Here is a 72,089-nt window from a genome sequence, read left to right on the forward strand (position 1 = left end):
CCGATGACCTAAGCAGTTTGGTTCCTTTAGGAATTCACACACACATATCGTACATCACCTACAGACGTCGGTTTGAAACTGTCCTGCAGCTGCGCTATCTGTCGGAAGTGACGGAAACTTGGTGCGCTCAGTCAGCAGACTTCAGGTAATACACACGTAACGTTTCACATTCTTAGCATTGTTTTCAGCTGAGAAAAAAATATGCGGTGCATTACTTTCTGGGCATCTCTCGTACTTTCTGATGTAGGGCATAGTAGCGGCCCGTGAAGCTTCTTACACAAAGTGGACGGTTTGAAATAGAAAATTTTCTGCATCAACATGACTGTATCCTGCATACAAAGAAAGAACGCTTGGCTTGTGTTTCGAAGGAATTTCGGAGCGATGGCAGGTTTGAACAAAGATCCGACATGAACATCAGAGTCACTGATGAAGGCTGCCTGCAGCATAAGACGAAACGCCGGTAATTTTCAGATATCACGCTGTCACATATCAGGGAGAATTTTATTGAAACTATCTCTGGCTGAGAAAACCTACGCTTTATTATAGAACTTCTTTGAGTGTTTTAGAACGTCGGTCGCATGTACATGGATTAGAAACCGCACAACGTGCTTTGATCGTTTTACAAGGATAACGGAAAGACATTTCGCTTTAAGTATGTCAAAGTATTAATGGACTCCTTCCAAGAGTATTAAATACTGTGCAACAGCAGGGAAAATAAATGTTACATACTATTAACATATGGATGATGTACCTGGAGCGAACGTAAAAGAGTCATGCGTCGATGGTTGGACGAGTGGCTGGAAGTGACAGACCATAAGCTGCATCGAGTGAAGACCCGCAGCTCGGCCGTGGAGCACATTCTTCCAGTCACGTAGGCGGCATTAGGTCGTGCTTGCACGGCTCTGCGTCGACGTCTTCTTGCCCTGGAGAGAGGACCCTCCAATATGTGGTACTTGTGGAGTACAGATCATGTTCTTCATGTGTAAACAATGTGACCGGCTGACCCACGTTATTGTACGTGCTCAGATATTCGAAATTTCCTGTGGCGTTATTTTAGCACCCAGGTATAGCACTTTTCACCCTTTCTCAATTGTGTTACGGTATGTGGGATAGAGTGCTTGTGTGGGACGCAACTAATGACATGGGAGTGAGCGAGTTAGTGTGCAACATTTTGTAGCTTAACTCCTCACTGTGTGATAACAATTTTAGCGATTTTATCCTCAGTCATTTTTTCATGTACTTGTAACGGCGCTGATAATCTAGTTGTTGAGCGCCCAGTAAACTTCAATTTACATTTGAAAAGAGTTACAGATGGAGGAATCGTACATGTTGTTCATATCGCGGTATGGAAATGTCCCTACCACGTGATTCAACAGAACCTGAACTACGTCCTCGTGCGCACAAGTGTGATATTTCGTTAGTGAGGAACCATTCTTAGTAATTACAGAGAGTAATATGCTGAGTTTACGGAACAGATTTGCCCGTGAGTGCAGAAATTCTCTTCATGCTCTTTGTTTGACACTTTAAAAGTAACAGATAGAAACTGAAAATCATTTGTTGCTGTCAGAGGCCAATTTATTGCTAATCGCTTTTTATCTTTCGACTGCGTTACGGCATTCCATCAACGATGGAAAATGTAAATGAAGTAATATGCAGTTTCTCAACATTTATACTACACAGAAATGAATTGTTGGTATGTAAACTCGACATACGAAAAATGTTAACCCTTAACTCGAGAGGTGACGTATACCACGAGGTGGGGTCTCTGGGACCCTTATGTTTAAACCGCGATTTAAGGCAAAATCATTTGAAATTTTTAATTTATGCTATATAACATTTATTATTACAATTATTTAAGTGTTGTTTAAATGCTTCTAGTTTATTTTACTGGACTAAAAAAAAGCCTGCAGCATTTTACTGTTTATCACACAAAAGCACATAATTTTGTGTGGTTCTTTTAAATAGTTTACATAGGTTAACTGTTAGAGTACTGAATTTTACATTCTGAAAAACTATAATCTCTCTCTCGCAAATAAATTCCAAATAAAACTAAATTCCAGTGTTTAAATTTGCGCTTAAAAATTCCACTCGGTAGGTACAAAAAGAAAGTCAAATTGACATTCAATGCTGGGAACTACATTTTTATCACCACTCGGAACACATTCGATTTTAACAGACACTTTAAGTATTTCATTGAAGAAACAGACAGATCCCCATCACAACTTTCCTGAAGTTCTTCCTCTGAATGATACTCTTGTTCGATAGCAGAACTGTGATCACTGGCTAATGGAAAGTCGTCGTCTTTTTCGTTTATTTCTTGATCTATATCACTGACACCTTCCTCCATAGACCGACTAACAATTTCATCAAACATGGGAAAGTTGGAAACGACACATTGTGCCAACACATTTTGAGCTATACGGTACCGTACTGGAGAAAACAGGTACGTAGTTCACGAGGAGACTCCAACACCTATCCGTAACACGTGTCAACAGCAAACACAGAAGGTGACAAAGCAACCGACAACCCCTCCTGCCGGAGGTTCGAGTCCTCCCTCGGGTATGGGTGTGTGTGTTGTTCTTTGTTTAAGTACTGTGTAAGTCTAGGGACCGATGACCTAAGCAGTTTGGTCCCTTATGAATTCACACACATTTTTTGACCAACCGACAACAAAACATCGTAGACAATTTAAAGAGAACGAGCTCGAAAATTTTCGCGCGGTCTGAGAGACCACACCTCGTCAGTTAAGGGTTAAGGCTCGCGTGGTCACTCGTTGATCCTGTATTCCATTGCTGCAGTGAAAGTCTTTTTTCAGGTAACAAAGAGAGTACAGTAGTGATTAGATTGAATGTTTCAAAAAGATTGACCTGGTTGGAAAACTCATATTTATTGACAAAAACATCCTAATAACCTGGGAGAAATTGAAAAATACTTACAGACTCTTAAAGTTTTACGTATACTATTACAAATGCTCCACGTGTCCACCAGCAACAGTCTGAACAACGTCTAGACGATAGCCAAATTCATCATACTGTACACAATGTATCTGCTTTTACAAAAGTTATGGCTGCTGTTATTCTTTTCTTCTCATTTTCTATGTCTCCAGATAAAGGGGAGATAACACACTTTCCTTTACATATCCCCCGCAGGAAAAAATCGCAGACGTCATGTCTGGTGATCTTGGAGGCCAAGAATGCAGGGCATGTCACAGGGTCCTGTGCGTCCTATCCAGCGTTGAAGCATAATGTCACCTATAAACTGCAAAATTGGCTTTCTCCACAACTTCAGGAGGGCTCCGATGACTTCATTTTCCAATAGGATGGAGCTCCACCAAACTGGCACAACAAAATACGATAGTTTCTCAATGAGACTCTGCCTCAATGCTGGACGGGACCACAGTTTCCCCGTACACTGCCATACATTTTTGGCCTCCAAGATCGCCGGACAAGACCCCATGGGATTTTTACTTGTGGGGATATGTGAAGGACAGTGTGTTCATTTCCCCTTTACCTCGTGACGTATAAGAAGTGAAGAACAGAATAACAGCCGTTGTAACTTCTCTGAAAGCGTATCCGTACATTGTGTAAAGTTTATGAAAAATTTAACTATCGTCCAGATGTGGTTCGTGTTGCTGCTGGTGTGAACACAGAGAGCATTTGTAACAGCGTAGCTTGAAATGTAAGATTTTATGAGTCTTTTGCAATTCATCTCATGTTCGTAGAATGCTTTTGTCAATAAAAATTGAATTTTGAAATCAGGTTATTCTTTCTTAAATACTTTGTATACACAGAAAGGCCCTCAGACCCTGTCGTGGCAAGTACATAGAATCGCAGCATGTGGGCTCCTTTCTTCCCGTCACCAGCAGTGGAGGGTGAGATTTTGATAATGACAGCCACTCGTGCCGTAGAAACGTCACAAGAACCATTAAACTAACATCGGCCGTAGATCCCTTGACGATAGCCAACAGACAATACTGAAAATCAATATTTCACAATTCTGTATTCGGTTTGTCAGGGTCCTGTCGTAATTTCTTTAAATTTTATCTCTGTCAACAAAAGCAAATGTGCATAAAAAATCAGTTTTGATAAGAAGCCAAATCTCCCCCATCAGTTTTCATGTGCATTTCCTTAGGTTATGAAGGTTTTTTTAAATTGCTTATTTAAAACAACCGGTTTTGCCACATACAGTAAACAATCTCCAGATTCATTGCACTGTAAAAGTTATAAAAGTGCATGGTAATTAAAATCGTCAATCTTTCGTAAAATGTACAAAGATTAAAATAAAAAGGAGTGATGGTCTAACCATCTGCTGGAGATAGCGACGCGCTGAGCACCTGCGTGTTGTCAAGACGATACCTGCTGCTAGTGGCTTTACAGCCTCGCGTTATATGGTGCTTGATAGCGCGAAAATTGCCTGCATTACGACAACTGCAGCCAATGGGATCTTATTTTACGTAAAAATATTTATGACGTGCAAATGAACTATAAAACTAACAGTGCAGTTACATGCATATCATTTTATAAGTGCTGCTGTTTAAATAAATAATGTAGGTCATTAATAAAATTGCTTAAATTTAAATACAAGTGCACCAGTATGAAAGGTTATGTGAACGTTGAACGCCAGCTGGTGGTCCTTGTTGATACTTGAAGGCGACGGCGTTTCCATGCAAATGGCTATATGTTGGCCGTTGCTTGTCAAAGTCCATGCTGTAGCACGCTGTTACTTAGTATACGTTGTGCGACGGTGAGTCAAATGAAAACCTTAAACATTTTTTAAAATATTATTTATTGTGCAGATGTGGTACAAAGCTGTATCACTTTTCAACATAATCTCCCCCACGCTCAATGCAAGTCCTCTAGCGCTTACAAAGTGCATAAATTCCTTTAGAAAAAAATTCTTCTGGTAGACCGCGCAACCACTCATGCACCACGAGGCGTACCTCTTCATTAGAACGGAACATCTTTCCACTCATAGCGTCTTTGAGTGGTCTAAACATATGGAAATCACTTGGGGCAAGGTCTGGTGCGTATTGTGGATGAGGAAGACACTCAAAATGTAGGTCTGTGATTGTTGCAACTGTTGTACGGGCAGTGTGGTGCCTTGCATTGTCATGCTGCAAAAGGACACCTGCTGACAGCAATCCACGTCGCTTTGATATGATTGCAGGCGGCAGATGATTTTTTAGGAGATCTGTGTATGATGCACTGGTGACAGTGGTCCCTCTAGGCATGTAATGCTCCAAAATGACGCCTTTTTCGTCCCAAAAGTGACTCAGCATAACCTTCCCTGCTGATGGTTCTGTTCGAAACTTCTTTGGTTTTGGTGATGAGGAATGGCGCCATTCCTTGCTCGCTCTCGCTTTCCGGTTGGTGGAAGTGAACCCAGGTTTCGTCCCCAGTAACGATTCTTTCTAGAAAGCCATCACCTTCTCGTTCAAAGCGCCGAAGAAGTTCTTCACAAGCATCAACACGTCTTTCTCTCATTTCAGGAGTCAGATGCCGTGGCACCCATCTTGCAGATATTTTGTGAAACTGGAGCACATCATGCACAATGTGGTGTGCTGACCCATGACTAATCTGTAAACATGCTGCATTGTCATTCAGTGTCACTCGGCGGTTTTCCTTCACTATGGCTTCAACTGCTGCAATGTTCTGTGGAGTCAAAACTAGTTGTGCCTGACCTGGACGAGAGCATCTTCCACTGAAGTCACACCATTTGCGAACTTCCTACTCCATTAGTAGACTTGCTGCTGTGACAAACATGCGTTACCATACTGAACCTTCATTCGTCGATAAATTTCATTAGGTTTCACACCTTCACTACGCAAAAACCGAATAACAGAACCCTGTTCTTCCCTGGTACAAGTCGCAAGTGGGGCGGCCATCTTCACACTGATACTGCGATTGTATGTGTGCATCTGCACTATGCTGCCACCTAATGGACATTCTGCACGCTGTTTGTAGCACGCTTACCAACTTACAGGATAACGGCGTGAAATTTCGATTTGTTATTACAAATTTAAGGTTTTCATTTGCTCACCCTCGTATATTGCCTGTTGGCATCCAGAGATGTCCAGTATGTAGACAACGTTGTTTCCATGGAGACATTGTCCAAAACCATGCTGTAGGAGATGTTGCCTAGGCGACGTTGTATAGTGCATATTGGCGTCCAAGATATATGTAGATTACACGGTTCCCATGAAGACGTTGTCCCAATAGCCGTTATGTATGTAGATTACGCGGTTCCCATGAAGACATTGTCCCAGTAGCTGTTACTTTGGTTGACTTACCGTTTTGCTCGAATTTGCAGCTTTGTGCGTAGAGAATAACGTGATTTATAAATACCGGGAGAATTATAAAACATTTGTAATCATTATAATGCGTGAGTAAGTCAGTGTAGTATGAGGGCAAAAAAATTTTTTAGACAATTAGTTAAAATTTGTAATATGAGCTAAGTGTGTATGTAAGTCGTAAAATAAACACAATAGGGTTTTTACAAGTGTTTTTCCCTGTAAAATAAAGTATCGATATTCCTAAAAAATTTAGGAAATAAGATACAGAAACTATAAAAAAGTGACCGAATCATTTGGTAAAAGCAAAATGCGTAAAATCTAATAGGTTCAGTGAAACATTCTATAAAGTTTGTTAGATAAGCTTATTTTATCAGAACACAAAGAACCAGCAATCCTTACGTGATTTTTTTTAAAATATCGATAAAGGTCGTTTCGTGAAACACCAACTGTTCATTTCAAAGACTTGAAGAATTATTTTTTTGGTGAATAAAAATTTCAAGCTCCTTAAGTGTGTTCAAGAGTGAAAGTTATATTTTTTTGATCCCAAGTGTTACTTACGAAATCTTTCCTCCCTATTTAAATCGACCATAGACAGTAAAATAACTGAGGTTTAACGAAAGTAATTTATATGAGTGCCAGTCAGCAGATATTTTCGAAAACTGTGTGGCTACTGTTACCATGTAATGAAACAATTTCGTCAAAGGTGTTATAGTGCAACATAATGCATTTTCAAACTAGGTTTTTTAATTGAGGAGAAAATAAAGGAAACCTTGAGACTTTTAACGCTGATCATGATTCACTGTTCCCCTGACATCACCAGACCTACTGGATGTTGTTATGTATCCAGTCCACGAAGGAAGCGACCCTTGTGAAGACGCTGGGCGGTGTGATGCCGCCACAGTACTGGCTGAAGTCCACGGTGCCCACCAGCAGCCCGTCCACGTACAGAGGACCGCCAGAGTCACCCTGGAAACAAATTCACTGCGTATAGTTGTTCCGATGGCAGTAACAATAAAAAGAAAATTTAGAACTATCTACTTTAGTACGCTATTTAAACTCCTTCACGACATTACTACTATTATTATCATTGTTGTCATTATTATTATTGTTATTAGCGAATTTGACCAGTTAATGAAAGGCGTTAAGGAAATAATCCAATAAACTTTTCTTTAGGTTTTAATCGTTGTTCCAATAGGCTTTCATTCTTTCCGAGAAGGCTTGCGCACGTTCTTCCGATAACTTTGGTCTGCTATGAAATCTTCACGGGTTATCAGCCGAGAGGCATCGTCTTCTAGTCGCAACATTTCAATGGATTGTGTATCCATCATCTTCGCCTGAACAACATGTTACGATGTAATAAGTGTCGTACTCATGGGATCTTGTGGGACTCTAACAGCCAAAAGGCTGCATTTTGACGACGACATATACTTATGTCAGATAGTTTTATATTCTGACAGAAAGTGGCCATAAGGCCGAAATTGCAACAGTAACAATAAATATTTTAAACAGTCAACGGCGACTACGATGTCTTTTAAGAAATATTATATGACTGTGAATCCCAACCATCAGAAGTTAATCAAATGTGTACTGTTTTTGTTTCCGTTGCTCTGATGCAACTTCGCCTTCGTCTACATTGTGTCAGAAGGGGTCTCTTTCCAAAATTTTGATTGGCTTTATGTTTGCATTTTTGAGGTTCTTTCGAATTTCGTTCGGCCAGGTCATTGAGTTCTTAAATAATGTTGAGTTCTTAAATAATGTTATACAGTCTTTAACCTTTTTGCCTTCCGCTTTCCTTGTAGTCTGTTGGGATGACCAAAGGATTTCATTCTCCTCTTCTTTATGTCAGTGAAAACTTTTCTGTTGTTTTGATTTTTCTGCTGATCTTTCTCTCTTCTTTCTTGATTTCTTCGAGTTCCTGTTTTCTGATGAGTGTCAGTGTTTCGCTTGCGTAGAGGACTGTTGGTTTTATGACTGTGTTGTAGTGGCGAATTTTTTTCCGTCTTGACACGGATTTTTTGTTGTAGGTTCTCAGGACTAACCCCAATGCTTTTTTGACTTTTTGGAGGCGATTTCGCCGTGATATTTTTTCAAGGGCTGTCCGTTAGATGAATTCTACCAGGTATTTAAAGTACGTGACCCTGTTGATTTTACAGCAGTTTGTTTCAGGCTCGCAATTTCTGTCTTTGAACATAAGAATTCAGTTCTCTCAAATGAGATTTATAACCGTACATTTTCTGCACATTCTTTACGTTTCTGTAGCTGTTTTGCAGCGGTTTCTTCGTCCTCAGTATCGCCAGATCGTTCTTATGTGTGAGGTATGGCATGCAGAAACTGTTTTTGGGAAAGCCTAGTAAGATTGGCTTCCAAAATCCACGTTTATTTTCATTCTCAACATCGATGTCTAGGACGATATTGAACAGAATGATAAAGAATCCAGGACAGCGATATTTCCTCTTCCAATATATCGGCTGTTAACTAAAATATCGGAGCAAGAAATACCGCTGTGCCGAAAGCACACACGAAAGTTGGTGGAAGATTCTATGCGTAGGGAAAATTTCAAGAAACATAAGCACTTCTCATTCAGACTTTACAAAGGGAAGTCTTGGTCATATTTTAGTATATTTGAACTCATAACTAGTTTCGGCAGTACAACCATTATCAGATCTTGTAAGAGAGCGACACGTGAGATGTAAAGTCGTAAACTAATCTGCTCATGGCTGCAAAGATAGAACCTTTTCTTTGTTCACAAAAATTTAGACGTGACCAAACCTGAAAATTCTACAGTTTATTTAGGCAGATAAGTCAACGGACTCCTCGAAAGGTGAAGGCGACCTCATTTTAATACGAACTTTGTAAAAGATTTGCGTTTAGGCATATGTCTTTGCCTATAAAATGGAATAAAGTCTAAGATTTACCAGCATGCACACTACTGCACACTCCTCGCCATTAAACATGCAATACTATGAAGAAGGCGTCCAATAACCGTTAAACTGGCATCAAATGTGCCACATCTTGAGTACGTAAATGATTTGCATTTCATTTCAACCGTTCAAAGTAACTCCATTTATATTCTGTATATAAGAGGTTATAATGTGGGTTTCTCAATCAGAAGCTACTTGTCAATGTTGGTTGTTTCTGCGCAGATTGCATTGTGCCTCGTGTAAGAAGGAGATGGGTCTGCCAGCAGCTGTCGGAACGCGGCTGCGGCAGGATCGTGCCCCGTCCAGGGTGACGTTTACTGTTCCGCCATACTGCCACTCGCTTTGGTCAGGATCCTGCGACCGATGCGTGAATGTGGATTCAATTGGTTTAGGAGGGCCATGCTCAGCGTCATGCAGGATCTCAACGGCCACACGTGACTAGCGCCAAGAGGAGAGAGTAAAGCTCACTCCACCTAGCAGTATCGCGCAACCACATCATTTACATTGAATCAGCAAATATGCTTATTTGAAGGAAGACAAATATCCACACGGAAAGTACGATTATTCAACAGCACCACGTTCTGTCTGCATGGCAATGATTCTTATGTCATCCCTCGACTCGCCAGCACAGAAGCGGACGGACGGTGGTGCATCCAACGACAACACTGGATGGGGGGTTGATACCAACTTGTCTGCTTAGAGGACTCTGCGTACAACATCCACAAGCCGCTTTTCTGAGGAGATGTAACGTTACCAGATCCCTGTCGTCATCTTCATACGGACCTAGCAACTGGTGCGATAACACGAGGCGACATCGGCAATACAACACGGTCACCACCAGTTCATGCTGCCGGTAGTTTGGACAACAACCACTACATTTAGAAGTTTTAAGGCCTGTGGATATGTCCTATCTTTGAGGTTTCCTTGACATTATCTTCCAACAAGAAACATCAACACCAAATGTTACCTAACTTAATAAAGAGGTTGTTCGGCTATTGCGCTGGTCAGGGTATTCTCCAGGTAAAACGTTTGGTAGTGGGATGCCGAGATACACACCACAACACACGAACTCCGACACAGAGTTGGAGTAGCACAGACCGTCATCCGATCTCAGTTACGATTAGATGTCCAGCCAGATTTGTGCTCCATTTGCTGTGTACTAAAATTCGCTTCCTGTATATCCCCAAACCAAATACAAATGTAATAATGCGTGAGGTACTCGTGCAATAACTAGAATTTCGTTATTTGTCATACTTATGTTTTGGTGTTGCAGACTTAATGGCTAACAGTGTACACGTGTTTTCATACGACACATTGGTTCACAACTCTTTTCCATGACGATTCCTGCATTAACTATAGGAACAACCAACCACAAAGGTTAGTGAACTTTGCGGCTCATGGCGTGGTAAATGGCACCAGCACTTTGTTGTACGATGACACTGGCTTAGCTAAATATGTTACTCTCGACAACAACACGCTAAAAATTAATTACTGTAGGATATAAAAGACAAACTACTGCAACACCTCAATAAAAATGTCTGTCTCGAAACTTTATCTGCAGAATTGATACGTTATGAGCGTAAAACCAAAAATGAACGAAGTAAAGAATCAATTTCAATATGCAGATCGATGCTTCATGACAGCTCACAGTTTAATAACAGTCGAAAAGCGACGACGATCACAGAACTGGATAGAATCGTTTTAACAGCACAAATGATGTGCACCAGCTGTTGAAATTATGCGTTGTTCAACTAAATAAATAATAGATAATATGTAGTAAATGCTCAAGTAGTACGCATGCAAATTTCATATGATAAGATCTTATGAGTGAAGGAGATTTAGAATTCTGAAGAGAAATTGAGTTCCTCTTCTCAGTAATATGGTTTCATAAAAAACAAAGAAATTTAAATATGAACTGGGATCTAAGTTAAGACAGTCTGCTGTCAAGGAACCAAATTATACAGGATTTCACAAACATTGGTTAACTTTAATGTTACGGAGACCAACCAATAGCTAGAATTAGGACACACTGTTACTGTTGAGGAGATACGGATCAGCGAGTGTTTATACACTAAGGATGAGGCATCATTTCATATTTATTTGCGTGAGAAAGAGAAGGAAAAAAACATAGAACTTGATGTAGCTACGTTGTCACAATGTACTCTTGTAAGAGTAACCACGTTTTTCAAAAATGTAAGTATAATGTAACTATAAGTTGGGGGTCAATGGTTCACTCATAACCAATTACTGACATTGATAGTTTCCTCATTCTGTTAAGAACATAAATGCAACTTAGAGTAGGGTGCAGTGGATGCCGATTGAACACGATTAGTGCACAGGGTGCTTAACTAATACACGAGGCACTGAGAAGGAGTCTCCTCTCAGAAGTGCCACATTTCCTGTTAGACAAACTTTAAGTATTCACCGTTTTGAAGAATTACAACAAATGCACCATGACACATAACACAGATGATACTGATACAAGTATATATGGGATTCAACGGAGGCTTTGCTACCCAACGAACCATAGAATCTGTGGGCTATCTGAATATAATTTCCGCAGTGCTTGTCGACTTCTGGTCCAAACATTCGCCAAATCAGAGTACAAAAACTCAATCGTCATAATATTGGGTAAATGCTCGACTTTTGTCTAGTTACATCGAACTCTGGAGACATAACGTACTACCATAATCCATGATACGAGAAAAAGGAACTGATTCGCGCAACGGTCATATATGTCCACGTTATATGGTGCATCAAAGTAGTGTCCTCCATTGTCTGATGCAGCTAGGCAAAGCGTCTCTCATCGAATAAAATAATATAATTCAACATTAACCTAAAAATTCAACGTTTTGTAAGTCTAGATGCGTACCACATTTCTGAATAGTGATAGGAGTGGTCAGTTGGGAAGATGTGACAGCATTGTATCGTATTAATATTAAATATGTAGTATGTTGGAACCTGTTCTCTCCATATCCTGTACGACGGTTCAATCCCGCGTCCGGCCATCCTGATTCAGGTTTTCCGTGATTTCCCTAAATCGCTCCAGGCAAATGCCGGGATGGTTCCTTTCAAAGGGCACGGCCGACTTCCTTCCCCGTCCTTCCTTAATTCGATGAGACCGATGACCTCACTGTGTGGTCTTCTTCCCCAAAACAACCAACCAACCAATCTCCATATCCTGTGTTACTGACCTGGTAAACAGCATTAATACATTTGCAAATGAGGATTCACCTGTACTTAAGTAAAATGAAAAAACTATACGTTCAGTCAGATCAGTAAGATTTCAAAGAGCTTATAAGATAGACGGCCGCGCGGAATTAGCCGAGCGGTCTAACGCGTTGCAGTCATGTACTGTGTGGCTAGTCCCGGCGGAGGTTCGAGCCCTCCCTCGGACCTGGGTGTGTGTGTGTTTGTCCTTAGGATAATTTAGGTTAAGTAATGTGTAAGCTTATGGACTGATGACCTTAGCAGGTAAGTCCCATAAGATTTCACGCACATAAAAGATAGACATCTCGCTTTCAATTTTCAGAAATGTAAGCTTGTGCACTCAAAAAGCTCTTAAAATTAGTATACTATGTGTAAAATATCAGTGTCATAATTTGTGGGCAACAACAGAATGGCTTGAATTAGAATGATCACTTATTTTGAGTTGTAGGTGAAGCAGGACCGGTTATCGGCAACATACTGGGAAAATGCCGCTGGTCTACAAAGGAAGCTGTTTACATATCACTAATGTGTCTCATCCTGAAAATTCCTCAGATCTCTAAAATACGTATGGGGTAGGTTTAACAGAAAGTATTAAACGTATACAAAGAAGGACGGCAACAATGGTCGTAGGTTTGTTAGACCTATAGGAGTCGTTACGAGAATGCCTAAAAACAATAAAACTTACTGCAAAATGTTATCAAGTCTGTAGCTCTCAAATCACTTACATGAATGTCAGGACATAGAGATAACTCCTTGCCATATTGATTTACTGAACTGTTTTTAGGAAACCAATATTATTCTATAACAAGAAAACTGTTTTAACGAAATTATTCCATATTCTTTTTACAACGTGTTCTTGTACGTTGACTCTTCAAATTGCTGAGTGAAGTGGGTGAAGTGACACTGATTGACGCATCCATATGCTATGATACACATTGTCTTCGCCATTCAAGAAGGCTGCGCAGCGAAACATTTTATTTAAAGCAGTCACCCTGTCAGAACTTGGTATTTCAGTGTGAGACATAAGTTTACGTCTCAGAAAATAACTTCATCTTTGTATCTCAGTTATCTTTGATTCACATTTTGGACCACTTATGTTAAACTCATCATCATCATCATCATCATTTCCATGGGCATTTGTCCCACTTCAACTCGTGGTCGGCCTTGTTACTATGGATTTGGTGGAAGGTGGCTGGATGCCCTTCCTGTCGCCACCCTGTATCCCTCGGGGCAGAATTGCTGTACCATAGCTGTCTGGGTGTAGTGTAATCCCTGAAATAGTCTGAACGTTTTCAAATGTCTGCAAGTCGTGTAACTGAGGCGGGACATGGGGACCTGCTCACTTTTCACCTAGGGATATGTGGAAACCGCCTAAAAACCACATCCAGGCTGGCCGGCACACCGGCCCTCGTCGTTAATTCGCCAGGCGGATTCGATCTTTGGCCGGCGCGCCTACCCGATTCCAGGAAGTAGCGCATTAGCGCCCTCGGTTAACGTGGTGGGTCGATCACTTTTGTTAAACTAATAGAACTAATATTCTTTCCAACTTCTAATTTGCGTATTGGTGATATAATTTGTTTTTTATGTTAAAAATAATGCGGTTGGAATTATTTTTATTAGCATAGTACGAGTCCTGTAATAATGAAGTTGGTTCTGTATAATTTGCCCCATAGGAAAAAGTCAAAAGACTTTGCGTCAGATGACCTCGTCGGTGAACGGAACTGAGCCACATCATCTTCACCACTGCGCCCAGTCCAGTGATGGCGAAGTTTTTTTGAGTAGCAAAGAACATCAGTGGTCCAGTGAGGGTATTCCCCATCTAGTTGGATGATGAAATTCTCGGAGTCAGCAGTCAGTTGCGGAAACAACCAAAATTGAAATACATGAAGTTAATGGGCGCCCGTCATGATCTTCTCATAGAAGGAAACCGCTCAAAGATCTTCGTCTGCAACTATGTACAGAAATCATTAACCCTCGACAAATTTCGTTCGTGCGCCACAATTTCATGAGGGCTTTCACTTTTCCACACTCTAACATTGTGGCGAATAAGCTTTTCAGATATGTGGCAGGTTACTTCGTCGCTGAGTCGATGCGAAATGTTCATCCTCATGTGCTTCCAGCATGGTGATGGCAAATTGAAAGCGCCAACCATAATCTTCTGTATTTAAATGTCACATGACATTACAGTCTGACTGTACAGTCTGGGATGTAAACGACGTAGTAGAATCTACAACGCTGTTTGCTGCAGTATTCCAAGGTCGTGGCTTGCTCAGATCGTTGATTTGTGTTGGACTGTATACGAAAATTTCTCTCACCGGCAGGCTTGTACCGAAAGTATGACAGATAAAGATTTTATCTCAAGGTCACTTCCGGTGTGCCACGCGGGATTAGCCGAGCGGTCTGGGGCGCTGCAGTCCTGGACTGTGCGGCTGGTCCCGGCGGAGGTTCGAGTCCTCCCTCGGGCATGGGTGTGTGTGTTTGTCCTTAGGATAATTTAGGTTAAGTACATCTACATCTACATCCATACTCCGCAAGCCACCTGACGGTGTGTGGCGGAGGGTACCTTCAGTACCTCTATCGGTTCTCCCTTCTATTCCAGTCTCGAATTGTTCGTGGAAAGAAGGATTGTCGGTATGCCTCTGTGTGGGCTCTAATCTCTCTGATTTTATCCTCATGGTCTCTTCGCGAGATATACGTAGGAGGGAGCAATATACTGCTTGACTCTTCGGTGAAGGTATGTTCTCGATACTTTGACAAAAGCCCGTACCGAGCTACTGAGCGTCTCTCCTGCAGAGTCTTCCACTGGAGTTTATCTATCATCTCCGTAACGCTTTCGCGATTACTAAATGATCCTGTAACGAAGCGCGCTGCTCTCCGTTGGATCTTCTCTATGTCTTGTATCAACCCTATCTGGTACGGATCCCACACTGCTGAGCAGTATTCAAGCAGTGGGCGAACAAGCGTACTGTAACCTACTTCCTTTGTTTTCGGATTGCATTTCCTTAGGATTCTTCCAATGAATCTCAGTCTGGCATCTGCTTTACCGACAATCAACATTATATGATCATTCCATTTTAAATCACTCCTAATGCGTACTCCCAGATAATTTATGGTATTAACTGCTTCCAGTTGCTGACCTGCTATTTTGTAGCTAAATGATAAAGGATCTATCTTTCTGTGTATTCGCAGCACATTACACTTGTCTACATTGAGATTCAGTTGCCATTCCCTGCACCATGCGTCAATTCGCTGCAGATCCTCCTGCATTTCAGTACAATTTTCCATTGTTACAACCTCTCGATACACCACAGCATCATCTGCAAAAAGCCTCAGTGAACTCAGTGAACTTCCGATGTCAGTGTGTAAGCTTAGGGACTGATGACGTTAGCAGTTAAATCCTATAAGATTTCACACACATTGGAACATTTTCACTTCTGGTGTCATGTTGCACATGCGGAAATTATTGTTATCTCCGAGATCACACCCAATCCTCTTCCCCCTAGGGACTAACCACCCTTATCACACACCTGAGGCAATGGCGTGATACAAAAATGGTAGGAAACCCCTCCCCTGCGCCCTTCACCAATAATAATCAAGCTCCACCCTTCCCCACTTTCTCTTCTGTCACTAGAGCAACTGCGTGGGCTTCGTCGTTCGAGGTCTATATGCTGTGTAGAAGGATCATCAACAGCAGTTATATTACTTTAAAATGGCTGCAGATATCACCATGATTTACGAGGTAAGACATTTTCACTTTACTGTGTGTGTGGTTGAATTCCTATAAATTCACGACATCACGTCATATACTGAAAAAAAAATGTCCAAAGAAAGAATGTTAGAACATCCACTTCTCAAGGTGAAGTGACAACCTATATTAACATAATTAATGGCCCAAAATAGGTGCCTTCAAGTTTCTCATCTTGATTAACACAATTAGCAACAAAGTACTGGGTATATTCGTCTTCTTCTCCAAAGTCACTGTTGACATTAACGCAGTTTAAGACGTAATAAACTTTAACATTAGTGTGCTGTTGAATTACCGTTCTTTAATGATGTTATGGCATGTTCTGCAAGACTGAAAAGAATATTAGTTTAGTAGGCGGATTGTGTGACAGGTGTTAACTGACTTAAAAATTGCAACCGATACTATCATAAGTAATACTTCAAAATGGCACACTTCAAGTTTTGTATCATAACACAATTAGCAGCGAAGTACTGGACATTTTCTGTAAGCTCTCACATAACTGAGTGCCATTTGTTGCAATTTTACCGATTTTCAAATTGTATGAATGCGGTGTCGCATTTGTCCTAGAGAACAGACACCATACATTCATATACACTCCTGGAAATGGAAAAAAGAACACATTGACACTGGTGTGTCAGATCCACCATACTTGCTCCGGACACTGAGAGAGGGCTGTACAAGCAATGATGACACGCACGGCACAGCGGACACACCAGGAACCGCGGTGTTGGCCGTCGAATGGCGCTAGATGCGCAGCATTTGTGCACCGCCGCCGTCAGTGTCAGCCAGTTTGCCGTGGCATACGGAGCTCCGTCGCAGTCTTTAACACTGGTAGCATGCCGCGACAGCGTGGACGTGAACCGTATGTGCAGTTGACGGACTTTGAGCGAGGGCGTATAGTGGGCATGCGGGAGGCCGGGTGGAGGTACCGCCGAATTGCTCAACACGTGGGGCGTGAGGTCTCCACAGTACATCTATGTTGTCGCCAGTGGTCGGCGGAAGGTGCACGTGCCCGTCGACCTGGGACCGGACCGCAGCGACGCACGGATGCACGCCAAGACCGTAGGATCCTACGCAGTGCCGTAGGGGACCGCACCGCCACTTCCCAGCAAATTAGGGACACTGTTGCTCCTGGGGTATCGGCGAGGACCATTCGCAACCGTCTCCATGAAGCTGGGCTACGGTCCCGCTCACGCCCCAACATCGTGCAGCCCGCCTCCAGTGGTGTCACGACAGGCGTGAATGGAGGGACGAATGGAGACGTGTCGTCTTCAGCGATGAGAGTCGCTTCTGCCTTGGTGCCAATGATGGTCGTATGCGTGTTTGGCACCGTGCAGGTGAGCGCCACAATCAGGACTGCATACGACCGAGGCACACAGGGCCAACACCCGGCATCATGGCGTGGGGAGCGATCTCCTACACTGGCCGTACACCACTGGTGATTGTCGAGGGGACACTGAATAGTGCACGGTACATCCAAACCGTCATCGAACCCATCGTTCTACCATTCCTAGACCGGCAAGGGAACTTGCTGTTCCAACAGGACAATGCACGTCCGCATGTATCCCGTGCCACCCAACGTGCTCTAGAAGGTGTAAGTCAACTACCCTGGCCAGCAAGATCTCCGGATCTGTCCCCCATTGAGCATGTTTGGGACTGGATGAAGCGTCGTCTCACGCGGTCTGCACGTCCAGCACGAACGCTGGTCCAACTGAGGCGCCAGGTGGAAATGGCATGGCAAGCCGTTCCACAGGACTACATCCAGCATCTCTACGATCGTCTCCATGGGAGAATAGCAGCCTGCATTGCTGCGAAAGGTGGATATACATTGTACTAGTGCAGACATTGTGCATGCTCTGTTGCCTGTGTCTATGTGCCTGTGGTTCTGTCAGTGTGATCATGTGATGTATCTGACCCCAGGAATGTGTGAATAAAGTTTCCCCTTCCTGGGACAATGAATTCACGGTGTTCTTATTTCAATTTCCAGGAGTGTAATTTGCTGGGCCGTGAATCCACCTCCTTCAGCGCGGATGCAGAAATACTTCCGACCTCCTGTGGGAATCTCGGAAGAACGAATATGGAGGAAATGGGCAGGGGCTGCGCATAGGTGGCGCTCGGGAGTGTGGATCGGCCGTTAGGCGAGCCGACATAGTCCGTGCCGTTGTGGTAACACTGTGTCTCGGATGGCGCTGTGCTTACCGCACCTGCCTAGTAAGCAAGGAGATCCCGGTCAGGTACACATTTTCACTTGTCGCCGCCGATTCCGCGTAATGTGCCAATGCAGCTGACAGCAGTGATCCCTTCCCTTTCCTTTTTTCTTCCCCTCTCCACCTCCAATATAAAACAAACATGCTCTTGCTGAGACTTTAAACATTAAAATAATACCACAACACGATATTTAAAAGAATAAACACTTTCTGCATTCCAAGTCTACGCCGCTCCTACACTGCTGGGAGTGACTTCATGGTGCATGTTTTAAAACTATCGTGTTGTTATATTGGCGGAAATATCATAATATAATAATGGCATGGCGCTTTTTGCAAGCATCACATAACACGGCCACCATCCAGTATTTCAAAACACATTATTACATACGAGACGCTTGGTAGTTTAAAAACTCTTCAAATGGGCTGCTCAAAACCGACTACTGCTGACACTGGCAGATGCCACACACCACTCGCCCACAAACGTAGATGCGGAGTCGTCCATCTTATCTTGCAAACTGCATAAGTCACGTGTATCTGAGATGAGTAATTTCCGATATAATAGGCCCGCATCCGACCGTAGCGAGGCTAACTGGCCATATGCTTTCGAAGCGCTCTGCAGTGGAGAAAGCAATCTGTATAAAACACTCTGATTTCTTTTTAATTACATACCTCTCTATTTCTAAGAGATATTTCCTGAAGTTAAAACAATTTTTAAACAAATAAACATTGCTGGTATGTGTGACGTCTTAATCTGTGCGTTTAAAAGGGCAGATTGTCCCATCTCCAGAAATACTGTAATATAATGACGTCATGATGTTTCCTGTAATCTCTTCAAAGTGTGATCACCACTCAGTATTCCAAATACACACATACTCGTATATAAATATGAGGCACTTGAATGTTTGGCAGTTTCCATAATGCATTATTGTTAGGCACTATAACTGGATTGGAATAACAAAGTGATTGACAGTATAGCATAGTTGTGAGGGATGTTGTCATTTTGGGCTTGTGCCGGTGCAGTGTGAGTGTAGCAGCAAGAGCTGTGTGGTTCCTTACTGGAGTACCTTCTCACACATCCTTTGATGTGGGGTATTGACTTCGCTTTACAGGATACTAATTTCCATGTGGCTTAATAAAAGCAGTCTTGCAAATGAAATGATACCATGTTCCTATTACTTGGATTTCGCAATAAAAGCGACAGGAAGCGCATTGTGAAAATGATTCATGTTTAGTTGTCATATCTGTTATGAAATGGGCGCTGAAAGGATTTGATCTTTTTTCAATTACTAGCATTGCCCAAATGTACAATTATATTTTCAATATTTCTTCCTACATTCTTCTTCAGTGGGGGAAAAAGCCAAAGCCAGGGCTGTCTGCATTGTTGCCAGATTTATTCTACATTGTGGCTCTCCCTGACTGGTCCACCAGCCCCTTTCCAAGAGGGTAGATGTGATAACTTCACATTACTGACGTCACCACCCAACTCCTTTCCCCTCTCCCACTTCCTCTTTCCTCCCCCACTTGTTAATTGGTCAGAAAAACGAGTCATTCTGTGCTGAGCTGCTGGTGACCAAGGATGTAATGAACTGCCTTGGCAACGGTCTTCATTTATTTATGTGCGATATATCCTGCTGGATAAATCCTGCTGGAGAAATCAAACTGACGGTTACCTTACAGCCTTGTTGCTTGCAATTCAAATAAAAGCGCCCGCTTAAAATTGGGGGGAAAAAGGCTCACGAGGAAAGACGTAAGGTATTTATTTATTTATTTGTTTTTGTTCAGAAGTGTGTTCAATTGACCAGATGTTGGTGTTGACAGTGAGAAGTTTCATAAGCAGGACAGAGAGGAATTTGTTAAGTGTATTTATTGCCTGTACGCATGCAGCTGAGGACTGCAAGCCGCCGGGGTGGCCGAGCGTTTCTAGGCGCTACAGTCTGGAACCACGCGACCGCTACGGTCGCAGGTTCGAATCCTGCCTCGGGCATGGATGTGTGTGATGTCCTTAGGTTAGTTAGGTTTAAGTAGTTCTAAGTTGTAGGGGACTGATGACCTTAGAAATTAAGTCCCATAGTGCTCAGAGCTATTTGAACAATTTTTTTGAGAACTGCATCCATAGCCTTGCAGACGATGAGTGGAAGGAAGTGGTAATGGATGAGCATAAGAGGAATACTTTTCAGTAAATTAAGCTGATGCAGCAGGATGGACTGAGCATGCATTTCGCAACTCATAGAGACTGCTGATGGAGGTGTTCGTGGATTAATGTGGTCAGTCAGTCCATGGCGCAGGAGACAACTTCATCCTTTCCTACTACCCCAGACTTAATGAACCAGAGGTGCATTGCTAGATGTATGGTGCATGACTTAGTACGCTTGAAATGGATCTTGTTCCCCGTTCCTTGCGTGCGCTAGTCCACGATATCACTCGAAATTGGCGGGGAACTGATATAGGGCCGCTCCTAGAAGAATGTCTCCTAACGATCTACAAGCGCATAGCTGCAGTGGAACTTGTACACATATTTATATACATGGTAAGAAGCGATAGAACTGCAAACTATCACTGAACTGTAGGAAGGTCAATGCACACTATCACAAATGATAGAAAATACATCACTGTTCTGATTACACATCGAAATTGTGGTGAAAAAGTGCATCGTAATGCAGCACATGCATTGGAAACTGAGAAAAATTATTGTAATAATACAACTACCACAAAAACCGACCTGAAAAGATCTCGTCACGAGATAGTGGCAGAAGCTGCCCATGTGTTCATTTGATGTCCAGATTAAGACTAAGCATTAGCGCTCTCCGCTATAAATCGTCATCAACATGATCATCAAGGCTGAACAGGCTAGAACCAGTCTTAACCACGCCTCCTACCACCTCTACTCACTCCCTCGCCTTCCCCCGCCCCCTCATAGGTACATGTACCAGTATTCCAGGTCTGGTTAACATGTCCTTGATGGTACTCTGTCATTGCTGGCAGTAATGTACTGTTTCTGGTCTGGAGAAATCAGCCACAGATGGACAAAAGACTTAAAGAACATGATGCTTCCTGAAAACTGCTAAACGTATTTCCCAGAAAATGGTAGAGATAAATCTTTTATTACACCTCAATTCCACATCTCGTCGTTGACAGTGTGAGGTAGTCTCTGGGCGTGGCAGGCTGTTGATGGCCAATTCGCGGTAGGGGGCAGGAGGCAAGCAGCGGGCTTCAGCCTCATTGAAGAGTTTCGTGCATCAGCGCCTTGCACTGCTGGCGTCAGATATAACAGCGGCTGGTAGTGTGAAAGCGTGCCAAGGCCGAGTCATTGGCACGTTTCTTCCTCTTGCTGTAACTGTGTTCTCTGGTTGAATACCTGCACCCAGGTGACTCAGACCTGGCTGGCATCCATCACAGTGACGAGGGAAGTCTGCCATGCATAGGACATGACCCACTGTCTCTTGCCACGAGTCTTGCGGTGGTAGGCACTACCGACAAGTCAGTGGCGCTGTGGCACTAGTCCCACAGATGGCGACTTAGTCGAGAAGGCAGCTGGCCAGACCTGTTCTCGAACCACAGCTGCAACTGGCGGTGCCTAGTCATCTCATCGCCTAGCGTGGCCCTGGAATCGAGGTGGTGCAGCAGGGCTCCAATTCAATACGCTTCATAGTTCACAACTAATTATACGGCTCTGGGTGTATATATTGCTGTGTTGTCTCATCACGTAGCTCATAAGATGGTTTGTACCATGGTCTGGTGGCAACACTTGCCATCTTCAGCCATAATTCCTTCACAATGCAGATTTTTCAAAATATATGTTTAGGCCTCTTAACAGTCTTTTTGTATAGATGCTGCTATATCATATTTGACGCAGCACGATGCTTACTGGTCACCGTTAGTTTACAACACACTTTAAAATGACTTTTTTTACAAATTCCAACTTCTCTCACAAGACCTTGAAGAGCCTGGAAGAGAAGATACAGGCCCTCAAGTATTATTTTGATTCAATTTTTCTATAAAGCTTCTTGATGACAGTCATTTATGCTTAACTAGCTGGTATGTATTTACTCCAGTTCTATTAGTCCATCTCCTCTTCCGTCTATCTTGCCTGTCTGCTCTGTCCCCCCATCTGTTCATCTCCTTCTACTCCCTCTCTCTGTACACCCCCTTCTCTCTCAATCTATGTCCTCCCCCCGTCTCTCTCTCTTCATCTCCTCTTACTTTTCTCTGTCCATCTCCTCCTCTCCTTCTCCCAGTCCATTTCCTTCTCCACTCTCCCTATCTCCTCTTCCCTTTCTCTGTCCATTTCCCATTTCACTCTCTATCTCTTTCTCATCCATATCTCTCCTCTCTCTCTCTCTCCTTCTATTCATGTCTTCCAACCCCTATTCTCTCATCATCTTACCATTCCAATCCAGTAAGATTGCTTATCCCCGCAGTAAGTAATATGTGTATCAAATTTGTTGAAATTGATCCAGAGGTTTATGAAAGATTTTTATGTGTAACTTTGTCTGCAGACGCACATGGCACTTATGTTTAACGTATTTCACACATATTTGTTCAATCTTTTACCAGCATCTCTGGTGAATTTCGCCCTGCAGTTTCACGTTTATCAATATTTATGTCATACCTTCTGAAATACGTGTCGTACAGTGATATAACTTTGCAGGTACATTCAGCGGCATATGTGCATATCGTCTTCGAAATATGTTGACAATACTATTAATAGAAATGATGCAATAAATTCACACGTCATACCCGATGTGACAATTGTACTGCTAGAACAGCGAAAAAGTAGTAAGCGATAAACGTTTTTTATTTTCATCATTTTCTGTGGGTTATCAGTGAGAAAAAGTTTCGTTAAGTTCTGAAACGACGTGTTCAGTTTGTCGCAGGCCACTAAGTGCTCTCGTTATCAAATACTGCTGGGATAAAATCTGGGTATTCGAGCATCGTGGACTACACACCACCCCTTTGAAAGGTAGGTGTTCTTGTCCCTACAACGATTCTCCCCAGACTGTAAGGGATACGTGTACGAAGTTCGGTTGAAATCGCTCCAGTGACTCAGAAGGAGGTGCGGAACATGCATACACACATACATAAATACCTGTATAACATTTTTGTAATACATATGGGTTAAAGTATCTGTATAGGAACTTGATGCACGTTGATTAAGTACACATTGATCAACTGACGCTTGATCTATTAATGTAAAACTTCTTTCACGACTAAAGTGACATAACATCTGATTTGGTTGCGATAGTATATTTCGTTTTCTTGAATTAACTACAAGAGAAATAGGTTGTAAAATATATTATTACTGTAACATTACGGTCGTTCTATGTGTGTTTGTGTTTTCGCGTAGTGTCGAGACTGTTAATGACTTACGAGTATTTACTAGGGTGACTTGGTGGATCTGATACGGGACTCAAGGAATCTAGGAAGGGAGAACACATCGTGTTATCGTGGTTCGCGCTTCACTGACAGATATAGAAGCAATTACAGGTGTCCCTAGGAGAAATGTGTTGGGATCTATGCTGTTCAGTGTTCACGTTTTATGTTAATGACGCGGCAAACGATATTAACAATAAATCACATATTTACGAATGGCCATTTATGTGTAGTTACGTACAATAAAAACACTACACCTTCATTAAGAGCACTAAGATTTCAAAGAGCTGCAAAGATTGCCAGCTTGCTTTAAATGTTCAGAAATACAATGGCAAAACGTAGAAAAGTTGTATCATAAACCTGAAGTGTCAGTGAGAGATAATTTATGTGTAGTATTGGATGGTATGAATTACAATGTACTCGTAGGAAAAGCTGTTTTAGTTTCCTTGGTAGGGTACTGAGAAAGTGGAGTTAGTCTACAAAGGAAGCTGCTTAGACAACACTCTTCTCTCCTATCCGAGAAATCTTCTCTGGTTTGCGAAATCCACATCAAATACGTTTGACAGGAGGTCCTGAATGTATACAGTTTTGTTTGACCCATGCGAGTCGTTACGAGAATGGTTAAAAGCAGTAAAACTGGCAGATTTTTGAAGAGAGACGTCTACATTCCCGCGTCAGCCCACTTACACCATCTTGAGGAATCAATACATGTATTATAGCATCCCATGCATCGCTCCCGTAGGGATGCGAAGACAAAATTAGACTACATAAAATGCACACAGTGACCAGCACTCTTCTTGCCTTCCATTCACTAACGGAAAAGGAAGAAACAGTGTTACAGTGGGAAGGAATTTTTGCCATACATTTCACAGCGCTTCCCAGAGTTTGGGTGCAAATGCAGCTGTAGAATTAGACTTAGTAATGCAAACTACGAACATCCAGAGTAGGTTGTGTAGCAAGCAAGTAAGGTTACAGACATTCATAATGCGGAAATGATAGGCTGAAATCTTAAAGCTGACAGAAATTCAAGGCACTGAGAGGCATTAATTTTTTTACGTCGCACAAAATGAGGCGGATTGTTGAGACTAGAAGGAAGGCGAGGTTAACGTCATTAGATAAACTAGCAAATGGTCGGTATGTGGGTATATTAAGAACACATCCCAGTGAAACTTCCTGGCAGATTAAAACTGTGTGCCGGACCGAGACTCGAATTCGGGACCTTTGCCATTCGCGGGCAAGTGCTCTACGAACTGAGCTCCCCAAGCACGACTCACGCCCCGTCCTCACAGCTTTACTTCTGCCAGTACCTCGTCGTCTCCGCTTCAGAGTGAAAATCTCATTCTGGAAACATCTCCCAGGCTGTGGCTAAGCCATGTCTCCGCAATATCCTTTCTTTCAGGAGTGCTAGTTCTGCAAGGTTTGCAGGAGAGATTCTGCAAAGTTTGGAAGGTAGGAGACGAGGTACTGGCAGAAGTAAAGCTGTGACGACGGGGTGTGAGTCGTGCTTTGGTAGCTCAGTTGGTAGAGCACTTGCCCGCGAAAAGCAAAGGTCCCGAGTTCGGGTCTCGGTCCGGCGCAAAGTTTTAACCTACCAGGAAGTTACGCATCAGCGCACACTCCGCTGCAGAGTGAAAATCTCATTCTGGTAACACATTCCAATGTTTGCTACATGTGGCAGTCAAAATAAATGGACATTGAAGTAAATGTTCTGATCGTCCATGCATACGGTACCTTTGGTAGAAAGGAGGTTAAATGAACACAGAGAAATGGCTCTGAGCACTATGCGACTAAATTTCTGAGGTCATCAGTCGCCTTGAACTTAGAACTAATTAAACATAACTAACCTAAGAACATCACACACATCCATGCCCGAGGCAGGATTCGAACCTGCGACCTTAGCGGTCGCTCGGCTCCAGACTGTAGCGCCTAGAACCGCACGGCCACTCTGGCCGGCCTGAACACAGAGATTCAAAATGTCAAAGGACGAGGTATCTTCCATCATATAGTCATTATGACACATGCAAGATACCATTCGTTTCCATTATTTTCACTACGTCAGGCCGTTTCAAATTTCTGAGAAGCGAAGTTTCGTACAAACAGCACCATTCATACCGAAGAATTAATAAGTTATATACACTGCAGATGTTTGCGTGTCTTTATGTAACAGTGATGGGAAGTGGAAACGTTCCAGATACTCACCCCGCACACTCCATGCCGAGGCTGCGGATTTCCTGCACAAATGTGTTCTGGCAAGATAATGTTGAATCTGTAGTCCTTCTGACATTCTTCGTTGTTGATAACGATAACGTAGAGTTTCTGCAGCCATGGAGCCAGCGTTTCGTTCCCGTAGTCACTCTGAAATGAATTCCATCGACGTATTGTACACGGAAGATTGATACTGAAGTAGATTTCATTGCTTCATTCACTTAGCCGTACAGCATTTTGAGCCGACTCAAAAGCGTACTTTTATTTGGTAAGCGTATTGCGAGTGGATTATCGTAAGAAGCAGCCAGCCCGTGTGACCTGTACTTACCGAGAGGTACCCCCAGCCAGCGGCTACACCGGCAGCTCTGTCCTCTGTCTCCTGGCCCTGCGTGGGAAGTCCCACTGTGGAGACGGTCACACCGTCCAGGGGCAGCGGCGGTGACACCTGCACGAGGGAAATAGTCACAAGCGCCTCTGACGGTAACTTGTGGACAACTCTTGTCCCCTATACCTTCACTTGCTATTAATGCATTGTAGTTCTAGATACCGCTCCTGCTTCCACTGCTATTTGGCTCAATATTGTTACCTTCTTTTTGCACTGATATCATTGTAGCTTTTTCTATCTGTTTGTTTTATTATTGCGATTTCGGCTTTAGAACTGTTTTCAAGTGCAATGGCGAAAAAAGTCAGTAGATAGCAAACATGTCTAATTTTTACCGTTGTACTCGAAAACGTCTTTACGGCCAAAATCACAAAAGTGAAATCAACAAAAAATAATAAATCACACTGTCAAATGGTGGCAATGATTTCATTCAAAATAAATGTTATGACTGTGGTCTCCAACAAAGGAAAAATCGTCAACTTTTAGCTAAGGGCCGGTCTGGATACGACACTAACAACGGTACAAAGGCGACGACGAGCATTTTTTAAAAATATTTTCGTTTTCCACCCCAAGGAGTAGAGCGAGCTGTTCGAGATCCAGCCCATTGTGAACCGCGGCGCTATTCAGTCAAGTGTCAGATGTGCTGATGTTGGGACAAATGGGAAATACTAGTTGGGAATAAATGAGAGGGTTGTACCAGTTCTGGCATTCGCGTTACAACCAAGTCCAACCTACCGAAAGCCATGCTCGAGGCGGGAGAAAACTCATTAAATAATTTATAGTACATTGTCTTTCGTTAAGTATGTTGTCCCAGCCAAAAAGCAAGAAAGACCTTATGTGTAACGTGTGTATTTGTGCTTGTTTGAGTGAGTGAAAGCGAGCGCACATACGTAACAGAACGGAGTGAGGTACTGCGTGACGACCAATAATACCGTACGGAAAACATATCACTATGACCCGAAGAACAATTGCGAGAAAAAAAAGAAACGCTAGCAACATGACAGCAAGCCTCAGAAGCATACCACACGTCCCCTCGCTTAAAATATAAATTATACAATGTGCGCCTCTAGAAAAGGACACCTCAGCAATTGCTGATTTCCACTTCGGGTAACTGAAGCTCCGTACTTCTATTTCTTCTGTGTCTCTTATAACAGTTTTTTCCCATTCTTTTCCCCTCCAGCGACAATGGGGCCGGGCATGAGAACTTTTGCGTTACCCACAGATTGTAATTTACACTACCTAATATCCCTCCACCAATATATGAGCCTTGTGTACACCCTTGTAAAACTTTGTAAAAAGCAGCGTGTGTATTTTTTTTTTTTGGATTTCTTAACGTTTACGATCATGATGTCCCCTACCAAAAACCTACATCGTGATTTCACATTCATGCAAGTGAAGTAGAAACGATTATAACGATGCCTGCCATTTTATCGAGGACTTGCATGGAGAACATGGTTCACTTATAACAACAAAACTACAGCGCACACTGTTCGACATCAGCCAGAGTGAACATCACGCCGGAACGCCGGAAATGCATATCCTCCTATTTACATCTATTGTACTATAAAGTTTTTTGCTTATTTTGTTACCTGAAGATATGAAATTTCTGTGTCTCTATATATTGTAATTGTTTTACTATTTGTATATATATATATATATATATATATATATATATATATGCATTTATGTCGATGTATAATTGGTTTGTTTTGTAAATATTATTTGTATTTTTACGCTGGGTCTGGCCTAGGGAAAACTATGCTATCGAACGATTACATCGATAGGTCGTGTGGAGAACCAATGTGTTTAGGATCTTTGGTAGTGTTAACTCTGCCGCGTGCAGCGCGGGCAGAGCAGAGTCCGGCTGGAGTAGGGGGGTGGAGCAGGTGTGTTGTGTGGCGCTCCCGCGAGTTGCCACGCTTTCGGGGTTTGGCAGCATGTAATTGCGCTCGACTTGCTATGATAGTTTCTGACACGGTGTCGCGGACGGGAAGCATTAGCTGGCGCACATCAAGAGCCCGTTCCGCCTGGTGACCGTGTCGAGAAGAAGGCGCGCCAACATCCAGCTTCTGCAACAGCGACGGCCGACAATGAGTGACTGTCGCCACCTCCTCGGTCGACGACTTCAAACCTTCACTCAACCAACAAGGAAGACTAAAAGCACGTAAGGTTTTAGAACTGTATGGCAGACCTCACCTTTTCAAACTGTTGCATCACAAAAATACAGCAACTTAGCATGAACCTTTGTTGCTCATTGTCACAATTGCATTACCAAGCAGAGTCCCTTCCTTTTCTGGATGGTACATACTAAAATTTACTATTGTTAATTGTTCAGAATCATTTAATTCAAGTTCAAAGTTAAACCTCTTATTTCTAAATTGCATAGACTCAAGTAGCTTTTGAAATGATTTTTGAGGTAGCCCAAGATTAACCTTATTTTATTGAATTTCGTAGTGCTTCAGAAATAAAGTTCACTATTAATTTCAGTCACTAAATTAACTTTCAATTTTCCGGTTTTATTAATTCTTTTGCTAAATTAAGTCAGAGTGTAAATTTATTACTTCCGACAAACATTCAGTTTTCACACAACACGTGTCAACCTTCAGTTGCCATGCTTTTAGTGCTAATTAAATGTGCATTAATCTTTCATTTTCAGTTATTATACTAGTTGTCCATAGGACTTGCGACCGTAATAATCTCAAATATCTAATTAACGCCAATTAATTGTTAGCATAACGACCGCACATTTACTTTCTTTATTAATTTTACCCTTTTCTCAAAATTAATTTCCAGCAATTTCATTTGCATGTTTCCTTTCGTTTAGATGTAACGCTTTCCTCCCTCTTTACCGACAAATTAACTTCGGTGACGATTGCTTTCCCAAATTTCCATTAGGTACACGTGGTTTAATTTTTCATTGTCATTAAGGTCGATAAGTGAGGGGGGAGGTTCCAACATCCTAAATTGCTTCAACAGAATTTATAAGAGTAACCTAAAACGCAGTGCGCACTATGACTGATAAAAACTTCAGTCCTTCCAATTAGAAATTGAAACATAAAAACAGATATTAACAACTTATTCTGTAATCTACTACGGCAGTGTTTTGCTTGCGAATTTACAAGATGCGTAGGCATTCCTCATACTTAGATATTCCGAATGAAACTCACCCTGATCAGTGCTATATCTGCAAAAAAGACCGGCATGCCAGTGTAGTTCTCGTGTATGATGACCTGTTCCACCTGGTGGACGGAGCCTCCACTGGTCTGGGAGTTGGTGCCGGCCAGTATGGTCTGCTGAGACCACCCACTGTAAAAACAAGTACATGACAGGAAGGTTTTGTTCATTTACCGGAAAATGCAGCCTTTTCACCATATATGAGACCCTGTAATATTTTCCCATTTCCCTATTTAAAATGAACTGTGACTGAGTTAAGTTACTAGCCCACGGAAAGTGTTCTGAAGTTTTAATTGCACATGACCCAGGCTTCGTGAATGTCACTTGAGAGATATCAAATATATGGACAAAGGACCCTAGAAGAGCGTGCCATGTGCGGAAGCTTCCCAAAAGTCATTTTCTATTTACCTGACTTTCTGACCCTCTAGTGGAGTCGGTGTGGTATAGATTCCCTTTGCCAGAGAGTAACTTGCCGTGTGACGTGGTCCACTATGCGGCGTGTGCCAGTTAGCGAAGATTGAGCTAAATAGGAGTGGAAGCTGGAACGGTTCCTAGAACTGCAGTGTATGAATAGCAAATGAAGTTGTCCACAAGTTGTGTCAGGTGCGCTTGTGACTATTTCCCTCGTGCAGGTGTCGCCGCCGCAGCTGCTCAGAAGTTGATCATATTGAAGAAGTGGATGAAGCAAAAGGACACGAGTGATGCATATTCATTAGATAAGGGATGAGCGAAAAGCAGATAAAGGCAAACTACGTAATCATCATGTTGATGAAGAGGTACCTTAATTAGTTGATGTAGCGCTCATCCTTGGATTTGGGACGCTTCACAGTTGGACAACTGTGTGTACTAAAACTGGGTAGGAGAGTTCTTTGTTACCTTGTTCTGTTCTTTTTTTGTTTCTGTTTATTTGGCATTTTTTCAAGTATTTGATTTATTTGGAATTCATATTTGTTTTCAAAATAAGGCCTGTTGAGAAATCGGGTAGGGCACTATTTCTTAGGTAATTTGAATAATCATAGCGGTTGAAGGGATAGCAGAGCAGAGGGTCAGATAATATGAGCTGGACAGAAACATATTGGTCAATCCTGAAAGACTGACCCAACAAAGCACAGTGGTATAGTTTATTACTAGCCCTTGGGATACACATTATCAGAAGTGCTGTGTTTAAAGATTTGTACCAACCCATCTGATAGCAAAGATGAGAAGAAATACAATGAAGTGAAGGTAAAATTGTGCATACGATAGTACAATATGAGTTAGAGAGAATAGAATTATTCTGTTTGATGAATTGTGTAAAGAGATATGCATGGTAAATTGTTCATAAGGGAAAGACCAGACTGTGTTAGTGATACAATGTATTACTTTTAACGTGGTGCATGTCTTAAAAAGGACTAATCTGCCTCAATTGCTAGTGATACGACTATATATTTTGTAAATACAAATCTACCATGAATGCTAGGGTACAAGAAAATTATTTTTCCTTTATCATTTGAAAGAAAATGTACTGGGAAGCCATGAGTGCCGGTGCGACATTGAAAGTTGTAAAATAATTACATTCAGGTCTAATTAAGGTGAAGATGGTAACCTGGAAGGTGTGCTACATGTTAATACAGAGACTGAATCAATATTCTGAAGTACCCGAGTACAACGGATTATGTTAATCTTCATTCCTACAATATTGTCAAAACCATAGAGAGTCTTTCAAAGTGTTCACAGTAAGGGAAAGGTACAAGAAAGCTGATCTCATGCAAGAAATTGAAGAGAAAGAAGGAAGGGGATATTTCGCATTGGAGTATTGTTACATGGATAGGCAAGTGGTTGCATTAGAACACTATTGCAGAGCCAGATTTTGTGTGCGTTAACTTAGTCTGGAGTTGAGTAAGGGCCAAGTCAGTTGGAGTAGTCACGAGTGCAGTTGTCAACTGAAGAGGGAGGAGTCGTCAGAGGCCAGATGTGGTGGGCAGAATCCCCACTGTCCATCGTCAGGTATTACCCTCAAACAGAAAACTGACCACTGGAGAGCCCATCTCTACAGCCATCTCTAATACACCAACCATCATCAACAACTGTACCAAAAAGTTTGTGAAACTGCTCTGAGTGCGGAAAGATCTAAGAGTATTGGTGGAAATTAAGGGAGAGAAACAAAGTACATAGTAATGTGAAACAGTATTTGTGTTTGTAATTTGTATATTTTGTCTATGTCTGTTTGTTTTGATTTTGATTTTTTTTGTATTGTAGAATATTGGTATGTTAATGGGGTTGTTTATGAACAGAAATAGTACGTTACTTGGTATAACTAAAAAGATCCTGTGTAATTTAGATTAAGAGCAAATAAAAAAGGTAACAAGATTAAGGGTTTAAAGAAATTCTTTGACAGTAAGGAGTTGTAGTCGTTTTAAAAGATTGCAGTTTGTCCAGAAATTGTTCCTGATTTTCAAAAATAAGCTTCAAAAGATATGGAGGTACGGTTAAAATTTACGGTGACATGCTGTTTTTTTGTCATTTCCGAACATAATATTATGTAATCTCTGGAGATGAAGAAAAGCGTAACCTGTTGTAGAAGAGACCATGAAAGAGGCGGCTGGAATTTTTAAATTTCAACCCACTTCGGAATCCGACGTTTGTTTTGGGTGCTATGCGACCTTTGTTTCGGGTGTTATGTGATTTTTCAATCAATCTGACCCTTAGAATTCAGGGAGGCGAGCAGTAGTCATGTCTGATTGATGTCAACGCAAGGTGATGACGCGCAGCCACGGGAGTCGCGCGATCGTTCCAAGCAAGAGGAAGTCTGGTGCCAGAGAGGAGAGTGAGAGGCGTCTAGAATGTTCTACAAGTTTACGTATGAATACTTCCATAGAAAGTACAAAGTAAGATGTAACAACAGCTGTATGGACTTGTCCATATCCCTACATGGTGGCAGTAAAGGAATAGCCCTTCTTGTACGAGTTAAAGCGATTTCGAAATTGCCAAAAGCAGGGTGCGGGTGACAACACCAACCAACGCTATTGGTTGGTGTTGTCACCCATGAAAGTACATTAAAGTAACAAATCTAATGACACAGGCTCAGGAAAGCTTAAGATAGGGGTAATGTCCCATTGTTCTGGGCAGACTGCAATGGGTTTTGGCTGAGATCAGACCATGGAGCTGGTGGCCGTTGAACCTCCGCGGCGTAATAAATTTTATTGTTAGTTCTTCTTATGTTTACGAAGCATATCCATGTACACTCGCTTGAGAAGTGATTTCAGATGATCGCCAAAACTTATGTTTTGAACTCTGACAGAAACTATGGACAGGCGTGGTTAGATCAGATGAACAAAGCTTACGTCGTTCCATTGCCTTGTGTCTAACACCGATACTAGTAAGTAGGGTTGCGCTGATTATCTTACTGTGTATATGCTCAGAGTTGTAATGGATAACCGTTGATGATCTTCTTGTTGCGACTGACTGTGGAATTTTAATACGAGTGGAGAACTGCAGCGAGGTGCAAGCAGTATTAGAAGCATCCTGACGTATCACGTATATATCCGTTATAGTGCCTCATTTTCTGCGACATCCCCATGGGGTTGCTAGTACATCAGAGTTGCATTGCTGAGACGATTGCTTCGAACTAGTAGCTTCCGTCAAAGCTTCTAGAATTCTGGAGTGATGCTCATTTATCTTTGATTTGAAACTGACACTCCTGTACAGCAAATTAGTTAAAGGATGCAGAGTTTCAAGAGTTTAGTCTTTTTTTCCAGACGCATTTGATACTTACTTTCTGATCATTAAGCTCTATGCAGGCCTACCTTTACATTTAGAGTCTGTGCGTGTACCACCATTTGATGCGAAACGCCAGACCTTGTACAGAGCAGGTAAGCTAGGTGAGTTTTAAACATGCGGTGGTGCTATTGACGCGGATCGAATGGCACCAATGTGCAAGTGGTTTCATAGTAACGTACGTAAGCATTGCTTGCTCCTGTAGCTCAGCCGGCCATGGCTGTAGACACATCTTGTTCGTAGAGACTTTGCACGTTTTGTGCTTTTTGCGTAACTCGTAGAAATTGATGCAGAATTATTATCTGACTACGGTGCACGCCGAGAATTGATTTAATTTTACAGAATAGTGAGGTCAATCGGTCCACATATATCACAAGTGTTCTCACAAAGCTGCTGGCCATTAATACTATAAATCCAGAATGTTACTAAATAACGAACTCTTCGTGAATGTGCGTAAAAAGTATAGTACACGTAGGAAGAACAGATAGTCAAATTTGTGGGTGATTAGGAACATGCAGAAAGCAATATTTAGTACATGATCTGTCATAATCAGTTGTGTGCAGAGATGAAATGATGGTAGCAAGACACTGCTTCACCTGTCTGAGCATGTCGGGGTTCATTAATCGTAAGGGCTAGAGAGTGCTGGCATTCTAATCAGCCGACAACCTATCACATATGTTTCCAGTAGGTGAGGCATCAGCGAAAGGCTATGACCAAGGCAACAGCTGAAGCCTCTCTGTGAGATTGTTAGTACAGCACGGGCAACGTGCGATTTTACATAATCTTGTTGAAAGACAACGCTACGGGGACCTCAAAGATACGGCACTGCCTTCGGCCTCAGAATATCAGAAATGCTGGGTTGCTTTAATTAAAGTACTGCTACTCATGGAGACCTAGTGTGGACAGTAATTATGCTAGGGGAGCGAAACTTATAAGTTAATACGTAAATGTGAAGCTGATTTACGCTGGAATAAAAGTAGTTCCAATTTTGACCACAAGATGGAGATCTGGCTCTTTGTATGCAAGAGAGACGGACAGAAATATTTCAATAAGTAATGTATTAGTAACGGCGCGTGGGTAGATAAGTTCAAACAAGTGAGAAAGGCATAACGTAGATTTTATTAACCGCCGCTTACACAAATTGTTCACTATGAGTACCGGAGACGTCGACGAAATGCTGCATCTGTAAAACGACCGTTTCAACAGTCGTTCGCGGCAGTGTCAGTGGAACAGGAGCAACGTGTTTCTACACTAAAGCGCCAAAGAAACTGGTATAGGCATGCATATTCAAATAAAAAGATATTTAAACAGGCAGAATACGGCGCTACTGTCGCATCACCTATTTAAGACAACAAGCGTCTGGCGCAATTGTTAGATTGGTTACTGCTGCTACAATACAGACTATCTAGATTGAAGTGAGCTATAGTCGGTGAACGAGCGATGGGAAGCATCATCTCCGAGGTAGCGATGAAGTGGGGCTTTTCCGGTACGACCATTTCACGAGTGTATCGTCAATATCACGAATCAGATAAAACATCAAATCTCCGACATCGCTGCGGCCGGATAAGATCCTGCAAGAAAGGGGCCAACGACGACTGAAGAGAACCCTTCAGCGTGACAGAAAACCAACCTTTCCGCAAATTGCTGCAGATTTCAATGCTGAGCCATCAACAAGTATTAGCGTGCTAACCATTCAACGAAACATCATCGATATGGGCTTTCGGAGCGGATGGCCCACTCATGTACCATTGATGATTTGATGACTACACTGCACCAAGCTTTCTTTACCCCTTGCCTGGACCCCTCAACACCGACATTGAACTGTTGATGGCTGGAAATATGTTGCCTTGACGGACGAGCCTTGTTTCAAATTGTATCTAGCGGATGGATATACACGGGTACGGAGACAAACGCATGAATCAGTGGCGCTGCATGTTAGCAGGGGACTGTTGAAACTGGTGGAGTCTCTGTAATGGCTAGGGGCCTGTGCAGTTGGAGTGATACGGGACCGCTAATACGTCTAGATACAACTGTGACAAGTGACACGTGCGTAAGCATTCTGTGTGATCACCTGCATCCATTCATGTCCATTGTGCATTCCGACGGACTTGGACAATTGCAGCAGGACAATGCGACAACACAAGCGTCCAGAATAGCTACAGAGTGGCTCCAGCAGCACTCTTCTGAGTTTAAACACTTCTGCTGGCTACCGAATTCCCCAGACATGAAAATTATTCAGCATATGTGAGTTGTCTTGCAACGTGCTGTTCAGGATTCATGGCGTCAGTTCCCTCCAGCACTGCTACAGACGTTAGTCGAGTGCATGACCCGTCGTGTTGCGGTGCTGCTGCGTGCTCGCGGTGGCCCTACACGGTATCAGGCAGGTATACCAGTTTCTTTGGCTCTTCAGCGTATGTGTTGACCTACAGATCAGGTGGAGACCGAACATGTCCCTGGTAAACCTGTTCTTTTAGATATCCCCAGAACCAAGACTCACGTGGTTTTAGATCAGATAATCTAGAAGCCCATGCATGTGGAAAACCTCTGGAGATAACAAGTTCGTTGAAGATTGCGTTAAGCAGATGTGTCACTGGGCAAGCGGCGTGAGACGTTGCGCCATCTTGCATGAAAACCGTTGTCTCCACTCAGCTGCCCTCTTCCAAAGTAGGAATGACATGCTGTACGAGGACGTCTCGAACACATGCAAACGTCGCGGTACAACTGGCAGGCCATTTCAGTGTATTCTCTACAAATAAGAACCGACCAAGAATAAAAGTTCTTGTGAATCAATACCACACAGTCTCAAAAGGCGACTGTAGTGGACATTCGTGCACAAGAAGCACTTTAACACTACCCCAAGTTAGGTATTTCTGTGTATTGACTGCACCCTGTAATGAAAAATGTGCCTCATCACTCCATAGAGTATTGCCCGACCAAGTGCCATTAACTTCGATGTGTACCAGAAATAGAAGAACGAACACAGAACATCGCAACACATCATGAGGTTTCAGTTGCGCACCCTCTGGGTATTGTACGGGTACCGGTGTACAGTAGACCACAAAACTTTCCATACTGTTGACCGTGGGACAGCCAATTCTGGTGGCGCTACACGAGCATTAGCAGTATCCAGAGCACGTGCTGCATGTTCAGTTACAGCAACAGCAACCTAGTCAATAACTTCCATCGAAATATGACGTCTTTCTCTTTCAGGTGCCACACCACCATCACCTGCGTTTTTGAATTTCACCATCATCTTCTTTAAAACATTTAATGATATTGGACCTCTCCTGAGATCTTTCAGTCAGCCAGAGTTTCTCAATGCTGCACTGTAATTGCTGCTGTTCGCATAAAACAGCTGCAGAAACTCAGCACGGTCGGTCTTCTCATGTGGCCATGCCATTCACTCACATTATGGCTTGTCAAATGACAGCGTTGATGCCACACCGTCATAAAAACACTGTACAGTGCCAGATTTGTCTAATTTTTTCACAGTGTAAATGGGTTCCATTTTATGCACAAGCGTATCCTCCAAGTTTCGCTGCCAAACGATAATTGCAGCCCACACTGGGTCTCTGTAAGCAGCTGTACTTTAATCGTAACTAAGCAGTATAACGGCTGCTTCCTATAATGCAGCCTATGCAAACCCGAGGTAATTGTGTTTTGTGCTCAGTGGTATGCCAAAACACCATGCTTGTTGCTGGGTCTGTATGATGATGACGAATGCAGTTCTCGCAGCTTCTATGTACATAAGTCCATCATGACGTTGATACAGAACCAGGATGTAGTGTCATATCTATGTCAAATACTGTCGTTGGACGCACCATTGTCGGCGCAACTTTCTCGACGGAAGCTGGGTTGGGTTGGGTTGTTTGGGGGAGGAGACCAGACAGCGAGGTCATCGGTCTCATCAGAGAAGGGAAGGATGGGGAAGGATGTCGGCCGTGCCCTTTCAAAGGAACCATCCCGGCGTTTGCCTGGAGCGATTTAGGGAAATCACGGAAAACGACGGAAGCTGCAACAACGGTTGAGCTACTGACAGTCCCTGATGTTTCAGATGTGGCCGCTCTGTACCTGTCAATACTCGCCTTGCTGCAACCAAGTTCATTTCCTGACTCACGGTAGGTGACGTAGCTGTCGGACCCTGCCTAGCAAAGCGAATATCATGTCACATGGGGCCAATGATATTTCGCATGACGTTGAATCCACCAGGTGCGCAATTCTGTGGCACTTGTGTGGTACCGCTACGGAACGATAAAACAGAGCTTCCACAGCGGCGACAGCCACTGTCTCTCCTTACACAAGGAATTGCATAGTCATCTTTCAAACAACAGTGATATGCGCTATCTGAATACGAAATCAACTGCTTATTCTTTCCTTCACAGAAGAATACTGAAGATTAGATGGGTAGATCTCATAACTAATGAGGAGGTATTGAAGAGAATTCGGGAGAAGAGGAGTTTGTGGCACAATTGACTAGAAGAAGGGATCGGTTGGTAGGACATGTTCTGAGGCATCAAGGGATCACCAATTTAGTAATGGAGGGCAGCGTGGAGGGTAAAAATCGTAAAGGGAGACCAAGAGATGAATACACTAAGCAGATTCAGAAGGATGTAGGCTGCAGTAGGTAATGGGAGATGAAGAGGCTTGCACAGGCTAGAGTAGCATGGAGAGCTGCATCAAACCATTCTCAAGACTGAAGACCACAACAACAACAACAACAACACCATTCTTTCCTTGTAGACTAAATGTAAATGGCATTAAGACTACTTACTTTGTCCGAATTCGTTGAGATTCTATTAGTTTTCAAATTCAGGGATGTAGTTCACTTCACATCAGTTTAATGTTTCTTACAATATTATTCGTGATAATGTAATTTTAAAGGTCATCAGCATATATTGGACACTGGAAGTACATGTCTGCACGTTTGGAAACGCGCCTGTAAGAAACCTAGGAAATTTTCTACTACTGAGCCAGCTCACTGCTGCTCTCCACCTGTTTGTTGCGCACGTTTGGGAGCGGCCCTTTAGCCCTACCTGGCTATGACGCAGTGTGCGGCGGTGAGCAGCCAGCGCTCATTGAGGACGTTGGCGCCGCAGTAGTGGCTGCCGTTCACGTGCAGCGACGCCAGCGCCGGGAACTCGTGGTCCTCCGCCGGCTCGCCGCTCACGATGCGGCCGCCGTGTCCAGACACTGCAACAACAGGCCGGAGTGTCCGTGCGGGCTGGGAGGCGTTTCTGTGACTAAGTCACCCTGTTTCCTTCTTTTGGATTCTTTCTGATTTCCATTCTGGTGCTGGACGCCAGTATTTCTTCGCTATGAGCATGACTCAGATATGGGGCGTGGTGTGTCGAGTCATAAATCTTCTATGACGCAGATTTCATATTTTTATTGACCTAAAAAAGACTCCACTCTGAATATTTGGTGATTTGTATAACTTGATACCAGTACTGTTTGTCATAATACCAACCAATGAACATGATATCTATTAATCAGGAGAGTAGAATGCCTCTAATAAGTGAATATAGTTGTCTTTCCAAGTACTAGATACGCTATAGTACTAATGGTGGCTTGGGTCTTCATATGTTCTTCAGGAACACGTTTTTTATGTTAGCTGCCATATCTCTTTTATATTACAACCTATTATCTTGTAGTAATAAAGTCATGGAATACTAAATCACTGGTTGGTAAAAGGTTTTGGGAGATTATAACACTAATGTTAAAGAGTCTTTATATGTTCTTCAGGAACACGTTTTTTATTTTAGCTGCCATATCACTTTTATATTACAACCTATTATCTTGTAGTAATAAAGTCATGGAATACTAAATCACTGGTTGGTAAAACGTTTTGGGAGATTATAACAGTAATGTTAAAGACTCTAACAGCTGCGAGATACCACAAAATCATAAATCTGGTGCGGAAAGACCTTTCAGAAAGGAAACGCTCATTACAGGAAGAGTGGCTTCAACATCAGACTCATTCGTATACACAAATGATTGCTTAGCCTCATTATGGATTCAGTCACTGTCATTGTTCTGTTCGGTTACTTAGACACAAAATAGTAACAGTTCACAATTTCATTATTGCAACTATTTAGTCTTCAGGTGTACAGCCGTGGACAAAACGAGCGAGACCCCTCGCCTTTTCGTTATGCTGATCCGCACAGCTTTAAAGTCTGCTACACAGCATAACAGGCAAGGCGACGAAGTGCTACCAACATACTACGTACAGGCGTGAAATTGAAGAACTATCCGAATTTTGTCGGACTGTTTTCAATCATGTGTAAGACTATAACGCTTTTTAGTGTGTTAAACACAACACGTAAATATAAGATATAAATGAAAGAAGAAACGCTAATTAGTATGATCTGTACTAATAAAAATGAATTTCAGCTTATCGATATAACATAACTGTTTTAGTAAGACAAAATACCCCAGATCGTTACGAATTAGGAAAATGTTACGCGCATTTGGCCGCGAAACGGTCTGTGTCAAAGTTCAGACCAGTCATACTGGATTACCGTTGCTCACCTACCATGAATGTGTGCAAATTTAGCAATGCGTGAAGATTCATAACGAAATTCAGTTAGAAATCATTCAGTGCCACACTTAAGTCAATTCAGTTATTGACGGAAGCGGAAAAAGTAGGCAGTAACAAGTATGAAAGTTTCATATTGACGTCCAAAGAGCGCCGGTACAGAATACAGGTAACAATAAAACGTATTGGGGGTGCGAGAATTTCTTAAAATTGGTTTACTGATAGTCTATCTGGCCTCCATCGAGATTAGAACCGAAAACAAACCAGACCTCCCTTGCAGCAGCAAACACCTTTCACTACACCAGCAGACAACCCAGGCAAACAGTCCTCTATTATTACCCCAGACATGAATAAGCCGGCAATTTCGTGATGAAAATCGCAAAATAGTGCGGTTTCCGTTGCGTAGAGCTTTCTGGACTGAAACAGTCTAACAAAGTTCGGATAGTTTTTCAATTTCACGCCTGTGCATGGTATGTTGGTAGCACTTGGTCGCCTTGCCTGTTATGCTGTGTAGCAGACTTTAAAGCCGTGCGGATCAGCGTAACGAAAAGGCGAGGGGTCTCGCTCGTTTTGTCCACGACTGTACAAGCATTGAGAGATGCAACTAGTCTAAGTAGGTATGTGTATAGTGCCGCGATAAACATAGGAAGCCAAGTTACCTAAAGCTGTAGCCCCAAAGAGGCAGTAGACCACCAGCAAGTTCCTCATGTTTGTGAAATCCATTGACTGAATCAGTGTCTCCAGCGGTTTCAATTTATATTTAACAACATCCGCGTTGCTTGGCACTTAACAGATCTAATCTATTAATTTACTCGTAATCTTACTGATAAAATACGTTACTGCGATCACATGTTTGATCCCTATCTCTTACTGCGTATGTCACCTAACTTTTTATAGCAGCATCTAAGAGCTATCATTGGAATACTCTACAGAAAACAGTAATATACTCTTCACAGTATCCCCCCATATCAGCTTCAACTGCGATACAGTTCTCTTCGACTGTTGTCTGATTTTTTGAGAACTTAATTAGATACCTGGTACTGAAATTCAGGATCACAATAAAGAGTTTAGTTTGACAGGAAGCTGGCTAGGAGTTCTGGCAATAACGAGGGTATGAAAACGTTTAATACTTGAGACCCAACCGATTTTTATTTTACGCTATTCGGAAAATTTGTTATTTCAGATTTTAAAAAAATAAGTCGTCACGAGTAGAAATGTATGTTACACATGGCAGTTTTCCCACTGGGTCTCCAAGCAGGGAAGAGGGGCCACTTTCTGTGCTTACAATGACTTTCTAGGTATGTTGTAGCACTGCGAACCGCCAGAGTGGCTATAGTTTGAAATATTTGTTAACGATGTTTGCATGAAATATTCTACTTGAGCAATAAGATCATCATCTTCATCATGAGCCAAATAAGTCACTTGGTGATGTGGCCTCTATGAGACGACGTGCAACAAAGTGTCCTAGCAGCTTCATCCATTTCTACCGATCTTTAGCTTCTCGATGCCAATCAAATCCAGCTGTCGTTCGTCTTTGTTCCATCTGTATGGTGGTCTTCCTTTCTGTGCTTTCGGTTAACCTAGCATTTGTTTTGGTCATCTGGCATTTTTCTACGAGTGACATGACTAGCTTACAGCCATTTCAAAGTATATATATACTCATTCCTTTGCGTTACTTATATTTGTTGTATGACGTCTACTAGTTTCTTTCTGTGTTTCTTTGTGTAGCCCAACACTGACTTTCCATAGCACTTTGAGCTAGTGTCAGTTATTTTAAAAAAAACACATTTAATGTCCACGTCCACTAGTCATACTTCACTAATGGTTGTATAAATGGGTCAAAAACTGATTTCCTTAGTTCGGTAATTGTGATGCTGCGAAATTCGTTTATTTCTGTTTTGTGAACACTTTCCTTATAGGCAAAGGGTGTTCCTTAGGGATCCTGTATGTTTAAACTGACAATGATAAGGTCAGCACATGAAATAAAATGGTATCCAGATTTATTGAAGACTTTACGTGTCGTAATCCACATTTACAATATATCCACTACTACCTTCTGCAACAGCCATCATCTGTGAACATTCCCATTAGATTAATTCACGTTTGTTCACGTCTGTCCAGGGTGAACCAGAACTCCACCGACAAAATATCGAACATTTTTCAGAAATCCTTTCGAAATATTTCAGTATAAGGGTCTCAAGATGTCCGTTAGCTCGCTGAAAAGTGAGAATGTGTAATTCATTCACTTAGTTACACCAGTTGCCATAGGTATGGCTTTGCAATAAACATTACCTGCGACTGATTGCTGCATGGTAATCCGCTAGTCACAACATGGACGAAAATTTGTATTGACTCATAGTAACGGATGGTGATTAATGGAGGTTGTGAGGAAAAATAAAAGAACGATAGCTACAAAAGACGCTGCGAAACTGAATGTAGAACTGGCGAACCCAGTCAGCACCAAAACAACCAGAGTAGAGCTCCATAAGCGAGCTGGAATTCAAAACCACTCATCAGTGATGCAAATTCCCATCAGGAAAACGGTGTGTCAAAGCTATAAAACCCGGACTATAGAGCTATGGGAGTGTGTCGTTTGGTTGCATGAGTCACGCTGTTCACAACTTGTGGCCGAGTTTACGTCCCAAGAGGACAGCCATATCGTGGTATTCCATGGGCGCCGTGATTACTCTGCAAGGTCGCATTACTGCGAAGAATAAAGTGAGCATTTTCGCTATAAGATCCATCGCATGGTGCAATGCTTGTTCCCCAATGGTGATGTTATCTTCCAGGGAGACCCGTCACAGTTCGCGTCGTCCAGGACTGATTTTGTGAGCACGAGGATCGAGGATGAACTGTTGCATTTTCCTCGGCCACCACAATCACAAGTTCTCAATATTATTGAGCCATTGTGCTCTACTTTGAAGAGAGGGTTGCGTTGCTGCTATCCTCCTCTATCTTTGTTACCTGAACTTGCCTGTATTTTTCAGGAAGAATTATATGAGATTCACATGGAAACCATGCAGGACCTGTATTTATCCGTCACTAGAAGACTGGAAGTCGCTTTCAGTGTGAATGTGTTTCCTGAGCCATATTAAGCCTGGTAACGTGTTGTGTGTTGGTGTTCCTACACTCCTGGAAATGGAAAAAAGAACACATTGACACCGGTGTGTCAGACCCACCATACTTGCTCCGGACACTGCGAGAGGGCTGTACAAGCAATGATCACACGCACGGCACAGCGGACACACCAGGAACCGCGGTGTTGGCCGTCGAATGGCGCTAGCTGCGCAGCATTTGTGCACCGCCGCCGTCAGTGTCAGCCAGTTTGCCGTGGCATACGGAGCTCCATCGCAGTCTTTAACACTGGTAGCATGCCGCGACAGCGTGGACGTGAACCGTATGTGCAGTTGACGGACTTTGAGCGAGGGCGTATAGTGGGCATGCGGGAGGCCGGGTGGACGTACCGCCGAATTGCTCAACACGTGGGGCGTGAGGTCTCCACAGTACATCGATGTTGTCGCCAGTGGTCGGCGGAAGGTGCACGTGCCCGTCGACCTGGGACCGGACCGCAGCGACGCACGGATGCACGCCAAGACCGTAGGATCCTACGCAGTGCCGTAGGGGACCGCACCGCCACTACCCAGCAAATTAGGGACACTGTTGCTCCTGGGGTATCGGCGAGGACCATCCGCAACCGTCTCCATGAAGCTGGGCTACGGTCCCGCACACCGTTAGGCCGTCTTCCGCTCACGCCCCAACATCGTGCAGCCCGCCTCCAGTGGTGTCGCGACAGGCGTGAATGGAGGGACGAATGGAGACGTGTCGTCTTCAGCGATGAGAGTCGCTTCTGCCTTGGTGCCAATGATGGTCGTATGCGTGTTTGGCGCCGTGCAGGTGAGCGCCACAATCAGGACTGCATACGACCGAGGCACACAGGGCCAACACCCGGCATCATGGTGTGGGGAGCGATCGCCTACACTGGCCGTACACCACTGGTGATCGTCGAGGGGACACTGAATAGTGCACGGTACATCCAAACCGTCATCGAACCCGTCGTTCTACCATTCCTAGACCGGCAAGGGAACTTGCTGTTCCAACAGGACAATGCACGTCCGCATGTATCCCGTGCCACCCAACGTGCTCTAGAAGGTGTAAGTCTACTACCCTGGCCAGCAAGATCTCCGGATCTGTCCCCCATTGAGCATGTTTGGGACTGGATGAAGCGTCGTCTCACGCGGTCTGCACGTCCAGCACGAACGCTGGTCCAACTGAGGCGCCAGGTGGAAATGGCATGGCAAGCCGTTCCACAGGACTACATCCAGCATCTCTACGATCGTCTCCATGGGAGAATAGCAGCCTGCATTGCTGCGAAAGGTGGATATACACTGTACTAGTGCCGACATTGTGCATGCTCTGTTGCCTGTGTCTATGTGCCTGTGGTTCTGTCAGTGTGATCATGTGATGTATCTGACCCCAGGAATGTGTCAATAAAGTTTCCCCTTCCTGGGACAATGAATTCACGGTGTTCTTATTTCAATTTCCAGGAGTGTATATTCTTGTTCCCCCCCCCCCCCCCCCCTAGTTGTTGCAAGAACAGCTCAGCACAATGTATTTATACTGCTGACCCACAGCATTCAATAAACGCACGCACGAAGTGCATAACAGCCAATTCTTTATCAGTGAATCTACCATCACTGTTAATGTACAACTAACACTGCCGTACAAACAACCCCGAGACAGAACCTGGAAGTTCTGATAGAAAGCTGAGAGACAAGGTAATCGAGCATTATTATTATCAACCACAATCATGCAGAGAGAATGGAACAAGAGTAGTACCGAGATCCACAGCGCATACCTTAGACGTTTACAATGTTATGCAGATATGTTCAGTGCAGTAGTGTGATGGTCCAGTTCCGTCACGGCACCGGCCAAGATCGCCATGCTGCTGCTCACTGCACTACGAACCGTCGTTTTCGGGCTTAAAATGTGTGGGAATCCAATCCCCAAGGGAAGAGATGGTTGCATTGTCGCCATTTATGCCACCGTCTTAGGTATTTTCGAGTCGATTCTGGGCTGCGGTTCGTCTGAAAATGTTATGCTCGGCCACCCACAAGAAAACCGCTTGATTCCAACGCGGTCCTGACGTCCACTACACAGGTGTCAAAACAAGGGGTAAAACGTAGGGTTGTGACGACCTTGCCATTGAGTGACGCGTATACTGCAGCATTGCGCAGGCTTTTGGTAAAATTGGGTGTCAACGTGATATTTTTAACCCACTAAGTTCGAGGGGACTGATGACCTCAGATGTTAAGTCCCATTGCGCTCAGAGCCATTTGAACCTCGTCCCCACTTCCAGCATACTGAGTGGATCCATTTCTGAAAGCTAGCCTGGAACTAACACAGTTAATTCCATCGTGGAGAATATCCCATGTCAAATGCAGGTCGATCCACCGTTGGACACTTTCCTCAACTGACCGCAGTTGGATAGTTTTCCAAACTCTATCCCTATACAGAACCTGTTAGCAATGTGGGTTCCCGCAACAAACCGACACACTAGCCAGTGTAATAGATTCATGTTCCTGTACAATAGGATAAAGTTAGTTCCTGGAACATTATTGTTATTTACATCTGTTTCATGAAACTTGTTGCTTTGGCGTGTATTTACGTAGTTTTGTCACCTTTAGTTAGACTGTTTTGTATTATTATCATACGAGAAAGTATAAATGGACGTCGTAACTATGAGATGGTCATGGAGTGATACTTTATAAGAACCAGCAGGCTAAAGCTGTATTTAAAATATGTAAAGCCAGTTATCCATGTACGTTTTAGCATATATAAAAGTTACCCTTGACATTTAGCACTGCGTGACGACAGCTTTTTTTCTGTGTTGAGTTTAGCAAGACAGAGAGTAACAAGCGAGCTTGCATACACTTCGTATATTCTCACTGATTTGGTGGAAGGATCCAAAATCACTTATGGATGCTAAAGACACTTGGTAGGGTAAGCAATGAGGTTATAAATATTCTTGTACATTTGTATGCAGAAAATATAGAAAAATATGGATAAATGGGGAAAATTTTGTAAAATGAGAAAAATATGTAAAATAAGAAGAAAGTCTGGACAAATCCGAATACGAGAATGGGAGTAAAGGATATCGCTATCTATAATGAGGAAATAATCGAAATACAGACACATAGGAAAGGCTGATAGCGCGTTAGATGACAATGAAAATTGCTAAGGTAAGCAATAAGAACACAGATATTTTTGTACATTCATACACAGAATATGAAAAGAAGTAAAATATAGAAAATAAGGAAGAATAACTATAAAGCTCTGATAGGAAATGAAAACACAAGTTATATATATCCATACAGATGGAGTAATTGAGATTTGTGGCATAAGCACTAGATAAACAGGAGACAGTTGACACCACCCATACACTAAAAAAAATAATGATTGTACAGATGGGAGGGGGTAATCGGAATTTGCGGCGGAGGCACAGTGCTTTTATGCAACCATTGGGTACAGGAGAGAGATAACACTAATAACACTGATTTTTTCTGAGACATCAGTCTTCCCTCTGCTTTGATGCGGCCTGCCAAGACTTCATCTCCTGTGCTAAGCTTTTAATCTCAAAGTAGCATTTGCTACCTACGTCCTCAATATTTGCTGTGTATATTTCAATCTCTGTCGTCCCCTACAGATTTTATCCTCTACAGCCCGTCTAGTATCATGGACGTTATTCCCTGATGTCTTAACAGATGTCCTATCATCATGTCCCTTCTTCATGTCAGTGTTTTCCATATCCTCTTTTACTCACCGATTCTGCGGAGAACCTACACATTCCTTACATTATCAGTGCACCTGATTTTCAAAATTCTTCCTTAGCATCACATCTCAAATGTTCTTTTCTGTTCTGATTTTCCCCACAGTCCATCACTGCCATACGATTCTGTGCTCCAAACGTACATTCTCAGAAATTTTGTTCCTCAAATTAAGGCGTATGTTTGATTCCAGCAGACCTCCCTTAGCCAGGAATGCCCTCTTTGCCAGTGTTAGTTTGCTTTTAATGTCGTCCTTGCTCCATCCGTCATTGGTTATTTTCTGTCTAGGCAGTAGAATTCCCTAACTTCATCTACTTCGTAACCATCAATTCGGATTTAAGCTTCTCGCTGTTCTCATTTCTGCTGCTTCCCACTACTTTCGTGTTTCTTCGATTTGCTCTCAATCTATATTGTGTACTCATTAGACTGTTCAATCCATTCAACAGAATCTGTAATCCTTCTTGAATTTCACTGAGGACAGCAATGTCATAAGCGAATCTTAACACCGATAACCTTTAACCATGAATTTTAATTCCACGTTTGAACCTTTCTTTTATTTCCGTCATTGCTTCTTCAACGTACAGACTGAACAGCAAGATCGAATGATTACATCCCTATCTCATATCCTTTTTAATCTGTGCACTTCTTTCTTGGGCACTCACTGTTATTGTTCCGTCTTAGCTCTTGTACATATTGTACTCATCCTTCCCTATAGCCTGCCTCTTTCATCTCAGGATTTGGAAAATCTTGGTGCTTTCTCTATGTCAACAAATCTTATGAATGTGTCTTGATTTTTCTTCAGACTTGCTTCCATTAACAGAACTGCCTCTCTGGTGCCTTCATCTCTCCTAAAGTCAATCTGGTCGTCATCTAACAACGTGTTTTCTCCACGTCAACAAGTCTTACGTCTGAGTCTTGATTTTTCTTCAGTCTTTCTTCTATTATCAGAACAACCTCTCTGGTACCTTCATCTTTCCTAAAGTCAATATGGTCATCATCTAACAAACTTAAATTTTCTTTTACATTTTCCGTAAGTTATTCTTGTCAGCAGCTTGGATCCATGAGCTGTTAATCGTATTGTGCTATAATATTGCAGTCTTGGGAAATGTGTGGATAATGTTTTTCCGAAAATTCGCCAGTTTCATGCATTCTACAGACCAAAGTGAATAATCTTTTTGTTGCGACTTCTCCACAATGATTCTAGAAATTCTGATGGAAAGTTATCTATCCCTTCTGCCTTATTTGATTTTAAGTCTTCCAAAGCTCGTCTAAAACTTGATTCTAATACGGGGTCACCTATCTCTTCCCTGACGACTCTTGTTTTGCCGGCCGGTGTGGCCGTGCGGTTCTAAGCGCTTCAGTTTGGAACCGCGTGACCGCCACGGTCGCAGGTTCGAATCCTGCCTCGGGCTTGGATGTGTGTGATGTCCTTAGGTTAGTTAGGTTTAAGTAGTTCTAAGTTCTAGGGGACTGATGACCTTAGTAGTTAAGTCCCATAGTGCTCAGAGCCATTTGAACCATTTGACTCTTGTTTCTTCTTCTGTCACGTCATCAGATTGGTTCTCCCGACCATAGATGCCCTCAGTGACCTTTTTACACTACCTGCTGTCTCCTCTGCATTTAACAGTGGAATTCTCGTAGAACTTTTAATGTTACCGCCCTTGTTTTTAATTTCACCGAAGGTTATTGTGGCTTCTCTATATGCTGAGTCAGTCCTTTATGCTGAGTCAGTCCTTTAGAGAATCATTTAATTTGTGATTTGATCACATTTTTTATGTAACCATTTCACTTTAGCTTCCCCGCTCTTTCTGTGTATTTCATTGCTAAATGCCTTTTTTTCTGTATTCCTGGATTTCCCTGAACATTTTTGTATCTCCTTCTTTCATCCATCAACTGAAGTATTTCTGCTGTTACCCATGGTTTTCTTCGAAGTTACCTTCCTTGTAACTGCAACTTCTATGATTGTCCTTTTTAGAGACGTCCATTCCTCTTCAACTGAACTGAGAACTGAACTATTCACTATCTCAGTATGTATAGCTTCAGAGAACTTCGAGCCTATCTCTTCAATCCTTAGTATTTATGTACTACTCTCTTAAAATTCAGCCTAATCTTCATCATTACCAAGTTATGAAAAAAGTCTATGTCTGACCCTGCGTATGTCTTACAGCCCTGATTTCGGAATCTCTCCCTGACCACGATGTAACCCAAATGAAATCGTCCTTTACCTCCTTTTCCACTATACCTTCTCTTTTTGTAATTTTTGAACAGAGGATTCACTATTACGATCTGAAATTTATTGCAGAACCCAACTAGCCTTTCTTTCCTCTCATTCCTACTACCTGCCCACCTTTTTCCTAGCCCTTTCTTGTACTCCTTCTACTATAACGTATTCATCTCGCTCTACGTACTTAATTACCCGTTCAATATCCATGCCCTTTTCTATCTCTTCATCTGTTTGAGACGTCGGCATGTGTACCTGAACCGTTATAGTCGACCTTCGATTGTAATGAGAATAACACTATCACTGAACTGTTGACAGTAATCCACTCTCTGCCCTACCTTCCTATTCATAACGAATCCTACTCCAGTTATTCTTGTCTTCTTTCCATTTCACTTCACTGACTCCCCACTATACGTGCATTGAGCTCTGCAGTTTTCTTCTCAGAGTTTCTAGCTTCTCTACCACGGTCACACTTCTGACATTCCACACCCCAGCTCGTAGAACGCTATCCTTCCGTAGAGATTAGAATAGGGGACTCTATCGGAATCTTTTGCCAATGGAGAGATTATCATGATACTTTTTCAACTGCAGGCCCAATGTCCTATGGATATACATTATATGTCATTAACGCAATGGTTTACATTGCTTTCTGCATCTTCAGTCCTTTGATCATTGCTGATTCTTTTAGCCTTAGGGGCTGTTTCAAACCGAAACATCAAGACAGTGCCCTGAACCCTGTCCGCTCCTCCGCTCTCTTTAACGAGGCCTTTGGTAGAAAAGGGTGACTTTTATCAAATTTATACCTATCTGAGGTGGTAATGCTGTCTGTAACTGCCAACTAGTAACTGTTGGTGCCCCATAGTTTAATGATTAACATTTACCATCATACATTATTATTTTAAATTAACAAATACGCTCACGCCGCATAGTAGAACTGGTCGGCATTAAAAATGGATTGACTGCCTAGAAAAAATGGGTCAAAAATTTGGGCGTAGACTACGTGATAAAGAATGTTACACATACATTTAAATTGCTATGCTGGTTTATTGACTATTCTTCTTAAGGAAGGGGCATATCCAAAACGTTTTGCTTCACCTCGGTTACAAGAGTTCCGGAACCTGTACAGAAAATTGGAACAGAGCTCAACGTAAACATCATTTCCGCCCTTTTTATTGCTCATGAAAACCAGACATTGAATGTTGTACCACCACACAGCGAGACCTTCAGCGGCGGTAGCCCAGATTGCTGTGTACACCGGTACCTCTAATACCCAGTAGCACGTCCTCTTGCATTGATGCATGCCTGTATTCGTCGTGGCATACTATCCACAAGTTCATCTACACTGTACTGCACAATCCTAAACCAATCCTTTGTAATATAGTCCTTCGTAATATTACATTAGTTAATAAATGCGTTTAGAAAAGTAGCCATTCAGAGTCATCTGAAATTAAATTCTCTGAATATGCCCGACTGCTGTATGTTACAAGAATTGTTGGAAAGTAAACAACTGTAGTTCACTGGTAAATTAAAGCAAGTAATTGGGGTTGTAATATAAATGCATTATTTTTTTCGCTAGCAATTAGAGCCCACCTTTGCAGTTTATTATTTATTGCAGCCTTCGTAGGTAACAGGATTTGACAGTACATCATGGTAATCAGTGTGTGTGTGTGTGTGTGTGTGTGTGTGAGGAGAGGGCGCACATCATGTACCATGATATGTGGTACTGCGATCGTACCCCACTACTGCATGCATAATGAATACACACATTTTTTTTAATTGTTCCATCACGGTGGTCAACCTGTCACCATAAAACAGCTCACTGTACAATTACCACCGTCCATTAGCCAGAAGGAATTTTTTAAGTACATCCTACATAAAAATAATCGCTGTACAGGAGAATTTTGCTGGCAGTTGTAGAATGTTAATAACATTTAATTTCTGTCAATATCTTCGAAAATTATAGAAATGTGTCATTAAAAATATACGTTTTTAATAGAGCTTGTTTTTCCCGCTGTTGTTGGTGGATTCTTCGATTAGTGGCGTCCCACCTGTATTATCAAGTCTCTACATGCGGCATGTTGATATACACTACTGGCCATTAAAATTGCTACACCACGAAGATGACGTGCTACAGACGCAAAATTTAACTGACAGGAAGAAGATGCTGTGATATGCAAATGATTAGCTTTTCAGAGCATTCACACAAGGTTGGCCCCGGTGGCGACACCTACAACGTGCTGGCATGAGGAAAGTTTCCAACCGATTTCTCATACACAAACAGCAATTGACCGGCGTTGCCTGGTGAAACGTTGTTGTGATGCCTCATGTAAGGAGGTGAAATGGGTACCATAACGTTTCGAGGTCGGATTGTAGCCTATCGCGATTGCTGTTTATCGTATCGCGACATTGCTGCTCGCTTTGGTCGAGATCCAATGACTGTTAGCAGAATATGGAATCGGTGGGTTCAGGAGGGTAATACGGAACGCCGTGCTGGATCCCAACGGCCTCGTATCACTAGCAGTCGAGATGACAGGCATCTTATCCCCATGGCTGTAACGGACCGTGCAGCCACGTCTCGATCCCTGAGTCAACAGATGGGGACGTTTGCAAGACAACAACCATCTACACGAACAGTTCGACGACGTTTGCAGCAGCATGGACTATCAACTCGGAGGCCATGGCTGCGGTTACCCTTGACGCTGCATCACAGGCAGGAGCGCCTGCGATGGTGTACTCAACGACGAACCTGGGTGAACGAATGGCAAAACGTCGTTTTTTCGGATGAATCCAGGTTCTGTTTACAGCATCACGATGGGCGCATCCGTGTTTGGCGACATCGCGGTGAACGCACATTGGAAGCGTGTATTCGTCATCGCCATCCTGGCGTATGACCCGGCGTTATGGAATAGGGTGCCATTGGTTACACGTTTCGGTCACCTCTTGTTCGCATTGACGGCACTTTGAACAGTGGACGCTACATTTCAGATGTGTTACGACCCGTGGCTCTATCCTTCATTCGATCCTTGCGAAACCCTACATTTCAGCAGGATAATGCACGAGCGCTTGTTGCGGTCCTGGACGGGCCTTTCTGGATACAGAAACCGTTCGACTGCTGCCCTGGCCATCACATTCTCCAGGTCTCTCAACAATTGAAAAAGTCTGGTCAATGGTGGCCGAGCAACTGTCTCGTCACAATACGCCAGTCACTACTCTTGATGAACTGCAGTATCATGTTGAAGCGGCATGGGCAGCTGTATCTGTACACGGCAACCAAGCTCTGTTTGACTCAATGCCCAGGCGTATCAAGGCCGTTATTACGGCCAGAGGTGGTTGTTGTGGGTACTGATTTCTCAGGATGTATGCACCCAAATTGCGTGAAAATGTAATCACATGTCAGTTCTAGTATAATATATTTGTCCAATGTATACCCGTTTATCATCTGCGTTTCTTCTTGGTGTAGCAATTATAATGGCCAGTAGCACACAATCACAGGCGCTTCCTGCACGTGTGTGTAGCTTTCGCTACCCACCTCTGTTCTGGATGTTGCAACAGCTCAGACGTAAGTTACCTGCCGTGGATCCTTGTGGGTGGGGGGGGGGGGGGTTGCTGCAGCGTTTCACAGTGTGGGACAATCTTTTCAGCTGTCCAAGTATCAGGTGCATTACACATGGATAGCTATGGGAGGGAATCCGTTTAAAGACTAAATTTACCGATGTGTCGTGTTCTATCTATGTGTGTGTGTGTATGTGTGTGTGTGTGTGTGTGTGTCTGTGTGTGTGTTTGTGTGTAGCCTACTTTGGATTTTCAGTCGTTACTTACAAGTTTGTTATGATCAATGACATTACTGTTATGGAATATCCTACTGTGATGTAATGCCTCAAACTACCAGTGGCTTTAATTGCTTACAGTGCTTATTTAGCGATGTTGTATGAGTGTACACACTCAGATTTTCTATAGTCATCTATGAGTCTGCTAGTGGCTGTCTTTTAGCGATGTCTCACACTACAAATGTAGGAATTACGTAGCCATATACCTGGATCAGAATAACAAAGTGATTGACGTCTAGCTGTTTACAGGGCTGCTGCCACAGCAACATCCGATCAGAGAACTCGCTTGGTCGCGCCTTCTGTTCACTTCACCATTGTCAAATCTCTCTGATATGGCTACAGGGCTACTGTAGCCAGCTGCAGACGACGCTTCAGGCCGGATACCTAAGCAGTTGTGATCCGTTTCGTTGTAGACTTTGTTTATCAGTACGACTTGTTTATTTTGGGCTACGGAACGTCTGAAGCTTTCAGCGGAAGTGTGAAGGAAATCGTGGATGCTAAACGAAAAGTTCAGCGACCTGCTTATGTTTTTCGTGGACGGACACGTGAGTTGGTGTGCTCGGCGTGAGAATAATACGAGAAGGAAGAGACAATGGTGCTACTCTATTGCCTCCAATGAAGATAGTCGAAAGAATTGCAGACCCTTTGAAGACACATAAAAACACTGTCGTCAGAGTTTGTAAACAAAAATACTGTACAGAAGAGAACAAGTCTGGTTCAACTAAAGTACGGACATCCGGTGAGGAAAGGGAAGAATCCCGAGTAACAAACTTGGACTCATTTCAACAAGAAGCTGTTCGTCGCCACAAACAGGATGAAGAAAAAATGCCACGCTTGGAGGTCGGCAGGCGGTACCTCATCCAGATTCAAGGCAAAAGTTTATTTAGCAAATCCAGATCGGGTATGTTTTCAAAACACATGTTAGAAACGAGGAGTTGGCAACACTGTCACATTGTGCAGCGCAGCGGAATGTACACAGGAATGTGTAACGTATCGGACTAATGTACCAGCCGTCGTAGCTTGCCACGGTTCGCGCGGCTTTCCCCGTCGGAGGTTCGAGTCCTCCCTTGGCCATGGTTGTGTGTGTTGTCCTTAGCGTAAGTTAGTTTAATTTAGATTAAGTAGTGTGTAAGCCTAGGGACCGATGACCTCAGCAGTTTGGTCCCATAGAACTTTCAATGAGTAGATTGATGGGACATCAAGCTCACATCCTCCATCGAGCTACAGTTTGAACCCACGGTAGATTTCGTTTTCATTTTTTAGACGCCCGTTCTCTAGTTCTAGTCGTTTACAAGCAGGACACCATTTTGTCACATGACAGTAGCCTATATATGATGTAACAGTGGGATCCATTAAACTGCGTGCATGTGCCTACTAACCGCGCACTGCACAGCCATAACTGATCCTCTCATATTCATGTAGGGCGTTTCCTGACAGAGTACACATACGATGAATACGCCGATATGGTTTTGGTGCTGGTTGTATCCGACAACGAAGCAGCTGCTTCTGCTGCTCGCGCGTATGCTGCACGGTACCTTCAAACGCGCCATCGCGATAAGAATATTTTTTTGCCGCCTGGAGCAACGCCTTCGGGAACCAGCTAATCTTCGTCCACAAGTAATCTGTAGAGGTCGACCAAGGACTAGTACTCCACAAAAGACGCGACTCATGAAACCGTTCACCAATCTCTTCGGAGAAGTACGCATGGTATTACAAGGCAGTTCCACAAATCTCAATGACTTGTTGTTCAGCTGTTGCACGATGGAGAAATGCATCCATATTATTACATCTTAACACCGACGGCCAGACTACCCAATGCGGTGAGTAAAGTTTTGTGAATAGGTTCTGCACCAGGTGGGAGATAAAGAACATTTTATAAACAACGTGATATATGGACTGACGAATATAACTCCAGTCGTGAAGGTATTTTCAACCCCCACAACAGCCATTTTTGGTCGGAACACAACCCACAGGTCACTCACTAACGTGGCTTTGAGGCACGCTTTGGCATAGGTCTGTGGGCTGGAATCGTGGGAAGAGTGCCTTAGCACCCTTACCTATTGCCAGACACTGTAAATGCCCCCTGTATCGTATGTTTCTTTGCAATACCTTGCCTGACGCATTAGAAAACATTCCACTTAGTACTCGGCGATAGCTATGGTTTGGTTTCGGATGATAGTGCACCGCCACACTTTCGAATGAATGTGCGTAGTCTGTAAATGAAGCCTTTCACGGGAAGTGGAGCAATCGTGGAGGTTCAATGTCGATGCCTCCACGTATCCCGGACCTTGATTCACTAGATTTTTGTTTCTGGGGAAACTTAAAGGAACAAGTCTATAGCACTCCGCCCACGGACGTACTCGACCTAATAGCTTCCGTGCATGGTGCTCCGGCAATCGTGGATGAAGGTTGAAAGGTATGTGCTGAGATTCGATCAGGATAGAGCCAGTGAAAAATGTCGATAGTTCCCAACCGCAAGGTTGGACGAGCAGTACATCATCGAGTAGTAAGATCTTTGACAGCTAACAGAGCTAGGTGCACGCGGTAAAAGTTTGAGTAGTGGTGAGGAGATGCGCAGAGACAGCAGACGTGTTTAGAGTCGGAGCTAGATGCCTGCAGGAGGCAGCTGGGTCGTGACAGCATCAAAGTAAGAATTGGCGCTACGCACATAATGAGCTATATATTGAGCGAAACTCAGCAATACCTGGGGAAACTAGAAAGAATAATTAATAAAATAGGTTTTCCTTGGTTAAATAATGTCTAAAAGATAGATAGAAATCCCATTGTTGATGCAATAAGTGTTTTGTGAAACTTTCTCGTAAATCCATGCTATAGAAGTTTTTTTTTTAGTTTTTCACATGTGCCTTAAAAGTTTGAACAATAAATATTTTTTAGATAAAATTAGAGTTTCATCTCACACCTTATGTCGTTCTCCGCATCCTGTGCTTGCATTGAACCAAAAGATACATTAAAGTAAAGTTCCCATGAGTAAAGCTAATAATTTCATTTATCAGAGTAAAATAATCTATATGCCATTGCATAGTTGGCAAATTATTCAGATCAGGACAGAATTTTTATTAAGTAAGAAACAGGGCCAAAATGAGTAAAGTTATCTATAATGACAGTTTTATGCCATTGCACTAGGGCTGAGTAGAATATATGTTTTATTATCGGCTAAACGGGAAGGAGTGCACGAGCGAAGTCCACAGACGCAGTCAGATGCAGGTTGGTGACTTTCACTTATTTTTACCACTAAACTTTCATGCAGTCAGATGTGTATTTTGAGTATTAATTTTCCAACAATATTTTCATGCAGTCAGATAATGTTCAGTTCAGTTAAATACGCAGTCAGATGCAAGTTTTATTAAAGACTAAAGCAGTCACATGCAGTTCAGTCTAGTTTAAATAGAGAAGTTTTATTAACAACACTGTCAAGGTTTACTGCGCGAGATCTAGCAAAGTACACTGAGGTGACAAAAGTCAGGGAATACCCCCTAATATCGTGTCGGACCTCCTTTTCCCTGGCGTAGTGTAGCATAGACTCAGCAGTTGCTGGAAATCCCTCGCAGGAACATTGAGCCATGATGCCTCTACAGCCGTCCATAAGGGCAAAAGTGCTGCAGATGTAAGGTTTTATGCACCAATTGACCTCTCGATTATGTCCCACAATTGTTGATGGGATTTATGTCGAGCAATATAGGCGGCCAAATCATTCACTCTTCTTCAAACCAATCACGAACGACTGTAGTCTTGTGACATAACGAATTGTCATCCATAAAAATTCCGACCTTGTTTGGGAACATAAAGTCCATGAATGACTGAAAACGAAGTAGCTGAAACATAACCATTTCCCGTCAATGATCGGTTCAGATGGACCAGAGAACCATTCCATGTAAACACAGCCATTATGGAGCCCCAGCGTGTGCACCGTACTTTGTTGACAACTTGCGTCCATGGCTTCGTGGTGTGCAGCACACTCTATACCTACCATCAGGTCTACCAACTGAAATCGGGGCTGATCTGACCAGGCCACTGTTTTCCAATCGTCTAGGATCCAATCGATATGGTCACGTACCCAGGAGAGGCGCTGCAGGCGATGTCGTGGTGTTAGCAAAGGCACTTCCATCGGTTGTCTGCTGCCGTAGCCCATTAACACCTGATTTCGCCACAATTTCCTAACGCATAAGTTCGTCGTACGTCCGACATTGATTTCTGCTGTTATTTCGCGCAGTGCTGCTTGTCTGTTAGCATTCCCAACTACGGGAACGCCTCTTTTCTACGTTGGTAAGTGAAGGCCTTCTGCCACTGAGTTTTCCGTGGCGAGAGGTAATGCCTGAAATTTGATGTTCTCTGCACTCCGCTGACACTTAATCTCGGGATACTGAATATCATAACGATTTCCTAAATGGAACACCCATGCGTCTAGCTCCTACTACCACGCCGCGTTCAATCTGTTAATTGCCGTCGTGCGGCCATTATCACGTTGTAAACTTTCCAGATGGTTCACCTGAGTTAAAATGACAGCTCCGCCAATGCACTGCCCTTTTATATCTTGTGTGCAGGATACTAACGCCATCTGTATACCCGCATATCGATATCCCATGGCTTTTACCACCTGAGTGTACGATCTAGCGAGTGGCGAAGTGTTTGCAAATGAAAGGCGGTCGCTTTGAACGTCTTCTCTAAAGTGAACGTTGTTGGTATGTGTACATATTAGCCCTGTGAAGATAAGTCTGGACGTAAACATATAGAATGGAGTTATTGCGTGTAGCGGACGTTTCGATTACGAATCGAAGACCCAACCCGTAGACAACTATCACGAAAGACTCTTCACCTATAAATAACCTGTCCATTACTCTCTGCGAGGCAGCGTTACTCAGTGTCAACAAGACTAAGGGGTAACGTTTGTCAGAGCCTTCGGTTTTGAGAACAAAATAATTAACGGATGGAAAATTTTAATAGAGAGAGGTGACTTTGTAGCGTGACACTGTCGATTTTTAAGGAATATTGATGAAGTGCGATTTGAAGACATTGTGTAGCACGACGAAATCTGGATAAACTCTGGTCATTCCGTCAAAAATGGTTCAAATGGCTCTGGGCACTAGGGGACTTAACTTCTGAGGTCATCAGTCCCCTAGAACTTAGAACTACTTAAGCCTAACTAACCTAAGGACATCACAAACACCCATGCCCGAGGCAGGATTCGAACCTGCGACCGTAGCTGTTGCGCGGTTCCAGACTGTAGCGCCTAGAACCGCTCGGCCCCCTGACCGGCGTCATTCCGTCAGAAAAGAGTGAACAGTTGATGGTATATGTGGAAGTTGTGTTGTTCCCGTGGGAAAGTCCGCAAGAATTATTGACTTACATGCGGGAACTTCATCTGAAAACGTCTCCTCTTTTACAAATCGATGAAAACAAGTGTCTATGGCGATAATCACGTTTGTTTTGTGAAGTGGTTCTAGGGCCAAATATTGGAAAATTTAAATCGGCCGTCTGTCATTGTAATGGGTACTGCCTCATACTGTTCAGTCATTAAAGATAAAATTCCAAGGATGGCAACCAAAAAAGCCAACATTCTTCATTGATTGAAATGCCACATTGTGAAAATTCAGGACAATTTACGTAAGGTGGAGCTCTTGGAAATAGTGAAAAACTTAAGTTAAAGATCCTCGCCACTGGGTTCTTAGGTTTCCACTATACCATTGCCACTGTAACGACGTCTAGATGATTTTGACGCAGATTAAACATTATGTGGCAACAAATAAAAGCTTCCTTGCGGCAGAAATTAAAAAAAAATTAGAAGAAGCAGTGGCACAGATAACGCCACAGAAATGGAGTAATAATGTACGCCCCACAAAAACGGTTGTTAAAGAAGCGTGGAAAGTGAAGTGAGTACAAAAAGTGATATTGAAAATATAATCATATCTTTGGGCAATTCCAGTGGCTCTTCCATGCACCAGAACACAGAAAATAACAGTGGCAACGAAGAAAGTGACTCTGACCTAAGTGGCATTTAACCTTTGCCATAATTCGTCTTTGTCTTTGTGTTCCATATTTTTGACTGAATTTTGCCCCTGCATTTCCACAATAAATCTCATCTTGTTATTAAGGAACCACCTTCTGTACAAGAATGGTGTACTATACTGACGGAAAAAGATCGCAACACCAAGAAGGAGTTGTGAGATATATATGGAAGTTGGTGAGCTTGTTTCTACATCTGAAACATGATGCTATTCAAATTTCGCGGCAGTCGCGTGAGGAAAGCGCCAGTAGCTCTTCTATGAGGTTGAAACCCAAGTTGGCCTTAAATACACTTAGGCGTGAGCGTTAGTTACATTTAAGATTGGGCGTGATGCTAGTCACGAATGCTTTTAAGGCGTCAAAGATGCCATTATGAAAATCTAGGGCTACGAGATGATGAATGCTCCTTCTGCGATATTGCAGAAACACTTGGCAGGAATGTAGGCATTGTACGTGACTGCTGGCAGCGGTGGTCGTGTTCAGCTTGGGGCTCTGGCGCATTTTATTGCATCTTCAGCAGCACTTTGGGCAGCATTTATCACTACAATGACAGAGCGAACTGTTAGAAATCGATTACTTCAAGGACAGCTCCAAGCCATATTCCATGTAGCTTGTACTCCACTTACGCCAAACAACCTCCATTTGGGACTTCAGTGGTATCAAGCGAGAGCTCATTGGACGGCAAGGTGGAGGTATGTTGTTTTTTCTGACGAAAGCTGGTTCTGCCTCGGTGTCAGTGATGGCCATGTGTTGGTTAGATGGAGGCCACTTGAGTGCATGCAACCACCCCGTCTGCGTGCTAGACACACTGCACCTACACCTGTAGTTATGGTCTGGGATGTGCTCTGGTGGTTATCCCACGTACCCTGATTGCAACTTTGTACGTCAGTTTGGTGATTCGACTTGTTGTACTGGCATTCATGAACAGCATTTCAGGGGGTGCTTTCCATTAGGAAAACACTCACCTACTCTACAGTGTGTCGCCATGTCACCAGATCTGTTTCCAGTCGGCACATGTTGGTCATTATCGGACGACAACGCCAGCATCATCCAGAAGCAGCATAAACCGTCCTTTTACTGACGGATCACTCTATCGTAACACTGACATCTTGCAACTGTACAACACAGTGCATGCAAGTTTGCATCCTTGCATTCAACAATGTGGAGGTTATATCGGTTATTAATGTATCAGCGTTTGACATTTGCAGTGGCTTATGATGCACTTAACATTGACCTGTGATCTTGCAATGTCAGTCACTTAATTACACTCCTGGAAATTGAAATAAGAACAGCGTGAATTCATTGTCCCAGGAAGGGGAAACTTTATTGACACATTCCTGGGGTCAGATACATCGCATGATCACACTGACAGAACCACAGGCACATAGACACAGGCAACAGAGCATGCACAATGTCGGCACTAGTACAGTGTATATCCACCTTTCGCAGCAATGCAAGCTACTATTCTCCCATGGAGACGATCGTAGAGATGCTGGATGTAGTCCTGTGGAACGGCTTGCCATGCCATTTCCACCTGGCGCCTCAGTTGGACCAGCGTTCGTGCTGGACGTGCAGACCGCGTGAGACGACGCTTCATCCAGTCCCAAACATGCTCAATGGGTGACAGATCCGGAGATCTTGCTGGCCAGGGTAGTTGACTTACACCTTCTAGAGCACGTTGGGTGGCACGGGATACATGCGGACGTGCATTGTCCTGTTGGAACAGCAAGTTCCCTTGTCGGTCTAGGAATGGTAGAACGATGGGTTCGATGACGGTTTGGATGTACCGTGCACTATTCAGTGTCCCCTCGACGATCACCAGTGGTGTACGGCCAGTGTAGGAGATCGCTCCCCACACCATGATGCCGGGTGTTGGCCCTGTGTGCCTCGGTCGTATGCAGTCCTGATTGTGGCGCTCACCTGCACGGCGCCAAACACGCATACGACCATCATTGGCACCAAGGCAGAAGCGACTCTCATCGCTGAAGACGACACGTCTCCATTCGTCCCTCCATTCACGCCTGTCGCGACACCACTGGAGGCGGGCTGCACGATGTTGGGGCGTGAGCGGAAGACGGCCTAACGGTGTGCGGGACCGTAGCCCAGCTTCATGGAGACGGTTGCGAATGGTCCTCGCCGATACCCCAGGAGCAACAGTGTCCCTAATTTGCTGGGTAGTGGCGGTGCGGTCCCCTACGGCACTGCGTAGGATCCTACGGTCTTGGCGTGCATCCGTGCGTCGCTGCGGTCCGGTCCCAGGTCGACGGGCACGTGCACCTTCCGCCGACCACTGGCGACAACATCGATGTACTGTGAAGACCTCACGCCCCACGTGTTGAGCAATTCGGCGGTACGTCCACCCGGCCTCCCGCATGCCCACTATACGCCCTCGCTCAAAGTCCGTCAACTGCACATACGGTTCACGTCCACGCTGTCGCGGCATGCTACCAGTGTTAAAGACTGCGATGGAGCTCCGTATGCCACGGCAAACTGGCTGACACTGACGGCGGCGGTGCACAAATGCTGCGCAGCTAGCGCCATTCGACGGCCAACACCGCGGTTCCTGGTGTGTCCGCTGTGCCGTGCGTGTGATCATTGCTTGTACAGCCCTCTCGCAGTGTCCGGAGCAAGTATGGTGGGTCTGATACACCGGTGTCAATGTGTTCTTTTTTCCATTTCCAGGAGCGTATGTTACTTAGCCAAATGTATTCACGAAATTTCGTTGCTCTTCACCATTTTTTGGTGTTGTGACTTTTTTCCATTAGTCATTGCTACAGTGCACGCTACAGTGATTGCTAAGTACTTAAAGTGTCGATATTCTTTTTAATCATGTGAGTTATTGGATTCAATTTCGTAACAAATAAATTAAATGTGAATTATTCTGATTATTTTAAAAGACAATGCATTATTGTGACTTTAGTTGAGAAATATAAATAATAAGAACACAGGGCCATTTCATACGCACGAGTGCGTCCGCTAAGCCACAAGAATATTACGTTCGTGTAAAGCGAACTCAATACTGCACTTTAAATGCAGCGTGAGAGAATAGTCGGTAAGGAAGCGGCAGGTGTTGCTGCTACAGCCATACACCGCGCACGCACCAGCGAACCGAGAACATCGGTCCCTTACAAGCTCAACAGTGTTCCACTTTCAGTCACTTTGTTATTCTCATCCAGGTATAGTACCTAAAGAACATAAGTGCTATGACATAATGCACTGTGGAAACTGTCAACCATTCAGTAGCATCGTATTTATGGCTGTGTGTATTTGGAATACTGAGTTGTCATCATGCTCCGAAGAGATTGTAGGAAATACCATGACGATATGTGCTTACAGAAAACACCATGACATTATTATATTATGGTATGCCCGCCAGTAGATTTACACGCCCATTTTAACACGTTCACCACGAAGGTTTGGTTCAAATGGCTCTGAGCACTATGGGACTCAACATCTTAGGTCATAAGTCCCCTAGAACTTAGAACTACTTAAACCTAACTAACCTAAGGACATCACACACACCCATGCCCGAGGCAGGATTCGAACCTGCGACCGTAGCAGTCCCGCGGTTCCGGACTGCAGCGCCAGAACCGCTAGACCACCGCGGCCGGCTCACCACGAAGGCACACCCTATTAATGTAGAGATGTTTAGATTTGGAATACGGCAAGTGTTTATTTCTTTAATATCGTGTCGTGGTATATGTTTAATGTATAAAGTCTCAGCAAGAACATGTTTGTTGTTAGTAATGCATTGCGCAAATTGCTCGTCGAGCAGTATCAACGCAGTTTATTTAATTATGGTGCTTTGATACCAGGTATGTTAGAAAAGTAAGTTACGAAAGTCCACGAAATGTAAGCCACTGACGACATCAAAAACGTTTTATTTGCAGTAGTTAGGTACGACTTCCAGCTACTAGAAGGCGCCACAACCTAGTCACAGCGTTGCACCTACTTTCCAATACCCTTCTCATAGAAGGCAGCCGCCACCAATTATCTACGCTGGTCTACAGCTCGTTGCCTGTGCCAAAATGTTGTCTTCATAGTTAGCGGTACATGCGAGCAGAGATGAAACTCAGAGGGAGCCAATTACAGGCTGTATTGTGGATGATCAAACACTTACCACCGTAAACGCTGCAGGAGCGTGGCTGCGATTTGTCTTGCAGAGGGAAACGCGTGACGGTTATGTTATGTGGGCTACATAACGTCAGGAGAAATTTTTCACCAGGCTAGGCCGTTTGGCAAGAGACATTAATTTTCTAGGCATCTTTACGCGCACGCTGTGCGCTCAGAACTGAAAAGAACGACATGACGCGATGGACGTACGTACTAGAGGCACTGCCCAACACGACTATGCAAAGTTTCATGGGATTTTCGCAGTGGTTTCTATCTCGCGAACTTACTTTTCGAATAGCCCTCGTATTTGTTATATGTCGTAATTACGTATTTCTTAGGATGGAGATTTAGTTACTTGGAAAATTGGTAAAATTACAACAATAATTTGCTGTTAATTGTGTTAATTAACATATAAAACTTTAAGGTTGTCATTTCTAACAATTACTTATGGTAATATTGACTAACATCTCGTAGTCAGTCAACACACTGTCACACAGTTCACCTAGAGAACTAATACATTGTGCCATTTTTTAGAATATGCCATGACATCATTAAATTATAGTAATTCAACAGCACATTGCAATGCTGAAATATCCTCCTTCTTAAATTACATTAACATTAACATTGGTTGTGCAGCATATCACGAAAATACCCAATACTTTGTGTTACTCAAGATGGGAAACTTACAGGCAACCGTTTTGGACCATTAGTTATGTTAATATTGGCAATCATTTGTAAATAGCATAGCACTCTGTCACATAATTCGCCTTGAGGAACGGATCGACCAATTCATTGCCATTTTTTGCAGAATATGCCACGATGTCATCAGTTTGTACTAATTCAACATCACACTGGACATTATGGTGATTTTTTAAGTAGGGTAACTTTGCTGCTGGTGATCCTTCCACTACAGCATACAGACCTCGAATGACAAGGTGCACGAAATGGGGATTGGGATGGAGCTTGATTTTTACTGGTCAAAGGTGGAGATTTCCTATTACTTTCATGTCACGCAATTGCCTTGTATGTGTGGACCGGGTGGGTACTCCTGCTGGAGAGGAGGGGGGGAAGGGAGAGAGGGTGTGGGCGTGATCTGAGACACAAGAAGAATTGCCTCCTGTGTAATATGAAACCAGAAATGATCTTTAGAGAAGATCGTTGTGTGTTCTTCTGTCTCATGCCAGCCCTGCAACCCTACTTGTGGGGGAAGGTATCTTATACAGTCCAAAATACTCAAAATTACACGAAAGCCATAAATTTGCAATACTGCAGCAAACTGTATGGGGAATTTTGCGACGGCAGTTACATTTAAAACTGTACTATCTGTAGCTCGTGAAGCGCTTGAAACCAAAAGATTATGGCTGGCGCTTTCAATTTTGCAACAAAATACAGGAACCATTTGAGGATGAATATTTCGCCTCCAAGCTGATTTTCAGCAACGAAGCAACCTGCCATTTATCTAAAACGGTTAATTGACGCCATGTTAGAATGTGAGACACAGAAATGCATGATGAAATTGTGGCACATGAACGAGATTCGTCGAAGCTTAATGATACCTGTGCAGTGATACAAATGAAGCTGTATGGTAGGTTTTCCTCCTATGATATGATGACGAGTGGTACCTCCTCTCTTGCAGTTCTCGTCGTTTCCGCAACTGACTGATGACTTCGAGAATTTCATCTTCCAACAAGAGGGGGAATCTCCTGATCGGAGTGTTGTTGTGTCTGGCTAATTAAATGAACTTTCACATCGCTGGATTGTGCGTAGTAGTGAAGATGATGTGGCTGTGTTCCGTTGGCCGTCCAGGTCGTCTGACATAACGTATTGTGACTTGTTCCACTGGGACACGATAAGAGTCGTGTTGAATCGTGTTTCCGTACCCTTACTGCCAAGAACACTGTAACAGCTCAGAGAAAACATCAGTGCCGGTGTGATAACGATTGACTGTATGTTGCTACATAAGTATGGAACCAACTTGGCTACCACTTGGATGTGTGACGTGTGACCAGGGAAGCATGACACAACATCTGTACAGTGTAAAATCCAGACTTGGTGAGTTTACGGTTCTATTGATGCATCAATCTTATTTGTACTTGTAACACTTTGGAAAATTCAGAGCCTAAAAACCGAATGACTCTTTTGCAGTAGCCCTATATTCTTCAAATAATAAAACTATTGCGTTGTATCAGCATCTGATTCATGGAACCATGACGCTGGAAAAGGAACCATGAAAGAGACTTTCAGTGTGAAGCAGCCAAACATTGTAGGTAATGCAGTGAGCAGCACAGTAATTTCAATCTCCTCCCAGCCACAACAACAAAGCTGCATGAAGTCACGAGTATTCTCCTGGGCTGACGAAGTAAAGTTTTTATTATTCCCTGACACTGGAACTAGTGCTGTAGGGAGCCCCCATCAGCCTAGTGGTTAGGAAACTGCCGTGCATGAGGTAACGCTACTGGCTCCGTAGCTGACATACAATGAATAATTAAATAAATGGTTGCAACAAATAGTCGCGTTGGTGGTTTCGCTGGTAAGTTACTTAAGATGGTCACAGTATCTAATAAATGATAATCAGTGACATAACAAAATTAATTTATTTAAAAGAACCCCAGTAAAACAGGGTTACCACAAGCTACAAACTCAATTAAAAACATTAACTGTGGTGAAGTCTCTAACGCAAGTGACATCATTAATAATGAAGTACACGTAAACCAACAGTTATTTGAAATCTGTGAAGGAAAGAGCATGTTGGTTATGGTTAAGTCAGAAAATACATTTATCTTTCCCACGGCTCGACATCTCGTGTTCCGTATACTGAGTGATTACTATACTCAAAAAACACAGGAAGAAAAGGTCAATAGATCGTTAGGACACAGCCAAGCTCTGTGGTCTGCAAAAGCACATATTACTGTTGCATAATTTAAAACCTAGCCATGCTATTTTAATGTATCACCTTTCTTCCTCGGTAAGAGTTTTCTTCCTTTAAAATGTTATCGAAGAAAGGCTACATCACTTTACCAAAAAGGGAAAAGAACATGTAATAATAAAACTGACTACAAGGTATTGATTTTCTTAGTATTTTCTTACGGCATACTTTCATTCTCATGCAGAATTAGGTCCAGGCGGAGCAGTCGTCGTTGGAAAGAAGCGAGTTTGGTGACGCGAAACCGTGTCATTTTTAGTCACTAAGGCAAAAATTGGTTTTGCATGATAATAATAATCACAGCCTTCATTAAAAACACAGGTTGCAGGTTCGATTTACAAACGTTCAAATGGGAATACGATAGCACGTTTATGGCGCATGATTGTCGCGTCATTGAACTGACTACTGTTTGTCCACGGTAAATTGCCAATTGGCGCGGTGGCTGATGGGAACGGGTGGACCCCAACATTACGGCTGCAAAGGGGGAGGAGCGGCAAGGGGAAAGCAGCGTTGGCTGCATGTAACAGTGCTTAACACGAAATCCGAGGCGGCACTCGCAGAAATATTGCCGGCCTAAGTGACTCTCCCGTCGGATCGGAAATCACCTAATTTGCTGACATATTCATGCTAGAGATATTTACCTACTGCTTATGAATTATTTATTTATCAAAAATAAAATAGAAAGTTGATTTTGGGAAACTGTTTGCTCATTGCATTTATTACACACAACACAGCAGTAATATTTACAAAGTGTAAGTAAAGAAATGTCAAAATGATGTTCACTAAAGATCATTGTTATTTGTTTTTGATGCAAGATCATCTTAAGGGAATAGTATTGATGATAAATTCATCAATGGCCAATTACATTATTCCATTTCGTGTCCAGTACTCCCGCTCCAACTGTTGCACTTTCCTGCAGTAACTTTGCCATCCTGTGAAGTAACTGAAAGGAAAGTAGCATTAAAAAAATTCTACAATCTTTCCTTAGACATGTCACCAGTAAGATTGTTCTCCCTAAAACTGTTTTATTTTGGCCCATGCGAGTTCTGTCGAATGTAGATCGCAGTTGAAGGACAGTAACCAGACTATTTCGTTGCCTCTGCTCCCAGCGATTTTATCCACAACGTACACTTTCACTACTAGTTTGCTTTCCTTTATTTTAGATAACAGTTCAGCCTCCCTTATTGAGTCGTTGAAGTTTATTTGCGTGTCTCGCACTACTCTACCATCGTCTTTCCTTTATTTTAGATAACGGTTCAGCCTCCCTTATTGAGTCGTTGCAGTTTATTTGCGTGTCTCACAGTTTGAGAGAGTTTGAGAGAAATACAGTCTTCCCGTGCTCTCGGTTGACGTATTCCCATTTTAACATATTTATAATTGTTTTAATTTTAATATCAGAGATGCTAATCTCAGACACAAAGCACATATTTTTTGACTTTTTAATAATTTTTCTTAATACGGTGTAGTAGATTTTATAATGTGTGTTTCTTTCTGGTTCATTACTCCTATTAGCTGTAAGACACATTTCCCTTTTTTGTTTACAACATATTGTTATACCCTTTAGATGGTTTCTTACAGTTATGTTTCAATGTTTTCTTTGATATCACAAAGGTATCACGAAACAGGTTAAATTTTGAATTAGCATCAGTTTGCCTGTACATGTAATCCCAGTCTTTATCAAGCTTTCCCTAAAACTTGACGCTGTTAAATCGTTAATTGAACACATTATTTTAGAGGACTGTTTTGCATTATTGTATGGAGCTTCGCCATGTACTGTGAATAAATGTGCAACACGATTAGAAAGACCATTCTTAACAGAAGTTTTTATTAAATTTCTCTTTGTCTCTAAAAAGATTATCTGTCAGTGTGTTGCTTCCTATATTACCCAAGTAGGAAAATCAGTAACTCGTGTCAAATTGAAAGAACCAAGTAATACTTCAAGGTCGTTCTTTTATCAGACTCTTTCAGAAAATCTACAATGAAACACCCACAAACATAATTTACTTCCCTCTATCTGAAAAACAGCACAATAAGAATCAATGTTTTTTCAGAAGTATTTGAAAATTTCCCATTGGGGACCTATACACAGCTACGATTATAAAAGTGCCATTATTTAGTTTAAGCTTACAGACACATGCTTCTTTATGTTGCTCTGCACAAAACATTTTAGTTTCCATATTTTTCACACTATGTTAAATTGTAACATGTATTGCAACTCCTCCTCTCTCCACAGTGCCTCTACTTACATGCGTTGCAATTTATATCCACCTACATTTACTTAGTCAGTGTCAATGTAATTCATCAACGGCCACGTAACTTAAGATGTTATTTTATTTTATTTTGAAGGCTACCAGTTTCAGCCCCTATCAGTTGCTGTCAAGTCTTGGAATGAAACATTACTGTAACGATTTAATTTACGACACCCACAGGTTTATGGCTCTATATGACATTTTCGTTTATTTGGAGAGATGCATATGGGGCCTCAAAATGGTATAGTGAAATTCTGAAACTGGTAGCCTTCAAAATAAAAATAAAATAACATCTTAAGTTACACGGCTTTTGACGAATTTCATTGACAATGACAATTACTTAACCAGTCGATGTCCACTGTCCATTACGGACCAACAGAGATTTTAAAAATCTGTGACTGTAAGATGTTCAGACAGGCGTAGTACATCAGTTCCACTCTCAGTTTCTAAATCTTCTAAACAATCCTCTTATATTCTGATGTAATATGTAACACTATTTTTCACTGTACTTTCATAAGAATCTTGTCATATATTTACATTATTTTTCACTGTACTTTTATTAGAACCTTGTGATATTTTAACACCTCAAGTACCTGCCTGCCTGATCCTCTCATTGATTTTAATTTCGTGGAAAGGTGACTCACTGTACTGATCTTAGCTAAGAAAATAGGCACTTCCTTAAGGATTTTGCTATCATCTATATGTATATGTATATGTAACGAAAATAACCCTAAATTCCTCACATAATACTTACACAATCGTTTTAAATTCGTATGAAAACCTGAGTCTAAAGTACGCGGAAACCGGCCCTTAGGTTACGTTTTTCTTTTCTTGTTTTTCGAGAAATACGGTGAATCCAATGAAACCGTCAATAGATAAGATGAAACAGGCTCGAATTAACTTCCTTACTGTGTAATTTTAGTTTAACTGACAGTTCTTATAGAATTAACTACTTATCTTCACGAGCTCAATACTGAAGCGTGTGCAGTCAGCGTTTTTCTTTTTGTTGCGATGAAATGCTTTTTGGTCGGTCGACTGGTGCCATAACCCGTTAACGCAAAATTTCGACGCACTGTCCTAAAGGACACGTTCATCGTACGTCCCACGTTGATTTCTGCTTTTTCTGTCAGCAGTGCCAACTGTACGCAAACGCCACAGCTCTCGGTCGCTAAGTGAAGGCCGTCAGCCTTTGCTTTCTCCGTGGTGACAGTTAATGCCTGAAATTTGGTATTCTTGGCACGCTCTTGACACTGTGGATTCCGGAATACTGAATTCCCTAACGATTTCCAAAATGGATTGTCTCATGCGTCTAACACCAACTACCACTCCATGTTAGAAATCCAACTCCAGTTGTGCGGGAGTACAAGTGACAGCTTCGCCAATACAATGTCGTTTTATATCTTATGCATGCGATGCTACAGCCATCTCTATATGTGCATATCGCTATCCCTTGGCTTCGTCAGCTGAGTGTATCTTGTTGAAACGACTGAATTACGTCGCCTAGGTCCTTACGCTTTCCAATCAGTTCTGTCGCTAGCATCTCAGTGTACATGTTAGAGTTCATTTTAGTGTTCGGTCAAGCAATGTCTCATTTACGTGTATTGTATAAGGCTGCCGGAATCGTGATACTTCCTCCAAAATTTCTGCTCCTTCTTACCTAATGCCCTGTTCTCAGACCATGTCACTAATACTGAAATCCATTCGGCTCATCTAAATTAAACTCTTTATCATCATTTTTCAGCAAACTCTAAGCTAGCCTGTGTATTTTTGGGTGTTAGAGCGGGTTTCTGCAATCATTTATTGAATTCAAGATGTTCGTTATGTGACAAAATTTGTCCTATACCTGTGACAGTTATTGGTAAATGTAAGTCAGCAACACGTCGAGAAGAATAACGGTTTGTGGCTCCTAATTAGCGCAAATGTGACCCTTTCTATGCCTCAGCTAATTTTCTACTTTGCCATGTTTGGCCGGCCAGAGTGGCCGTGCGGTTCTAGGCGCTACAGTCTGGAACCGCGTGACCGCTCCGGTCGCAGGTTCGAATCCTGCCTCGGGCATGGATGTGTGTGCTGTCCTTAGGTTAGTTAGGTTTAAGTAGTTCTAAGTTCTAGGGGACTGATGACCACAGCAGTTAAGTCCCATAGTGCTCAGAACCATTTGAACCATTTGAACCATTGCCATGTTTTCCGTTCTGTCCATATCGTGCTCAATCAAACGATATTATCAATCACTTGAACAGTTCAACTTCTTGGCAATTTTTCTAACGTCCCATTTCCTTTTAGATACCGAGTTTTGCTTTTTCTGCGCGTTATAACAATTTTCTTCGTGGCATCGGCACAATCGTGGTTTATGTACGCAACACGCAGTGTCACTAATTGTATCTGTTTTCTGCCTGCATTAAAGGCACATACGGACACACTATTGCATATATATTGTGCACACCTGTTCCAACTGACACGTTAAATTTCCGGAAAATATCCATGTCTTTATACTTATGTCCACTACTGTATTGTGGAGGCCCAGTGTCCTACAATTTCGTATGTATACATTCGCTGCAGTAACGCCACGAAGTTTCAGCTTCTTCAATCAGAACTCACAGTGAACTCGCCAACTTGGCTTTGCCTCTCGGGCCGAAACTACCAATACGCAAGACAAGTTACTTGCACCAGCAGGCACATTAATAATTTCCCACCATTCTACTTTGTTTGAAACTGTACCTATGATGTGGGTCTTGTTCGCACACCTCGCCAGGTTAGTTTTGGGACTGTTGGCGCTTTCTCAGCGAACAAAACTCAGTTAAAATCTCTCCCTGCTGCAACCAATTCGTCATCAGCGACTATAAATACACCCCACTGATACAGCACACATCGAAACAGTAAAACCAACCGCTTTACTTACGTATGTTGTAGCAATAGGTCAAAGGCGAGCACTGCTTGATATTGTATAAGTCTTGGAGTGTGTCACAAAGCAAAAAACACCGGTAATTACAAAAAAATGTACTAACTGCGCGACTTATTGAAATATTACCCATGCAGTATGCGCAAAGACAAAGCATATTTTTCCATAAGTACGCAGCCGTCTCCCGTTAAGTGAGCGTGCTCCACAATCCAGCCACGTTTTCCTCTCTGGTGGCCTGCCAGGGCGAAAATGACGTCACGCTACCAGCATCAATAATTGTGATTGTTTTTGATATGAGAGTACCTTCTGACAATAGCTCCAAGTAAGACCTTTGCAGAATGATATCTGCCAGAATTTTCTCTCCACACAATTACTTAGCTTTGCCTGTCTTATCACAGCATACTTTCTCTCTGACTCTAGGTTCGAAAACAACGAGAGTTCGTTGCTGCAGACTAAGAAGTACTTTAGTTTAAGACACATTTCATATCCATTGACCACCCCTCCAACCTTCCAGAAGTCTTGGCCACGCCCGCACCCCGATGACTTGCGATTCTCGGGCAGCACCGTCGCACTGCGCCGCACTGGCAGAGTCCGCTCACCTCGGCCAGGCGTGAATTAAGATCGACCACCTGATACTCGATCCGATACTCGGATCACGTTGCGATTTTCACCTCCATATTGTAATACGAAAGGCGTTCAATAAGTAATGCTACACATTTTTTCTGGGCAATTTCGGTTGGAAAAATGATAAATTTGTTGTGGGACATCGTGGAATAGTCGGCTTCAGCACCTATTGTTTCATGAAGATTAGATAGATTAGATTAGATTAGTATTTGTTCCGTAGATCATGAATGCGACAGTTCGTAATGATGTGAAACGTGTCAGGTTAATAAAAGGTGCCCATACAAGACATTACACTACACAAAATATTACATCATGACAATATTTTTTTTGGGTGGGGGGTGTGGGGAAATTACCTACTTAATATATCCAAAAATTTATCTAATGAGTAGAAGGAGTTGCCATTCAGAAATTCTTTTAAGTTCCTTTTAAATGCTATATCGCTATCTGTCAGACTTTTAATGCTATTAGGTAAGTGACCAAAGACTTTCGTGGCAGCATAATTTACCCCCTCCTGAGTCAAAGTCACATTTAACCTTGAGTAGTGAAGATCATCCTTTCTCCTAGTGTTGCAGCCATGTAAACTGCTATTACTTT

The 72,089-nt window shown here is 42.8% G+C and overlaps 1 protein-coding gene across 1 annotated transcript; it reads right to left on the bottom strand.

Annotated features, from left to right (window-relative positions):
* Positions 1-6,729: 6,729 nt before the first annotated feature.
* On the bottom strand, positions 6,730-40,530 carry LOC126162290 (trypsin-1-like). The gene is made up of 6 exons (XM_049918712.1): positions 40,457-40,530; positions 38,296-38,452; positions 29,500-29,638; positions 26,279-26,395; positions 25,945-26,100; positions 6,730-7,258 (listed from the first exon to the last, which is right to left on the bottom strand). The coding sequence occupies exons 1-6, from the start codon at positions 40,518-40,520 to the stop codon at positions 7,115-7,117; spliced, it is 777 nt and encodes a 258-aa protein (XP_049774669.1). The 5' UTR covers positions 40,521-40,530; the 3' UTR covers positions 6,730-7,114.
* Between the last annotated feature and the right edge of the window lie 31,559 nt (positions 40,531-72,089).

Source organism: Schistocerca cancellata, chromosome 1 (assembly GCF_023864275.1).
Source record: "Schistocerca cancellata isolate TAMUIC-IGC-003103 chromosome 1, iqSchCanc2.1, whole genome shotgun sequence".
Lineage (NCBI taxonomy): Eukaryota > Metazoa > Arthropoda > Insecta > Orthoptera > Acrididae > Schistocerca > Schistocerca cancellata.

Coding starts and splice junctions, on each gene's coding strand:
- LOC126162290 (XM_049918712.1), bottom strand. CDS start 40,520: ATGGATTTCACAAACATGAGGAACTTGCTGGTGGTCTACTGCCTCTTT. Junction 38,453..40,456: donor CTTTGGGGCTACAGCTTTAG/GTAACTTGGCTT, acceptor CTGTTGTTGCAG/TGTCTGGACACGGCGGCCGC. Junction 26,396..29,499: donor CAGATATAGCACTGATCAGG/GTGAGTTTCATT, acceptor TCCCTCGTGCAG/GTGTCACCGCCGCTGCCCCT.